Here is a 72089-nt window from a genome sequence, read left to right as displayed (position 1 = left end):
CACTTAACTGTTATTTAATATTCAATCGATCCATAATACGGTTTGACATTGGGCTGCAATTTTACTTTTTATTTTGCGACAAGGGTTCTGTCCCCACATGATAGATTGCGCCTAGGTGGTTGCTCTAGCGTCCGTCCGGTGTAAGGAACAAGTAAATTTTCTTCTCTAACTAAGAAACAAGCAAGAGATAAAAAATATACTCTTTGTTAGTTTTATATCATACATCATTCTGGTGACGTACGATCCAAGATTGGAATCATAATATAATAGCTATAGTAAAGACACTATTATGGAGTAATGATTGTAAAACGTTGTAATATAAATGCAAAATATCATAAAATTTTGCACAACCATTTCGTAAGTTATGATGTATTATGCTTTGTTATATCTCGTAGTAAGTTTGGAAAAAAAAACAGATTAAAATTTACAAAAAAAATCGAAATGTGGAGTTTAATTTAACCCATTAATGCTTTGCAGCTTTTGAGTTACGGTATATGAATATATTTTCAATTTGATTACTCCCAATTATTGATAAATTCAGTTATTCATCTTAGTATTTAGTAAAATTTTAATTTTGAATTAGTGGTGTATAGCATCGTACGCTAAGGCAAATTGCGGGAACTTCACGTACCGTAACCAAAGGAATATTAATAGGAGGAGGAATATTAAATGTTTTCAAATGGATTATTATAAATACTATAATATTCTCAAATATTTATAAGAATTGTATAAACTGAACCACATAATGGAAATTATTTATTTAAAGTATATAAGTGAGCTTTAAAACTCTAGCCAGGATTAAAATTTAAATCTGAATTATTTTTGATAAAAAAAAATGAAATAATAAAAAACAATTGTTTCGTCAACACAAGCAGAATTGTTTTGTAACATTTGTTAAATCGGATGCTTATTTCTCTCAAAAACCGCCATTTTTTGTACAATTAGCTCTGTATCTTCGAAATGACAGGACCTGCCTTTGCCAAAAACGAATAACCACTTCTCCCAATCATTACAAATTGAATGTTAATTGAACAATAATTCAAAATAAATTAATGATCGTTAGTTTCCACCATTTTGATATTATGTTTTGAACACGTTTGTTTGATTGAAACCGTTTCTTATTTTGTGTTTCCAATCAGAAGGTTTTAGGTTTAATACCCATCTTGGACAGACACGACAATTAGATGCCAAGTAGTAGTGACGTGGGTTTTTATTTAAAAATATAGATGTAAATATATTTCAAAGTCAAAGTAGTCCTTTTCCGGCTTTGCTGCATCAAATAAAAAATATTAAAAAATATATCGAGTAATTTCATTAGAAATTATATAGACATATTTTCACAGTTAATAGCACTCTTGTTTTCTAATTGCTGTGTGATATGAAAAAACATAAGTTGGTATAACCTCTTACATTCTCTGCTAATAGAAAAGAACAAATTTTCAAATTGTTCAATGTTAATGAGACCGAGAAATGATGTTAAGAATTATTACGGAATTTTCTATTATCCTCATATCATTTAATTCTGAGTAGACATATTCACAGGACGCACAAACATATTATTATTTTTACAACACAACAGATTGTGCAAATTGATCATTCTTTTAATTCCGATAAGAACTTGCTTATTGTAAACTTTTCTTTCGGAGAATAGGTCAATATTTATAGATCAATGTTATATCATCTGCATACAGAATTACACGGATTACAGATTTTTTTTAGTTCTGTTCATGTAAATATAATATTTTATATAAATAATTCTTGCATTTTTACAAAACAAGTTTAATGTGTTTATAAGTACTTAACTAGTGACATTCAGACATCATATCATATCATAAGAGATACTTTAGCTCAAGCGAACTGGCAATCAAAGGACTTTTTGTTCTGAATTTATTTATTATTACTATAACTTCAATAAATTAAAGTAGTTTAAGTATCCAATATTATATAAAATATTTTCTTATAAATTTAATTGACAATCTTAAGAATGTAGAATTAATTGCCAAATGTTATATAAAGTAGTTCAAGTTCAAATTCGTTAATGTCCCCAAAATGATAAACGTAATAACAGGATATAATTTCAATCACCTATAGACAATGAGAGACAGAAATAATATCAGACGATTGTGTATGTATTTTCAGCCTAAGGCACGTGTTCTAAGATTTTATAGAATTATTCTCTTCCATATATTCTGCTGAGTACACACGACCCAGTGCGGATAAAATAGTGTACTTTATCACTTCGCTCTTGACAAACGCACCCGCAGCATAATTTCGGGAGTCCTGACGCGAATAGGTCACGTATTTTTCAAAATGTCGCCGTATATTCCACATAGAATATGCAGTAGTTTCGACAGAGATCGATCCCTGATAAACGATTATGATATTCAAATATTTACCGCGGGTCGCACACGATTTTGTGATGTTCGAATAGATTATGTTGATCTTTCCCGCTGGTTTCAATGGTATTTATGTGTACTCTTGCATGGTGACGTCAGCGTGGTTTGCTCTGTCGAAAATGTATCACGACAGTGACATATTCAAACAGGAAGGTGACGGTGGTGACGAGCCATATAAAAATTCGAATAGGATGTAATGACTTGAGAATAATAAATATATTTCGAAAACTTTACTAATGATGTTTGTATATTGTAGGGCAAACTGTTCGCCTAGCTTCACACATACATAAAAATGTAAATGTAACAAGCAAATCACTATTAGTCTGACATAATTTATTATCGAAAGCTAACTTAGATTGAAACGTTGACAACTGATTAATTAGTATTTCATTTTTCATGTCAACTTGCACAAATATAATGTGTATAAATATAAAGCTACCAGTGGAAATAATGATAGTTTTAATTCCATTTTGAAATAGTATATATTATAAAATTTAATATTATAAAATTATATATATATTATATATAATTTTATATTACATATTAATATAATATATATAATTTTATATTATAAATATATATATATATATATATATATTAATAATTAATATTATATATATATATATATATATTATTTTTTTTATTTTTTTTATTGTTTCCACAGCAAGCAGAACTCTTATTTTTATTAATGTTCTGTAAGCTGTTTTTGTGTATGATTTATGACCTAAGGTATTGATATGAGAAGCAACCCATCGGTTCATCATTCTCCTATGTGTGGGGTTTTTTATATATTAGATCTTATGTCTAATAGTGTGCATTTTTTTTTAATTTCAATAATTATTACAACTGCTAAATTATTAACATCAAGTAATATTGATAATTAATAACATAAATTTAAATAAATAAAAGTGCAAAGGATAAAATTTACATGAAAATAATATCCGTAATATGATTTGATATAAAATATAAGCAAATAATAACAAAAAATAAAATTAATAAATAATATAAATAAAATTTCTCAATAATAAAATAATACTAGAAAAATAATAAAATATAACAAAATAACAATAATAGAAATAGTAAGATAATAATAATAATAATAATAATAATAATAATAATAATAATAATAGTAATAGTAATAATAATAATAATAATAATAATAAATTACAAATTTATGAGATCATTTGGAATTTTTCGTTTTAGCTTTGTTGGGCGCGGTTCTGAGTATACTTTGTGTGCCAAGTAATTTGGGTGTTCGTCTATTCCGTTCGTCTATTATTACATAAATCATCATGAGGCTGAACCATTCCAGAAGGACTTTCTTCAAGCAACATCAATTTCAGTTAATATACCATCGCATAACCAGCTAGTACTATCAGCCATTTACTGTCCGCCTAAACATAGGATAACCGAAGGTCAGTTTATATTTTTTTTTAATACGCTGGGCAGTTCATTTATCGCGGGAGGATATTATAATGCTAAGCACACATTCTGGGGTTCTAGACTGATAACCCCTAGGGGTCGAGAACTTTACAAATCGATTGAAAAAAACAATCTTAAGCCAATATCCACCGGCGAGCCTACTTATTGGCCAACAGATCTCAACAAAATGCCTGATCTAATAGATTTTTTCATAACTGAAGGCGTTAACGATAATTGTTTAGATATCAAATCAAATTTAGATTTAAATTCTGATCATTCGCCAATTATTCTGCAATATTCTACAACTACAGAAGTAACTCAAAACTCATATTTTCTCACAAATAAATTTACTGATTGGCCATTATTCCAAGAGATAATTGATGAAAAAATTACTTGCAACATACCTCTTAAAAATAGTGTGCATATGATTGTATGATGCAACTATGTCCACAAAGGACGATTTCCACTTGGAATTATATTGTAATCTATAACCCCAAGTGGCTTGGCGGTAGCGGGAATGGAACCAGCGAACCTGGGTCTAGTTGGTGCTAGCCCACGCTCTAACCGATATCGCCACCGCTGGCCCATATATTAATATAAGGTTGTCAAATATCTCCCTTCCGCCTTTTTGTATTATAAACCAATAGCAAAAAAGCGGAAGGGAGATATTTGACAACCTAATATAATATATATAATTTTATATTATAAAATCACTAACATGATTTCGATCAGAACTAGGAAATGCAATACCAGAATACCTGTTTTTACCTGTATTTACCTTGAAATTACTGGTATTTTCGGTATTTTTACATAAGCGCTGGTTGATACAATTACACACGTATATGTAAAATTTTCGGAACAAATTCGTCTTTCAATTCCACAATCGCATAAAAAGATATATCTTCAACGGTAATTTAAAGTGACATCTGCGCCAAAATATTTTATATTATAAATACTCACATTCAACTAATTAAATATTACCACTGCGTGGTAATTTTTTCTTTATAACTTTATAATATTAATTATAATAATTACTGATTTTTTATTTATTATTACTATTATAAAATATTATTTTACGTGAAACGTAAGACAATTTGAAAATAATACATGACAATTATATTTTTTTAAAAATTAAAGTACTCAACAATTGTACTTGTTACATACAATGTAAATTATTATTTATCTTGATAAAGTATCAGATCTTAAATTAGTATAAAAATATTGCTGTTTAAAGTCTTTAAAATATCGGAAATTATGATATTTTAACACATTGGATACAGTAAATACAAAAGATATTAAGTTAAGTACATTTGAGTTCAATATTTAGATTTACATTGTAATTTTTAAGTTTTATTGTTTTGCTATTTTATAAGTTAGTAACGTAGATAGTAAGTTTTTCGTAGTTTGAGTTAATATTTTTCGTCTTTTGAATACACACATTATATGCTTCAACTTTTACTTTAAATTCCACGCGAACCTTGTTTATGTATGACGCGAAGGAATTTGGGTTTATACTTAGTTATTAAAATATAATTTCAATATGTTCTACGAGTACTTTCATTTACTAATTCCGAATTCATTCACATTGACAGTAACAATTATTACAAGTAATGCAATGAAAAGTATTTCTCTAATGACAAATTTATGTCATATATGTTGCATGTTTTCTAGAAAGATTGTCACATTTAGTAAAACCAGTGAAACCTGACATGGCTCTACCTGAAGACATCATTATGTATCGGTCATTACGAAACTTTTCTGTCCGCAGAATCCACAAATGAACAACTTGATTAAAAAACCAGAGAGCGGAAAAAAACTTTTTACCGAAAACTCAGACATCTGCTTCGACGACGTTAGAGTTAGAGTTTTGTTGAATCTAGGTCGAACAAATGAAATAAAAATGAGAGCACGTTTTGTAGAGAATCAGATTTTATAACAGAGTTATACTGAAGTATAAGACTAAGAAAGTTTCACTACTACTAATAATGATTAAGCTGAGAATTATTAATACTACCAATTTAAATTGTAAATTTTAAATGTAAAGAAATTAACAGTAAGCATTAGAAATCAACAACAATTGCAATTTTGTATCTTTTTGGTAATTTTTAGTATTATGATATAAATAAAAGATTCAAAATGTTATTTAACTCTTTGATAATTTGGTCCAAATATTAATCAACAACAATTGCAATTTTATAACTTTTTTTTGCTTTTTTAATATGGTAATATAAGAGATCAATATTTTATTTAACTACATCGTTACTTTTTTGTTGAAAAAATGTGTTTTAAAAATGTAGATATATATTGACCTGGGTCATGCTTATCGAGCAGTATTCACACAGATTTCTGTCGTCAGATTTGATCCATGACAATTATATTCGTCAATCTCAAAGTAAGTTACCGTATCAAATAAAAAAGATGCGATTGTTTTATAAAAATGGTAACATTATCATTAAAGTTGACTTCTTTTGTCATAAGAACAGCAAGTGTATGAAACAAAAAACGTATAATTTATCCCATGTTATGTACCCATGTTCAACTTTTTTAATATCCTAACCTATACTTTTTAATATTCTATTTAACGTCCCTCCGTTTATGGTCTTAGCAGTTCTTTGATCAATATTAAAAAATCAGAAAGAATAAATATAGTATCTGCGGTAGAAGAAAGAAGTGTTATTTATTAAACCAAATTATATAATTTTATCTGCCAAACATATATTGTATTTTATATAGTTTTAATTTGTAGCACATGTCAGCTGGTTTACGACAATAATATTGTAGATATTATATTTTTCTTATTCATAATTATGAATACGGACATTATATACTAATATTGTCTAGACTCGCTTAAAATAAATTCAAATTTCAAGTGAATCGATATTTTTGGTAGATGACAGCTCCCATGTATCAAAATGTTTTTAATGTCAAACCATTATATGTTGTTTTTTGTAATTTTTTCATTTATCCACTCGAAATTATTTGGGTCCGCTTTGAAGCTTTTTGTATTTTATTTCTTATATCCGCTGTAAGTCTAGCTAGTAATGACCTGGGAAATCAATTACAGTTCGAGATCTCATTAATTACAGCAGGTTTAATGGGGCACACTTGTGACCATTACTTTCTTTATGACATTTAATAAAATGTCGACAAATCCTCTAGCAGAAAATACACGTCCTAAAAAATTAATGAATATTTCGAAGTACACGTATCAATATATATCTTATGTATAATAATGTAATTGCAAAAATAATGAAGCAACTTACTATAATGACTGTACTAAACATATCTAAAGGAATAAATTAATATTTATACGCTTTTTAAAACTTAATGTTTTTATGTTAATAACATTATATTTATATACTTCATATGTCACAAATTCATCATTTTTAAATGAAAGAAAAATAAGTAAGAATGCAATGAAAGCCCAGTATTACATTGAACTTTTCATTTATGAACAAAAACTATTTTATACAATAATAAATAACTGCTAATCATCTATCGCCTTCAATCATCTGTAGAATTTACAGGCTTACGAGCGTTATTTTCTCTATGACTGATGTGTTTAGTTTGACAGACATTGCGAAACTTTTCATTATCGTAAATTTAAATGTGTTTTTGCAGAGAAAATAGTACATTATAGTATATTGAACTTTATTATTATATTATTATACCTTTATTATGTTTGATAATAAATTATTTGATTTTGTTAGGTAAATTTAGTGTAAATGTATATAAAATTAAATTTCTTGCGATATACTACATAAAGTACAATCTTTCTTCATAAATCATGACCCAGCTTACATGTATGAAGAAACAATCCATTTAAATTTTTCATGAGTAGGGGAGTCTGGGTACGGTTGTGACAGTCGTTATAGCAATTAAACTATATTGATTTTGACATAGGGTCCAACGAGCAAAAGATATAGTATGTTTGTTTGAGCAAGTTTCCATTATTAATCTTAGTCGGCGCCCTATATTAACATGATCTATAGGCCGCAACGCCTATTATAGACGAAGACATGTCGAAGAGTCAAAAGTAAGTCGACTTTTTAAATAATATTGTTATTTGTATACAGACAGATCGCTTTGTTTGTTATTTTGATGAAAGTTGAACATTGGTAGTTAACTATCACTAATTAATTTTTGCGTAGATAATTCAGCTCAATCATAACGATGATTTGTTTTCAAAAATGTGTGTTGGATACGGTTGAGCAAATTTTGTGGGTTGTGACATGTATTTCTTGTCCTTTTCCGGTGAAGATTAAGTAGGCAAAAACAAATAACTTAAGACAAAATTCGAAAAAAAATGAAAAAAATTCAAGATAAAAAAAAGTTTTTGAAAGATTTTTTTCACAAAGAAACCTAAATCGACAATTTTAATGCCAAAAGTTATTGACAGCATTTTTTTAATGTTTTGTTTGAGTAGAACTTCCGAAATTTTAGTTGAGTAATTAATAACAATTATAATTAATTAAAATTAATTATGAGTAAATGAAATTGTGCTCGAACATATTGGTGAAATTAATAAAAACCAATTCAAAAAAATATATTTAAATTCATTAGAAAATCTGATTTTTTAATTATAAAACTGGAAAAAGTGTTACTGGTTAAAGAATAGGGTGAGCTTATTTTTTACCATTTGGTAGCATTTCAAACAGTTGCAAATTTTATCTAAATGGCTAAAATCTTCTTATACATCTTATACATCAAGCCGATTATTTACATGTATTATAAGCTCATGCAACTTGCCAAGGCAAAGTGTCAATTACACTTAGTTATTATTACTTCCAAGTATATAGAACAATGCTTGTAAAATTGCTTAACTGCAGATTGATTAATTTTCATAATGGAAAAATAAATATCGACTATTTTATCAAGTTTTTATTACAAAATGAAGCGATGCGCCGTGTCCAGGTAAAAAATCACTATGAAATTCCAATTACTATGGAATAAGTTTACTTCAGACACTATTTTAAATAAGATCTTCAAGACCGAAAAATATTAAGTGTTATTATTGAATGCGATTTGCTTATGAATATATAAATAGATATATCAAGAAATCTTATATGTACATTTTATAATATAATATTTTAAATAATATATAATACATCTTCATATCTTCTATTATTTCAAGAACACCCTGATTGTGGTATAAATTTGCTTGTGCTCATTGATGCGGTTATCAAATAAATCTGATTTCTGGGGATATCAAAGTTGACAAAATGACATGTTATGGAGTAATAGACTGAGAGCCAGTGAACCTTTTGAATAACGGTGTTCCTGTAAGGCTAAAAATTTTTGTACAGGTGATTTTTAACGTGCTAAGTACGGAAACGACGGTCTGGCAGGTTTTAGCCCTGCACATCATGGTCGTCCAGGCGTTTGAAAGTGTAAAAAACACCCGAAAATTAAACTTGTTCCTGTAAGGTTCAAATTTTTATACGATTTAATTTACTCATTGAGAAGTTCGAAAATCAATCTGCCAGACCATTTCGACCTGCACAAGTGCCTGCCAGACGAGCCGGAAAGTGAGCAAAAAATGCCCCAAAATAAACTTTGTCCTGTAAAGCTGAAATTTACATATGTGTTTATCTAAGCAATTCTAGAAAGGTCTGTGCAATTGCCAGACCATTCTGGCTAGCATAAGCCCTTGCCAGACGAGGGCAAAAATGCTATGGCGGGAGGGCGAGTAATAGGCGTTGCGTGAAAACTTATAGCATATATTCAAACTATATTATGAGAAATTACAAATTATGGTCAAAATAAATTTAATTAGTCACAATAAAATATATATTATCATGAATTAATCATCATTATCAGATATATCGCTAATTAATACTTCAATTCAGGCTTCTATTGAGTATCAATTGAATTTTCTGAAAATAGGTGAAAGTTGGAAAGAAACATTTATTTCTGAATGTTCAACGGAGGGTAACAGGTTTGAAGAAAAAATTTCACAGGTAAAAATTATGAATTTCTTTTTCAGAAAAAAAAGAAACCTATTAAAGCTAATAATAAAATTCACGAAATTCGCGTCCAACGTGATTTGGTTGGTCGCCTGTTGGCGCGAAACCTTATCATATCTCATTACAATTGTTAGCTTCCCAAAGAAGTTTGTTTTCATCAAAAAATCCCATTGGTTAATTTTATGTTTTCTCGACGTTTCAAGCCATTCTGAATCGAATGAGACCAAATTTGGAAAAAGTGAACAGATTTTTTTTCGTAAGTAAATCGACGTTTTCTAAAAAACGACTGGACCGATTTAAAAATTCATCAAAATTTGCAAAAATTAATATCGCTTTTTTGGCATTTGTCAAAATTAGACCTTTTATCGACGTTTGCTCAAAAACGCCGGAACCGATTTCAAAAATTCAAGAGCCATTTGATGTACATCGATGAGAACTATCGTTTGTCAGTTTTGTGCTACGATCTGCCGTTTCTTTGTAATTTGGAAAAATGTGTTAAACTTTTCATCCACATTTAAGCTCATACTACCGAATCGATTTTAAAAAATCAAAAACTGTTCGAAAGATATTAGTTGGGAATGATATTGATTAGTTTTAGGTGAAAATCTACCGAGCCGTTTTCTTGTAATTAACTGTTGAAAACAAAATTTAAGCCGATTTTTATGGAACTTTTTTTGGGGATATATATATCATGGTCTTATAGAACTTAGTGAAATATTACCGCATTACGACAAGTAGTTTAATTTTAAAAATTCATCAAATATTGAAAAAATGAGTATGAGTACTTTGTGAATTTTTATTTTCACATTTGTTAAAATTAAAATTAGACGATTTACTTGGTATAACGATAGAGTACATGGTCTTAATGAACATACTGAACCATTAAAGTCCTACGAATACTGGTTCAATTATAAAAATTATTGATTTGTGAAAATTTGCTTTTAGAAAATACTCCAAGTTAACGTGTTCGTTCGTTTTCAATAATGTGTAATAAATCCACTCGTAATACTATTAATCACTCATAAATTAATTTATTTTTTATTGATTAAGTCGGGAAGTTCATGTAACTTGCCTCAAGGCAAAATACGAATACCAACTACTTTTAATGTCACTTTGCCACGCAGATGGAACTATCTATAAAACCGCGTAAACAGCAATGATTGAAGTCTTACAAGCAAATATAACTGATAACGAAACAATTTGGTATAATGCTGTTGTTTTCGATGGACTTTATTTACTGCATTCAATGAAAAATATACCAAAAACATTCGGTAATATTTCGAAAAAATAATGTCTATTTTAGCGGCAGCACATGCTGCACGAGTAGATATAGCTTTCAAATAGTCATTTAAAAGTACCAACAATTCTTAAATCTCAAAATACTGGCTGGATATTGATTGAAAAAATATTTGATTTCAATTAGTTTGTGAGAGATACCGTTCCTTCTTCAAATTTTGAAATAATATCACAACATCCTTCTCGTATTGCTGAGGAGGATGCAAACAGAGCTGATCAACGCATAGGCGGTAATGTTAAAATTTTTAAACTTGTAATATTTTATATTTATTATATTATTAATGTATTTAAATTTGTTTTTTTTTATAAACGATAAGTCAGCAATGCCGAATCTTATGACGATGAAGTATTAATTAGCGATATATCTGATAATGATGATTAATTCATGATAATATATATTTTATTGTGACTAATTAAATTTATTTTGACCATAATTTGTAATTTCTCATAATATAGTTTGAATATATGCTATAAGTTTTCACGCAACGCCTATTACTCGCCCTCCCGCCATAGCATTTTTGCCCTCGTCTGGCAAGGGCTTATGCTAGCCAGAATGGTCTGGCAATTGCACAGACCTTTCTAGAATTGCTTAGATAAACACATATGTAAATTTCAGCTTTACAGGACAAAGTTTATTTTGGGGCATTTTTTGCTCACTTTCCGGCTCGTCTGGCAGGCACTTGTGCAGGTCGAAATGGTCTGGCAGATTGATTTTCGAACTTCTCAATGAGTAAATTAAATCGTATAAAAATTTGAACCTTACAGGAACAAGTTTAATTTTCGGGTGTTTTTTACACTTTCAAACGCCTGGACGACCATGATGTGCAGGGCTAAAACCTGCCAGACCGTCGTTTCCGTACTTAGCACGTTAAAAATCACCTGTACAAAAATTTTTAGCCTTACAGGAACACCGTTATTCAAAAGGTTCACTGGCTCTTAGTCTATAAAATTTAATTTGATTCTCTGTTTTCACATGTTTTGGGAAAATATATCTAAGACCGAGCATAAAATCTATGGAATATTGCACACAGATATAAAATATGTTGGTGTAGGTACGCCTATATACATATTGTTTGGAAAGTATATTTTATCACAAACTTTTAAAAATATTATCTATGGTATTATCATGTCAAATAGCCAGTATATTAAACTTTTAGAATAACAATATTGCATTGTTATCTGCATTATTAAAGCCAGAGACACTTTGCGTGAAATTCTGCTGAATAAAATACGACCTCAATTCTTCATTTTAATATTACGTCGCAAAGGTTTCAGGACGTTCAGGGCACGATATAAAAATATGTAAAGTTCACAGAAAAGTTAGTAATATGAACACTTTGTGCGAACTGCTGCCTACCACCGCGCTCGATTTAATGTAGGTGAAACAGATACAATAAAACTCTTCCTACATGCCAGATCTCTGTTTTAAAACTTTATTTGAATAAACTTTAAATAGAGTTGGTTTCAGAAAATATAAAATTTATTAGTTTTATTTGATGAATCGTATATGAAATCTTCTTCTGATAGCCAGTATTTCATGTAATTAATATTGACGCAACGTTAGCAGAATATTTCTGATTAGGTATTTTAGTAAGACGTGCGTATAACATATGGAAGTAAGTTAAAATAATATATCAAATGAATCTAATATCAAAATAAGCTTGAAATAAATATTTGTATAAATAATTTACTGCACATTTGGTATGTATTTACTGATGTTTACTTAATTATATTGATAATTAACAAATTTATGTTTTAAAAACTTGCATGTAATTTTACTATTGTTAGTGACTTATAAAATTATCCCGTTGATATTATTGTGGGTATAGTAAAAGGTATAAGAAATAATCTAAAACCATGAGACTTTGTACGAGTATATTACACTTTCTTTACATATACCTCTCATGAACTTTCCGATATGTGTAAATAATTGATGTAATCAATAAATATTGAATTTCAGATGATCTATCTGTCTAACAGTTTCTTTGTTTACCTATTATAATAACTGTGTGACTAAGTTGACCACTTGTCTCCTTCAGTTGTATGTCGGTCCACCTGTTTACCTGCCTACCTGTCTACATTTCTACCTGTCTAAGTATCTACCCGTCTACATTTCTACCTGTTTAAGTATCTGTCTGCATGCCTATATGTATAAATATTTTTACATGCAGATGAATAAATAACTAGTATTGCACGGAGTCGTGCCTTAAGCAACCAAAACATGCCGTAATGTCAATTAAAGTTTATAAAATTTTTTTTAAAAAATTGAAAACTTGACAAAAATGAAATTTTTGAAAATTTTGATTTTGAAATAATTCAATTTTTTAATTTTTTTTAAATTATTTTCGAAATTGTTGAATTTTTGTTCACATTAATCGAGCTGCATAGCTATTTTAGAGATGAAATATCAAAGCGGGTGAGCGCCGCGTCGCGGTCTAACAATTTAACATTACTAATCTTGGTATGGAACCCATAGAAATATAAACGAAATCTGAATTTATTATTAAAATTCCTACAAAATATCAGGTAAGTTGAAGTGCATTTGTCTAATGATCATTTTTGACCGCCAAATAGCTTTTTTACTTTTTAGTGAATCTCGAAAAACCTTACTTTCTTCTCAAAAATTTAATCAGTTCCTTTATTTCGGCACTCGGTTGGGATGCTACTTTCTCTAGAAAACAGCAATTTTCTGCACCCTATGCTTACGAAGATATTTATGCTGAATATCACGCAAAATTTTAACTTAATGCAGAAACACTGGTAATAACTATTTTGATTTGATATTTTCAAGTAAAAATGGATTTCACCCATACCATCGTTAAATAATATAATTATGGCCACTTTAATTAAGGTAGACAATTTAACATGTAATGCCAATGAAACAATAATTAAATATTTTATACAATGTCTGTATCAATATTCTATAATTCATTGAGCGAAAGAATGAAACATTTGTATATATGTATATATATAGTGTGTATGTGTGTTAGGTATATCCCCGGACCGGTTTTAGGGTATTTTGATTGAAACCAAGTGTTAGGGGTTGGCCGCCCCGACGACTTTTTTAATTTTTTTCAGTCATTCTTTACTTTTTTCCATATTGCTTACATAAAAATTAAATATAGCCCAAAATTTTTCCATTTTACCACGAGTCCATATTTCGTAATAAATTTCATAGTAATCACATCATTTTTTATAAACCATACATCCGCTTATGAAATTTTTATTTGGCATTAAGTAAATAATGTAGCATTTAGTATGGAAAACCCTTCACAATTAAAAACGAGACATTGAATGTGTTTGTCCTATAATATAGGACAAACACATTCAATGTCTCGTTTTTAATTATTACCCCATATTATGGGGTTAACAAGAACATATGAATTTTTTCTTAACACATTTTGATGGTTGGTTGTTTGATATGTGTTATGCGCTGTGATGTATGTTGTTTGGTTTCTACACCATGTTTAAGCACATATTATATATTGCGGTGCTAAATTGAATACTTCACTCAAAAATGCATCTAATACAGTTCAATAATCAATCACGAAAGATACAAGCGATATTTTCCATCTTGATAACTAGATGTAACAAAATAGCATTGTATAACACAGCACAGTACCCACGTGATCGGGTACCGCTAGTATATACAATAAAATTCTGTAATTATTATCCCTGACTTTAAACTTATTCATTTGTTTGCGTATTCAAAATGTATTCATTTTAGCCGTAAAAATATTTTTTTTTGTTGTACTTGTAGTTTTGTTCGAATATTTTTATTCACATAGTCGCAAAGTGTTCTGGCAGAAGTTGCAGATTATGTACGCAACAAATAACGTTCCGAAGCGTCGTCGCGTGCAACGCGGCATGCTGTTGCAATTTTCCTCTCGCTATCGTGGATCGGTTGACAGGAGCCGTCGATATAGACGGCACAGTACAGGACGATGAATCTGCGCATAATCTCAGATTCCACGTAAGATGTGAAAACGCCATTTTAGGTTTCAAAGAATATATAAATATACATGATTCATGTATATATCAAATGAAGAACTGACGAATCTTTTTGATACGACTCTGCTCATGATGGAAACATATTCCGTCATATACTGCTATCACGTAGCGAATGAACGAATGAATAATGAATTTGATGATCATAAACTCAAAGTTATTTAGTAATAGTTTTCTTCGATAAAATTTATGGTAACTTTTGAAAAAATATACAATTTCCTATTGAACAAAATGATTTATTTGATTATTAACTTCACATAAGCTTATTTATTGATATAAATACATTTTTAAAATTTTCTAATCATTTTGAATTTCATCAATAAATTTGAATTTTAATGAATTTCCTTTAAACTTGCAGTTAAATGGCAAACTAATTTATATAGTTGAAAAAGCATTTGGTTCGTCCAACTTATGCGCTGAGACATAAAACCATTTCCCAAGTATGTACTCCATTTCTATCTCACGATTACCCTCAGTTTATAGTAATTTGTAGAATTTTGATTATCTCTGTACAGGGTGTCCCAGAATTTAACCTCAAACTGAAATGGGGTGACGGTATTGACCTTAAGTGGTCTAAAAAAATTGAAAATTATGAGCTTTTTAAGAGCTTTTTTGAGCAACTAAAGCTTTGGAGAAATAATTTTTTGGTTATGGTGCTTAAGTTTTATCAATTTTGTATCCGAAACAACGATTCAAATTTCTAGTAATATAGTATGTTTAAGATTTCAAAAATTAAAGCTTTTTGTTGAGTTTAAAAGCTTAAAATATTTCACCTTGTTAGGATATTATCTTTATAATATTTTTCAAGACAGTTAAGGTCAATGCTTTCATCTTCTTTCGGATTGACGTTAAGTCTGGAACACCCAGTATAATGAATTTTTTCAATTAATTTTGAATAGTTTTTAGATTAATTTTTCAATTTTGTTATTTTCTGATAGATCATAAATATTGTATAATTGATAAAAAAACGTGCCTAGTTTCAAAACGTCAAAAACAAATACAATGTTTTTAAATAATATTTTTAATTTTAGTCGGATTTCTTGTGTTGAGTACAACAAACGCAGAAATCTGTCGGCCTGCGTAAGAAACTGATGAAAATGCTGTATCTATAATAAAGCTCAAGATGGATGGATGGAGAGACATGGACGTTAAATATGAAGCAAAATATCTCGACGGATTCAAAATATGGTTATCGCAAAGGTTAGAAAAAATGAAATAGACTCTGATGAGTGAGAAAATGAAAGAATATTCTAATGCCCCAAATTATGTTCCGAATTGGTTAATACATAAAGTCGTCTACATGAACTTAATAAACGATTAAATATGACCACATTCAGGCAATTGCAAAAGCCGCCTCAAGACCACCTAAACACACTCACTTTTCGAAATCTCCGACTAAGGTTAGAAAAATTTATGTTTTTAAATTTTCACAAACAGTTTCACTTGTTTTCCATTTCAGGATAGGTTTAAACATTAATATATAATAAAAGAAGGAAGCATATAAAGAAGTACTACAATGAATGAAAAATAGAAAAGTTCTACTTTGTGCTTATATAAAGAATATGAGACTGGATCTTACTAATTTTCTTTTTCCGATATGGCTGATTTACAAGAAAAAGAAGACGCAAAAACATGGACGCATAAATATGAACTGTAAATTAAATAAAAAAATGGGTAAATGAAATCTGATTTCCCAACAATAGTCTGTAATCGGACATAGCACAAAAAATGCATACAGTATACTAATATATAACGGATAAATCAACAGCAAGAATATTAAAAAATTGTTTTTCCTATAATATCTGAGCAACATGCAAAAAGTATATAATTTGAGTCGTGTTTCCGATTCTGAATAAATTACATTTCCGCTCGAGAACAGTGTATATGGAAAATCATGTGCATTCAATTTCCTTCGTAACTTGGTTTTATATTCAAAGTTTAAAAACTTTTAGAACTGCATGAGGCTGAAACGTCTCTAATAAAACTTCTCTAGTTACAGATTCGTTAGTATGACAGTATAATAAAAATCAAGGCTTTAACACCAAGACGAGAATATAAATTATATCCGGTGGTCCTTTATTCGTTTCTATGAGACATAACTATTATAAAAATATCAAGAAACATAAATATAAAATTCTTGTCATGTCCCAAAACTTTGCCTTAATAACTTTGCTTCTTTTCCGAGTCTGCATAGTGTGTATTAATTTTATATATAAGCATTTAGAGGAAAGATGAGTAACTTCGGAGTTCGAATTTACCAACTACTAAAAACTGAATACAATATTAAGAAACAAATTTTCGGTCTCCATTCAAATTATTTTTTCTATCTCAATGCATTTATATAATTTTTTAAATAGAAATTAACAGCTGATTCCAGACAATTTCAATAACAGATAAATATTTTTTACTGATTGGCATTGCAGTTAACATTCGTATTTTATATTCAGTAGTCATAAGATAGATATCTTCCAGTTATCCTTTTACATGAACATTATAATGGAAAACGAAACAATATTGGTTTAAAATATCATATCGCCTCTGCTGCATATTATTTTGAATTACCGACATGCACTTTACCCTTTAATAAGTAAATTATATCCGAATGGCTCGGCGTTCCACTATGAATGTACACGTAAACCCAGATTAAGTGCGAATATTATGAGGTATCATTTCCATGCCGCACTCGTGCTTAAGGGAAATAACTTACTGTAGCATTAAAGTTGGCGTAGTTTCTATTACTTGGTCTTTTACTACTAAATGCTATTTAGTTTTGCGTACGAACCTAATATATTCTTATCACGCAGTAGATGAATCGCGGTTGGGAATACGCAGTTGTAGAACTAGCTGAAGAAATTGGAACTTTGCCGCAAGTGAATGTCACAATACTGTTGCGAGTGGTTCAAGGAAATCAATTGAAAAATATTGTGTTCATAAATAACTACTACGCTGATGGAAGAAAAACTTATTGAAACAAACAATAAGTTAATATTTTTAAACCGTTTAATACAACTGTGTAGCAAAGAGTTATAATATGGCATAAAATTAATAAAGAAAGATATTTGCATTAAAAATGTCATGAAATATAAAAAACTACGGTAAGGGCAAGGCAAAGTATGCATCAGCGGTAGTTTGCACTAAGCCTTAAGGCAGCTTCAACGAGTTTCTCGATATGTATGAATACACTTACCTTAATCAATATGAACTCAGACTTAGCAATTCAGATAAAATTTTTATATATTTAGGTTTCACTTTCAATAAAAGCTGACCAATGCAATAGCTAAACTAGTGGGGTGTATGCCAACTATTACAATAACTTACCTTACGGGAAGTTATTAATAACTATCTATAAAATATTATTTGTAATTGTATTAATTGTAATAGATTACAAATAAACTTTTGTATGTACTATGAGAACGGTCCATTTTTCCACATTTAAATGAATTTTCTTATTCAATCACACTTTGTGAGACAATAACAGTTTACGATGTTGGATGGAACATAAACCTTAAAGTCAAGTTAAGTTACGTAAAAATGCAAAGAAAAATCTCTAGCATTTAATTCAAGGTAACACTGCCTAAGTCTTACCCCAAATCTATTTTGCCTAATAATTCAAAATATATCGTCTGATATCGTTCAATTAAACTATTTAGTTGAGTAAGCAAGCGTTTACAATTGTAACTCTTGTGGAATAGATGTAACAATAATAATTAAAATGTAAACTATTTGTGAAGTTTCTACTAATATTGTTGACTTAGTTGCAAGCTTTTTATGACGATAATATAATTCTATTTTTTTTGCACTATTGTTTACTTATAATACCTATTTGACAATTGTGTTGAAATAAAATTATATTTTAATTTCAAACATCAAAAGCTTTGCAACTTAGCGGTTCCTGTGCAAATTTCTTACTATGTACCTGTTTAATTGTGGACGTTTTATAGATAAATTATAAAAATAATGGATAAATATAATATTAAAAGCTTTTTGCTGTTTTTGCTATTGTAAACTCTTATTAAATGTACAGTTTCATCTCCATTTTTAGCACCCACAGACTTAAAAAATTTATAAATACATTCGTTTCTTTTTGAGATTGTTATGTTATTTTCGGTAATATTTTAATAATTATGTCGGATTTGGTAACTGATTAATAAAGAATAGTTTTTTTCTGATTTCTCACAGAAGTTTATAGAACATACAACTGTGGCTATAGATGGCGAAAATATCAGTAATTATTAATTAGAAACCAACTAAATAAAGATTCAACTAGCTGTAAGTGGAATTCTGTCTCAAGGCAATTAAGGCATCGTGCCTTAAGGCAAATTGCTGGAACTTCCCGTACCAAAATTATTATTTTTTCAAAAGCGATTAACATTTTTGAAAAAAATTTACTTCGAAAAAATTAGATTTTTGAGAAACAAAAAAAAATTGTTTGAAACAGAAAGTTTTTTTTATTTTGGCATAGTTTGGAAATTCTGAACTTTTTTTCAAAGCAATTGTACTGCTTTAACTGCATAGAGACGAAATGTCAAAGCGCGTAAGCGCCGCTTAAAATCTCTATAAAATATCTGATAATTTGATGTGCATATGTCTAATGATCATTTTTGACCGCCAAATGGCTTTTTGTTTTACTGTTTTCATTAGATCTCCAAAACCGCTAGACCTGCCTTCATGAATATCAATTCTTCATCTTGTCAATACAAGTAAAATGTTTTTTGAATTTTCAAAATCGGACGCACCGTTCTCTTAAAAACCGTGTTACCGTTTTTGAAACTTTTTGCCCCGTATCTTCGGAACGGCTAAACCTGCCTCCATTAAAAACTAATCAGCACGTCTCCTTATCAGTACAAATCGAATGTTTTTTAAATTATTTAAATCGGTTGATCGGTGTTCTCGAAATCGTCGACGAAAATTTGTATCCGAACACACACACACACACACACACACACACACATACATCCATTTTTTCTAAGGAATGCCGAAATATTCAGAAACCTTTGAAACGTCGAGAAATGCAAACATTTTCATTTTCGATTTTTTTGCGATTACTTTACCTTACCCTACGGGAAGTTAATAAAAACCAAAGATTTACTTTTACTTTTATTGCACTAAATATTATGGTATTATTTTCTTAGGGGGAACAAATTAAGCAACCTTATTCTATTTCAAACAGTGTTCGGATTTTTTAAAAACTGTTTAAGTTTTGGTCGTTTTGGATCGCATGTCGATGGAAGGTTGAATTTTGGCTTATATATTCACACAAAAACAAATTTATTTGTTCCAACTTTGGTCTCAAATTTGTAATTTGAACCGCCTTAAAAAAAAGCATAATATTCTCGTGGGAAAGTTAAAAATAAGATATTTTAAAAGGATCATTAAAATAAACAATAACAAAAAACAATAAAAATAATATTAAATGTTTATATCTTTTTCATTACATTCAGAAAAATATTTCTCATAGTTGTTTTCAATTTCAGAGTTTCCGCATTTATAAATATCATCAGCTCTATGATATCAATTTAAGTTATATAAATGTTATATGGAGAATGAAGTGAGTTTATATCAAACTTTGCAATGCAATGCGCAAAATTGCAATACGCTCTATTTGGTGTCGAGAGGCGACGCGGCGCTAAATTCAGTGTAGTTTAGTTCGTGTGAGCGGCGCCGAGCTTCGGTTAATTTGGCATTGCCATTTCAGAAGTTATACGCCCGTACGGACACTGGATGCAATTACATGAGAGCTGCTAAAGTAATCGTCACGAGCGTGACGGAGTTGCCACTGACGGAGTTTCGGGAGATATTGGAATAAGGTTCTGTTCTACTAACTCATAAAACATAATCGACTACAATTTATATTAGCAACGTTGAAATGAAAAGCTCTATTTTGACCTATTTAAACAAAACCGCATTTCAAACAACTGAAAAGTTCTCCTGACATACCCATCGCTGGCAGAAATATATACATGTACTCTGATCACGTTTCTGTTGGATTAATTGTCTAACAGTCTGCTAAAAAGTTAAACAAATATTATAAAATAGGGTAGGCGTGTTCAATTTGACTTTGAGTAATTATATTGTGAAAGCCAAACCAATTATATCACAACAAATAACACAAACAACTATCTGACTAAGTTCAATAAAACTAAAGCTAGATCTTCACTAGATCATTGTGAAAATGTGTTTTTTCTGCGGTTTTCACGGCAAACAAGTACAAGGTCTTATTTTTAATTTTGAAAGGATTTTACTAAATAGTTTTATCATTGAACCAATGTAAAATATAAATTAGTACCCATGAAATACTAATTAATTTGCCAGATATACCAGATTAATTAACCAGATATCTTTTGAATAGTTTTTGTATTTTCATAATCATTTGTACTCCAATGACTCGGCCGATTGCCTCGAATAATTTTAAATTTTTTTAAATTGATGCAGTCGGATGTCGACAAAAGTTTAAATATCGTTTCACACACATGCATACATTAACTTAATAAAGTCGGATTTTTATGTAAACATAAACTTCTACTTTGACAAGTTAATAATAATATTAGTAAAGTGGCCATTGCATATGAAAACGCCGTCATGAACTATTAAATTTAAAAAATCATTAACTTCTCGTAGGGTAAGTTATTGTAATCGTCCAATAATATTTACGTATTGTAGGTTTTTGAACATTTTGGCATACCCTCGAAAAAATAAATGTGTGTGCGTGGATACTATTTCTGGTCCACGTTTCTCGGAGCACGGATCAACCGATTTCAATATTTCAAAAAATATTCGATTCCTACTAATGGGGAAACGTGCTGATTAGTATTTGGCACATACACAACTCACGTATATACTTTCAAGCCAGTTTATATATTTCTTTGATTTTTATTGTATACGCATGGCTCAACATTTCGTCATTCATTTCATTTTAATTGAATGTACAATTGAAGGTGAAGTGTACAATTTATGTACTACTAAACTTTTTAAGTAACGCTGTTTCTGTAGGACTAAAATTTGTTGTACTAATGATTCTTAACGTGCTATGTACGAAAACCAACGTCTAGCAGGTTTCAGCCCTGCACATCTTGGTGGTCTATTTAATTTATTCATTAATAAGTTCAAAAATCAAACTGCCAGGAGATTTCAACCTGCACGTAAGTACCTGCCAGGCGAGCAAAATGTTCACTTTTATGCGCAAGATGTCTATGCATTACAATATACTTTGTCCTATAAGGTTTATGTTTGTATAAGCAATTTTAAAAAAGTATATGCATGTCCAAGCGATTCTGTCCAGCCAGGCGAGAGACAGATTTTACGGTATACATGTCAATTATATTATGTAAAAAATAAAAAATAATATTTTTGGCAAAATTGATTTTTGAATTACAATACAATATACACATCATACTTAGCTCGCTAAAAATCACCATTACAAAAATGCTTTTCAGGAACACCGATATTCAAAATGTTCAGTAGATTTTGATCGAATTTAAAGCGTCTGCATTCAAAGTGAGAAGTAAATTCATTTAGTTTCAAAATATAATATAATTAATATTTCTATACAAAATTGACATATTTTTTTATTGTTATTTTTGAAAAAGCCCTTAGTTTAGATAATATTATATATCTTATATTTTATATTTGTTTGCATATTATATATATATATATATATATATATATACATACGTATGTGTATCAAGGTAAATATGTGCATGCAAATAATGAAATATCTGCCACAACATAGGCTTTAAGAAATAATTAGTTTTAGCTCTGTTACGCACAGCACATTAAGCGTAAATTGTTATCAAACATGTACGAGAATTAATAATTTCCTTTGTGAATGTTAAAATTAATAACCGGTAATTTCAATGCGATTATTATGCTATGTTTATAAATACCTAGCAACACTCAATTAATTTTGTACGTGTATTCGACATAATATGGAGAAGTGTGATCATGAAATTCTGTGTAGAATAGATACAAATATGTACCTACTGGTTAAAACATTCATTGGTTGATACGTAATATATTAGGCACACTATCCTTTTTGGTTGAAGTTTCGTCCTTCTTTTTTAATTTAAATCTTGTTTTATCAAATGCAAAACTATTCTTCCTTCTTTAAAATAGTTTTTTAGCTGTAGAATTATGACGTTCTGTAATAATATCATATAGAGTAAATGTATTACTTTATAGGTATTACCCTAGAACAGGTCCATGAGCTGAGTTAAACTCCAACTCAGTTCAGGGAAGAATAATATGAGACTGCACGAAACAGACTATTTTTAATTAAAAATATATTTTTGATCTATATTTTATTGTGATAACTGATATCACTTCTGCACGATATTATGTCCACACGAGGCATTGAGTTAACCGTTTCATCATGGAACACCCAGTTCCACTATAGAGTAAACATAGTTATTATATTCTAGACTTACTAGTTGCATCTCAATAAAAAATATTAGTAACATTTCAACTTTTGTGCCTATTATTTCAATTTGTAACAATATATATTATTACCATATGCTAAAATTTGAAATAATTGACCAAAAACGTCAAGGATCTCGAAAAAATTCAAATCATTCGGTATTTCATTCCAGAATTTGACTTTGAATTATTCCAATAAAGTTTTAACTATCACATTCGTTACTTCGATTTGTAAGTTGTTTGAAATAAAATAACAAAACTCTTATCTTCAAAGCACTGTATGAGAATGTGTTATAAATTGGAATCTTCATGTTTGGAAGTTGACCAGAACTTTCTATGATATTTTGAGTAGCAGATATAAAAAACACATAAATTTTGCATGATATTCAATAATTATTTTGACAGCCTGCGTTTAAATGAATGTATTATATTACTATACTATATACGTAGTTTGTTATAGTTAATTCATATATTATTTGAATATATAACCAGTGGGGTGCGTAGCATCGTGCCTTAAGGCAAATTGCTGAAACTTCCCGTACCGTAATTAAAAATCTTGGTACGGAATCCAAAAAAAATTACACAAAATGTATACACATTATTAAAATCTCAATAAAATATTTGATAATTTGATGTAAGTATGTTCATTAAACATATTTGACCGTAAAATGATATTTTTTTAACTAATTTTTATTGAGAGTCCATAATCGCGGGATCTGCCTTCCCAAAAAATTAATCAGTTCTTCATCTTGTCAATACAAGTAAAATGTTTTTTAAATGATTGAAATCGAACGCTCCGTTCTCTTAAAAACTGAGCGCCACCGTTTTTGGCACTTTTTGCGCCGAATCGTCGGTACGGCTAGACCTGTCTCGCCAAAAACTAATCAGCGCGTCTCCTTATCAATACGAATCAAATGTTTTTTGAATTATTCGAATCGGTTGATCCGTGTTCCCGAAATCGTCGACGAAAATTTGTATCCGCACACACACATACACACACACATACATCCATTTTTTCTAAGGTACGCCAAAATATTCAGAAATCTTCGAAACGTAAAGATATATATAAATTTTCATTTTCGATTTTTTTGCGATTACGATAATTTATCCCACGGGAAGTTAATAATCATCATCGTAGTACAAGTTATTATTTAATTTTGGAATAATAATTGAATTTTGGAATTGCGAATGATTGTTATATCATTAATGTTCTCGGATATGTAATATTATGAAGACTATCTGTATATATCTTATACAGATATATATTTTTACAGACGTTTATATGATTCAGTTTTCCAAACCCGTGCTAAAAATTTTAAACCAGTTGACGACGTTCAGGTAAATTTCTAATAATATTCCATAAAATATATCTATAGACAAGTTAACATCTATGGCTGTAGCAGAAACATAATTTTGGCCTGACATGAAGACCTAACTCACTTATCTAATGCCATGCATGAACAATTATAAATCAAGCGTGATGAAACGACCTATATAAGAAAATCCAATAAAGAAGTAACAAAATCAATATAAAGTTTTCTATGACATGCTATCAAATGTCATCAATGTATAGTTTTTTTAGTATAAATCGTAACTCTTTGGATTAATTTTATGATCAACTTTTAGATTTTTGCAAATAAAAGCATATATAGTTTAAGTTAAACTTAAGATGAAACATAAGTAGTTTGGTATTTCTTTTATATATTTAAATCACATACATGAATAACATTGTGTAATATTTATAAGAATGATATAAACTAAATTATAGAGTTCAAATTACTTATTTAAATTATATAAGTGAGATTTAGAACTTCAGCCAGAATTAAAAAAAACTTGTGGAGTGGGTGGCATCGTGCCTTAAGGCAAATTGCTGGAACTTCCCGTACCGTAAAGAAATGTTCGAGGAATACTGAATGTTTTCAAATAGTGAATTTCAATTATTATAAATATTGTAACATTGTATAATATTGAAAGTTGGAATTATTTGTTTAAAGTATATTAGAACTATAGTCAGAATTAAAAATAAAATCTGAATTATTTTCGATTTACAAAAAATTAAAAAAAAAAAAAAAAATTGGTACAAAAAATTTTTTATCTTCGGCTGGACCTGCCTCTGCCAAAAACTAATCAGCTCTTTTCCCTATCGATAGGAATCGAATGCTTTTTGAACCATTCAAATCGGTTGATCTGTTCGCCCGGAAACGTGACTGGAAATTTGTATCCATACATACATACATACACACACACACACATCCATTTTTTCTGAGGTATGCCAAAATGTTCAGAAACCTTCAAAACGTCGAGAAATGTAAAAATTTTCAATTCCGATTTTTGGCCCATTACAATAACTTACCCTACGGGAAGTTAAAATTTGTATTATTTTCTATGTACAAAAAAAATTTGAAAAAAAATTGAAACATTTTTTTCCAAAACCAATTATTTTGTCAAAACAAGCAGAAACTTTTTTGAATCATTCAAATCGGATACTGTGTTCTTTCAAAAACTTGATTTCTATTTTCTGCACTCTTTTCTCCGTATCTTCTCCGTAACGGCTAGACCTGCCTTTGCCAAAAACTAATCAGGACATCTCCCTATCAACAGGAATCGAATGTTTTCTGAACCATCAGTTGATCGGTTGATCCGTACGCCCAAAAACGTGGACGATATAATGCGGACATACAAAACACACACACATCCATTTTTTCTGAGGTATGTCAAAATATTCAGAAACCTTCAAAACGAGTAGATATGCAGAAACTTTCATTAGCGATTTTCGGCCCATTACGATAACTACCCTACGGAACGTTAAAAATAGTCAAAATCATAATGTTCCCTACTTCCCAAAGGGTAAGTTATAGTAATCGTTCAAAAATCGAAATTAATTTTTTTTGCATATCTTCACGTTTAAAGGTTTCTGATCATTTTGGCATACCACAACAAAAATGGAAGTGTGTATGTATGTGTGAACACAATTTTTCGCCGACGTATTTATCCGATTTAAATGATTCAGAAAGAAATCGATTCCTACTAATGGGGATTAGTGATGATTAGTTTTTAGAAAAGTTGGGTTCAGCCGTTTCCGAAATACGAAGCAAAGAGTGCAGAAAATCGAAACTCGTTTTTTGCTACAACCGGGCATCCGCTTGGAATGATTTAAATAACATTCAAATCGTAATGATGGGGGGAAGTGGTGATTAGTTTGTGGCAAATACAGGTTCAGCCGTTTCGGAGATACGCAGCTAGATGTGTAAAAAATGGCAGCTTTTGAAGGAATAAAGCATCCTATTTGAATGATGCAAAAACCTTTTTGCTTGTGTTGACGAAACGATTGTTTTTGGAAAAAGCAAAAAAAATATATATAATTCAAATATATATTTATTATATAATTCAAAATTTCAGAAAATTAGGTTCAAATAAAATTTCAATTGAAACATAACATAATAATTAAAATATTTAAAAAAAGTAAACATGTCTCATAATTTTGGAAAATGGATGTGACGTTACATATTTGTTGACTGCATGCGAAAAAATAGTTACACTGCCAATCATTAGCAACAACATTATCTCGCTGATACAGGGTCAAAAGCGATCACAATAAAGAACATTTAACAAAACTTGAGGTTTGGTATCTATCTGACGATGTTTCAAATCACATTACATAAGGGTTTCTATTGCCACCATAAATTATAATTGACTATCGACAACTGTATCTCTGGAATAATAAATACGGACCCATACGTCAACCGAATCTCCTCTCGGCGCCTTTTCTAGGCCGTGCCAGCGGATCATAGAGAATTTACATGCGTAGTAACATGTTAGTCCGAGCGCTGACAGGGATACGATTTATGTATTGTCAGACCGGCACGTACAAGACGTTATAATATATAACAGATTACAGATAGTGCCCCGACACGAATGCTATACGACCACTTAAATAATCTAAAGGGTTAAATGACAGAACAGATTTCTGTCTCTTGAATAGCAATTGCTATGTTATTTGCATTAGAAGCAATGACGGTACATAATCTGTTTAGGATACTATAAATAATAATACATGATATGAGCGACTTGCATAAAACTTATATTAATGCCACAATATTAATAAAAATTAGTTTCTGCATATTGCTTCTGGATTCTACAAAAAGAAACTCAATGAATATGAAAAAGTGTTGCAGAAATTGCATAGGTCATGTAAGGTGGAAAGAACCAAGAAATTATAAAAATTATAAGATTATAAGTCTTATGCAGAAGAATTACTAGATCGGAAATTTTGCCTTAGATTTAGATTTCTTTGAACATTTTTGCTGGGCTTTCTTACACCATCAACACAAGCAACAAATTCTTTGAATCATGCTAGCTAATCAGATGCTCCATTCTCTCAAAAACTGCTACTTTTTCCACTTTTTGCTCCGTATCATCAGAATGGCTGGACTTACCTTTTCCAAGATCTAATCACCACGTCCACCGTCAATATGTTTTCGAATTTGAAACATTATGAATAAATAATCATAGTTTTTGCCATTTTATTTCGTCTATTATAAATATAGAATAGAATTATTTAAAAACAGAATAGTTGTAATATTCGAGAAAAGTAATTTTTCCTCAGAATTTTTATTACTGAATTTGATGTCATGTTGCGATAAATTTTAGGTAATTTTTAAATTGTCATAAAAGAAACAATGCATGTTTTTACTATCTATTTTTTACCGCTTGTTTATTAATATTATTAAATTACAATACAAAAATTAAAAAGAAGTTGAAAATTGAAGAAACTGGCAGCTGATGAAGTGTGGGGTCTCAAAAAATTGGCACCTCAGTCTTGACATGATTTCAGCCCTCCTAGCAATCCGAAATAAAAGAAATAAAAATATTATTAATCTACAATGATGTCGCAATCGCCCGAACTAATGATGAGTAAATTTTTTTTCACAAATTGGCGACTGTTTTAAAAAAAAAGTGTCTTTTTTACTGTTTTTTGAATTTCTCGATTTTTTTAAATAAAGTAAAAATTGGAATTTGGAGATGATTCTAGTTCGGGCTACAGATAGGTCTATAAACAAGACTCTTTGAACATTTTAAGTGAATCGGTCGAGTAGAACTCCAGAAATCGTGTCAACAGTACTAAAAAAGTCTGTTCTGGGACCGAGTCAGTAAAATGCCTCTCCAAAAATTATTCAAATTTTCAAAAACCTTATATATATATATATATATATATATATATATATTAATTGTTTAATATGAACAAAACAGCACTCAGATTTGTTTAACACAACTTTATTTTATGATTACAGACGTTTCGAGACCATGGTGTGTCTCATCTTCAGTGTAATTTCAAAAACAGTTACTTATATACTACACATTCTTTAATAATTTATTTAAATTTCATTTAATTTTTTGATATACAAAAAATGTGTCAAGCATTGCAAGGAATAGTTGGTGTTTTTTGTATATCAAAAAATTAAATGAAATTTAAATAAATTATTAAAGAATGTGTAGTATATAAGTAACTGTTTTAGAAATTACACTGAAGATGAGACACACCATGGTCTCGAAACGTCTGTAATCATAAAATAAAGTTGTGTTAAACAAATCTGAGTGCTGTTTTGTTCATATTAAACAATTAATATTCGTTCCACTCATATCATAAAATTCTATAATATATATATATATATATATATATATATATATATCAATATTCTTTCATATAATGTTACTATTGTGCTCTGCACAGAACCCACAAATAAGAACCTACAGCTAACAATACCAATTACGTTCCGCATACAAAAGCAATACGAAGTCTAACGAGGCGCGAGACAAATAATTCTCAATAATATTATATGTATCATAGGAGTACGATCTGAGAATAATAAAATTACGTTTTATGTATTCGACAATGGGCGATTCGTCGATCGTGCCAGTATATTTTCAACGTATCATGTTATCTAACAATATCGATTTTCTTCGCTCGAAGCCGCAGAAGCATCTACGCGACCATTCCAATAAAAAGAAGTAACGAATACTCCTGAGATGATATATTGCACCCCTTAAAGCGTAATAATTATTGCTCTTTGATAAATCTATTGTATTATGGTAGGATACACAGTATGTTTGTACTTCAAGTACGACTCAGATTAAAATTAGTCAAAATTTCATAGGTAATACTTAATAATTTTCAGGGTCTTATTTTTATTTGTTTTTAAACATCAAATTAAACCTAAAAGTTGCATAAACTTTTTTGAAAATTATTTTAACTATTGGTTCCTTAATCTATTTTTGATATATTTCTGATTACATTATATATTTTATATTAATTAACATCAAAAGGTGAATCTGGTTTTGTATACAAACAGCAAAATTACAGTCAACAAAACAGTGAATTAAATCAGCAATGCATTGCATATAAGAGATCATTTATTATATCATTAAAAAAGAGTGCGCGTAAGGATCACATGCGATTGAAATAAAAAGTAGCAAATTTAAGATAAGTAAAAATAAATACATCATACAACAATTTTGAATAATCTTTATTAGTAATATGGTAACACTCGTGTGCACACATTTATTGGTGTCAACCATTATACACATTTATTTAAGATAAATTATAAATTACATATTTATAATAGCATTAAAAATATGTATAATATTTAAAAACAATGATGTAATTAAAGTCATACTTCAATTATGACCTGATCGGTTTGTCATTGTAATTAGCATTTAGAAATGAACCTTTATTAGAAGAATGAAGTAATTGCTGATTAATAAATTCTATAATATAATATTCGTTCACATAGTGAATTATGTTAAACAACTCCTAAATAAATATTGTTTTCGCAACTTCACTCATCATGTAATTGTGTTGGAAGAACTTCATGTAATTAAAATTAACATATATTCATTGGCTGCTTGTTTTTTGTTTTTACTTTTTTGTTTGGCGATATCATATGCTGCTATGGGTCGACCAGGTTATAGTTTGGCATGGCGTGTTTGTCATGCCAAACTATGTCTTTAGTGATTACGGTGTGTTATGTGATGCTATAATGTACTCGCTATTTTTTCAAACTTAAATCGTTAACGTGATTTTTCAAAGAAATTCAAGTTTATCACATTTGAAACCGATCAAGTATTACGTAAGCACTATAGGGGGCGGGGGGGGGGGGGGTTTATTGATTTGCTTATTTTGGGTGACATGAGGGGCAGGGGTGTCTAAATGATGATTACGTCATAGGTAGTGTTCTAAAAACAATACATTAATTGCAAAATATTTACGTAAGCATTGGGGTGGAGGGTAAGAGCTTTGCTTACTTTTGCTGGAAAGGGAGATGGGGGGGTAAATAATTGTAATAAATCTGCTTACGTAATACTTGAACGACCTCTTTTGGACTAATGAATTTGAAATTGAAATGAACGAAAATATTGAGATAGTAAATTATACTGAAATAGCTGTTGAATCTGACTTTAATTTAACAATACATTTTATATAACAATTATATAATGTAAACTTGAAAATTATATTAATTAATGGTCAGCGCCCTCGTAAACTTATGGTCAGCGCTCAAAACAATCAAAGAAAATACTTTTGTTAAAGATTTTCAGTTATGGCTTCTATCTCCTAACTACATACATTTTTCTCTCTATTTTCAAATTAATCATAATCATAAGTTAAAAAATCCGAACTTATTATTAGCCTCACTCTACCATATAGTTTAGAATGACATATTCCAAATTATACACACATATAAATTAATTTATTAATTAGCCTGCTACTGTCAGAATTGCGCTCGCATTAAAAACGCGCCAAAAGTGTTTTCGGTTAATTATCACATTGAGTCCGTTTGGCATTATTTATTTTGCATGGTCCATTTAAACACTTGAATACAAACAGTGAAAAATGATTTTTGACTCATAACAATTATTCCATATATTCTTCTAAAATATAGGCTCATACTGTGAGTTCCATACATTATCCAGAAACGCGCTAAATGTGTATTATCTCGCCGATCGCGCTTTCCGGGTCAACTATTGAATAGCCATAGTGCCTCAAATTCCATATATCATGTTACACAAGTCGAGATAAATAACGCGAAAACTATGAGTAATGACACCGCGTTGTGTGGTCGGACCAAAGTGCTGGCATTAGGTCCAGGGAGTGTCTTCCGGTCGCCAAAAATGTAAGAATTATGCTCCGGATGTCCGTGGATTTGTCGGACGTCAACTGGAGATTTAAGACGCAAACTTCATGGTTAGTAAAATATCTTTGAAAAGTTAAGTAGTTTTATCACCTACTTGCTTAGACACATAATTTTTAGTTTTAATAAAACATACGAACACACACGGGAGAATGAAGGTTCTATTGGACTTCGAGCAATTATATTGTGAAAACCGAACCAATGATATCACAACAAGTAACACACATGAAAGAAACAACTATCTGACTATGTTCAGTAGAACCCCCCGCAATTCATCATTGTAGCAATGTGCTTTTTTGCTGTTTTTCAAAAATTTGTAACCTGTTTTTTACCCTATAGGCATAGTAAAATAGGATGGCCAGGAAGCAAGCAGGTCCAATGTTTTATTTCAATTTTATATATATTTTTCAGATTTATTTTTAAAGGGGCAAAATATTTATAGAGACAACACTCTGTAATTAACCTTGAGCTGGCAATGTACCAGAAATATTCATCAGTAGAGTTCGAATAACTATTTATTTAATTTTTCACTTGCAAAATTGCTTATTCTAACTTTAACTTCCCGTAGGGTAAGTTATTGTAATCGTCCAAAAATCGAAATTGACAATTTTTACATTTCTTCACGTTTTAAAGGTTTCTGAACTTTTTGTCATACCCCATAAAAAATTGTTGTGTGCGTGTGTATGAATGTATGGATACAATTTTTCGTCCACGTTTTCGGGCGCACAGATCAACCGATTTGAATGGTTCAAAAAACATTCGATTCCTATTGATAGGGAGATCAGCTGATTAGTTTATGGCAAAGACAAGCAAAGAGTGCAGAAAATAGAAATCGAATCTTTGAGAGAACGGAACATCCGATTTGAATGGTCTAATAAACAATCAGTTCGTAATGACGGGGAGAAGTGGTGATTAAATTTTGGCAAAGGCAGATCCAGCTGTTTCCGAGATACCAAGCTAAATGTACAAAAAGGTAGTTTTTGATATAACTAAACATTCGATTTGAATTATTCAAATATAGTTCTGCTTGTTTTGATAAAATAATTGGTTTTGGAAAAAACTTATTTCAAATTTTAATAATGGAATCCATCCTTGTCCCTTCATCTTCGAAATTGTGTGTTAAAAATCTGAGTATTGTATTGTTCATATTTAACATTTAATATATATATATATATATATATATATATATATATTCGTGTGTGTGTTGTTAATATATATTTATACCGTAATTTATTGACATTCTACTATTTCCAAACTACATCCAAAACACGATTCAGCTAAATATCTGATATAATTATAACGAGGCAAACTGCAATTACAGAATCGATTGATAGTGCATAGTCAACAATTACATTTTTCAATTGATCGATTTACTAATATCATTAATTTGTTGAGTTATATTATATGAATGAATAATTTAATGTGATTGAATTATTCAATAATATATTTATTTGCAACTGCAAAGAATGAATGGAATATTAGTATGCAGCATAAAAATAGAGGAAAGATTGATAAATGTCATTATCTGTTCGGTTATATATAATTTAGAGTACAATTAGCATATTTATAGCATATATTAGTGGAAATGTTTAATATAGATGCATGGTATACTTTAATATATTTGCATTCAAGAACATTTACATATGTATGTACCCACAGATGGATTTGATCGTAGTTCAACTATAATATATTTATATTCACCACATCTTCAAATAATGTGGTAAATTGTAGTATTTGTCCCTAATACGAATATATAGCTTTTAACGTTAAAAGAATTCAACTCATATAAGGCTACTTAAACATTGAAATATATAAAACTAAAAATATATAGAATGGAGTGACATTCTATTTAATAACGCGATATTAATAATTCCATAATTGAAAAAAATAATAGTTTCTAATCTACTGCGATGCCAATATAGAAAGTTGTATTTCTTGTAACTATTCAAATAACTAAAGTTGTATTTGCAGTTCAATATATAAACGTATTATATTATAATCATGTTTGTAATTATTTAAAAGGTAAATGTAATGATGAAATCAATTACAATTCTCAGTTTAGTCTAATTTGATCTATAAAGCAATAATGAGTATTCGTTGCGCCTGAATACGTGTGTCAATATACATTTCCTAGAATAATATTGCATGTGCATAATATTTTCCTATCTGTAGAATGTTATGATTGTATTATTGCCTCCGTATAGACATATGGAAATATATTTACCTTTGAATCTAATTCCAGAAATAACTGTACAGAGTGGCGGGATTAGCTCAAGAGTAGCGTTCCCGATTCACATGCTGGAGGTTCCGAGTTCGAATCTCCGGCCAGAATTTGAAAAATAATATTAACTAGTTGGAATAATAATAGAATTATGAATTGTACTAATAAAATATGTATGTAAAATCAAAATGTATAAAAATTAGATAAGTAGAATTTAAAAATGAATTGAAGTAAGAAGTAATGAGAAGTATAGAAGAAAGAAGAAATAGTGGTTAGAAGATGAAGTGAGATGATAGTAAAAGAAGAATGAAGATAAGTTAGTTAAGAAGTATAGAAGAAGAATAGGATTATATGAAGAAGAAGATAGTATAAAATTGAAGATTGTATATGATTGTATAGAATAATGTAGGTTGCTAAATGCTCGAGTAAGCGAGGCCAATAAAAATAAAAAAAAAATAAAATAAAAAAAAAAATAATAATAATAACTGTACAGAATAATCGAACACACAGCTAAAATTATTTTTCGAGAATATTACATTTACGTAACAATTATATATTAAACTAGAATTTATTTTGTTAAACATATAAAAATTTTAAAAACAGAATTCATGTTTTTTATATGAAGGTCTTTGAAAAAAAATTGTAATCACTAAAAAATGTAAGTCCAGCAAACTCAAAAATATATAATTCTACTTCACTCACTAGCTGTGATTTCGCAAGTTTTTCGAAACGGCTTTATGTTTGAACGTAATCCTTTGAAATAAATTAGTAGTTGGAAGTAGAGAAAATTGAGTTTAGCTGAGTGTGTTCTGTTAGTCCACCATGACTGTGTTTTAAAATTGTCTCTGGATTTAAATGAAACATACACGTTCCTGAAAACTGAACGGTATGTGTAGGACAAATAACCACATATATGAATTTACAACAAAATATTCTATATTGTCAGGAACTATGTAATACAATTTTTCTTAATGTATTTTACTCTTAGACAATGGCATCACAAATAGCTCAATCTAAATATTTGCAATATTTATTCCTCAATTTATTTGAAAAATAATGTTTCATTTTTCGCATTGCGACAATAGAAAATAAATTGTGATATTATTATCATCAGTGTAGAATATACCAACACACTATATATATATATATATATATATATATATATATATATATATACAAAACATATAATTAACTATATATATATATATATTAACAACTTTCTGTTAAATGTGGGATTTTATGTGACCACAGTTTTATGTTATTAGGAACTATATATTACATTTCTTCATTATACATTTTGATATTAGATAATTATTATCCAAATAGGATGTTAAAAATATTTGTGCTTTAATTTAACTGAAGAACTATATTTAAACAAATATAAAATAATACAATATATTAATACAAAAATGTTTAGTCACGCAGCCCAAATGCAGGGCTAGAGCTATTATTCGCTTGGAAACTTATTACTGTGATAGTAATACTATTTTTAACTTCCCGTAGGGTAAGTTATTGTAATCGTCCAAAAATCGAAATCGAAAATTTGTACATTTCTTGACGTTTTGAAGGTTTCTGAACATTTTAGCATACTTCAGAAAAAATGGATGATACAGAGATTCGGAGATACAGAGCTAAATGTGCAAAAAATAGTAGTTTTTGAGGGAACTAAGCGTCCGATTTGAATGATTCAAAGAACTTTCTGCTTGTTTTAACAAAATAATTGATTTTGGAAAAAAAAATTGTTTCCAAATTTTTTTTTCAAAAAAATTTTTTTTGAAACTTTTTTTTTTAATTTTTTTTTTGTATATCGAAAATAATTCAGATTTCTATTTTAACACTTTCGACTCGGGAGTCGGACTGCCAGTCGGTACGCTGCGCTCGGAATATTATAGTGCTATACTTATCTCTCAACTCGGAATTTTTTTTTGTATCGGATTTTTTTCAAAATGTGGTTATATTGCTTTTAAATATAGTTATTATGATAATAAAATAGAACATTTTGAAAATTAAAAAAAATTGCACTCTATATTGTTTAAAAAATCATTTCTTCACAGATCTTTATTAGAATTATGGGGATCATGAGCTAATAAATTAATTTTGTTATATATTTATTTATAAAATCAATAAATCAATCAATAAATGAATGTAATAGTAAATTAATTTTTAAAATATAAAAAAAAATTAAATGTAAGTTTAGTTTGCGACGAGTCGTCGCCGACACGATTTGCCGCCGGAGCGGCGGCATCCGAACTTAACGGTAAAACATATCAAGCCGCCGAAGCGGCATCCGAGTAGAAAGGGTCAATTCTGTTCTAATATACCTTAAACAAATAATTTCAACTTTCGAATTCAGTTTATGTAATTTTTATAAATATTAGACAATGTTACAATATTTATAATAATCTATTTTAAAACATTTAATATTCCTCGATCATCTTGTTACGGTACGGGAAGTTCCAGCAATTTGCCTCAAGGCACGATGCCTTAATTGCCTTAAGAGCTAGTTTTATTTGCTTTTAAAAATTTTACTTAACAAAAAAAAAGTTACTTAACAAAAGATAATCTTCCAAACCTTTTTTTTAAAAAACATATTTTCTTTAATACTTTCTTTTGTATATACTTAAACTATTTGAAATCGACAAACAAGAATTCGAGAAGATAGTTATATGTTTATTACCAATTTTATTGATTTGTGAGAAACTAATTGAAAATTCTTAACCACTTCAATTATTTTTGATATGTGAATATTCTTTGAGGCGATAATATATTACTTGCTGAACAATGTATTTAATAATGAATGAGGACAACTGGATTTAAAAATTTTGTCATATATAGCTCATATGATCATTTTAAATATTTGATCAGAGTTGTTAAAATTTAACTGATATAAACATTTTTTTAACAAATTAATCAAGTGATTTATAAATGTTTATAAATAAGCTAATAACTATTGGAATAATATCTTGCTAGTTCTTTGTAAATACTTTATACATGCCTTTCAAACGTAAAGATATGCAAAAATTTTCATTTTCGATGTCCTCGCGATTACTACTACTTCACTTACGGGAAGTTAATAATATTATCCTGTAAGTTTTCATACAAATATCATAATATCAAATGAAGATTTTTGAAACCAGAAGCTTCGTTCTCTCAAAAACTGCATTTTAGCACTTTTTTAACTTCCCGTAGGGCAAGTTATAGTAATCGCAAAAAAATCAAAAATGAATTTTTTTGCATTTCTCGACGTTTCAAAGGTTTCTGAATATTTTGGCATACCTTAGAAAAAATGTATGTATGTGTGTGTGTGTGTGTGCGTGTGTGTATGTATGTGCGGATACAAATTTTCGTCGACGATTTCGGGAACACCGATCAACCGATTTGAATAATTCAAAAAGCATTCGATTTGCATTGATAAGGAGACGTGCTGATTAGTTTTTGGCGAAGTCAGGTCTAGCCGTTCCGAAGATACGGGGCAAAAAGTGCCGAAAACGGTAACTCAGTTTTTAAGAGAACGGAGCGTCCGATTTTAATAATTCAAAAATCATATTACTTGTATTGACAAGGTGAAGAATCGATCAAATTTTTTTAAAGGCAGGTCTAGCGGTTTCGGAGATCTAATGAAAAAAGTGAAAAAAATGTCATTTGGCGGTCAAAAATGATCATTAGACATACGCACATCAAATTATCAGATATTTTATAGAGATTTTAACAATAAGTATAATTTTGGTTTACATTCCTATGGGTTCCGTACCAATGTTTACGCGTTAGACGTCGTCGCGGCGCTTACGCGGTTTGATATTTCGTGTTTATGCAGTTAGGCAGTACGATTGCTTTGAAAAAAAGTTCAGAATTTCCAAAATAAGTCAAAATGAAGAAAACATTTTTCTTTTCAAAAATTTTTTTTTTTCAAAAAAGTAATTTTTTGTCAAATTTATAGTTTCTCAAAAATCTAATTTTTTCGAAGTAAAATTTTTTAAAAAATGTTAATCTTTTTTAAAAAAATAATAATTGCCTTACACGATGCCTTAATTGCCTTAAGACAGAATTCCACTTACAACTCCGGAAAGTTTATCGCGCAAATTTTGTATTAATATCTCATAATATCAAATAAAGATTTTTGAAACCGGAAGCTTCGTTCTCTCAAAAACTGAATTTTTTGCACTTTTTTTTCGTATTTTCGAAACGGCTATACCTGGCTTTGCCATCAACTGAGTTTTTTGAGTTGGAATCAAATATTTTTTGAATCATTCATATTGATTGATCCATGCGCCCGAAATCGTAAACAAAATATTGTATCCAAATATTCATTTTCATATCTCATAATAACTCATAATAAAAAACAACTGACTATTAATATAATTTTTTATTAGAGATCTGATATTTCTCGAGACTCACAAGATTTACCTAGAGATCGTCCATCTGCCCTGCATGCAATTACAACGATCAACAAAAACAAGAGATCGAGCACCATTTGGATGTTTCTCATTCCATGTTGCTCGGCGTAATTAGTTTCAGCGTGGCCGACGTCGTCCAGAGTCGGCAACCGTTGGCCGTAAACTTTCGTAGAAACGGATTTCGTACGCCGGACTCCGCAGCGGTAGTTTTACGCCACACTTGCGCCGTATGTTCGCATCGGCCACAGAGCAGCAGGTCCCCGAACAAGCGATGGATGGTGCAAACTTTTCACTTATTGTTATTCCATGTCGCATTATTATGCCGTAGGTGACACTTACATAGAATTCCCGTGTTCATTATGCAATGTCGTTCATCTGACGCTCATATAATATAGTCGTAGAGATAGTTTTTAAGTTTTAACTAGTGGGGCGCATGGCATCGTGCCTTAAGGCAAAGTGCTGGAACTTTCCGTACCAATTTTTTTTTTTTTAAAGATTAACATTTTTGAAAAAAATTTACTCTGAAAAACTACATTTTTGAAAAACTATAAATTTTTGACAAAAATATTTTTTTTTGAAAAAAAAGACTTTTTGAAGAAAAGTGTATTTTAAAATATTTGGGAAATTGTGAACTTTTTTTCAAAGCAATCCTACTGCTTTAACTGCATAGAGACAAAATATCGAAGCGGGTAAGCGCCCCGCCGCCGTCTAACGGCTAAGCATTGGTACGGAACCCATAGGAATGTAAACAAAATTTATACTATTTATAATTTTTGACCGCCAGATGGCATTTTTTTACTTTTTTTACTAGATCTCCAAAAACTAATCAGCACGTTTCCTTATCAATACGAATCGAATGTTTTTTGAATTATTAAAATCGCTTCATCCGTGTTCCCGAAATCATCGACAAAAATTTGTATCCGATCAAACATACACACACACACACAAACATCTATTTTTTCTAAGGTATGCCAAAATATTCAAAAACCTCTGAAACAAAAAGATATATAAAAATTTTCATTTTCGATTTTTTTGCGTCTACTATAACTTACCCTACGGGAAGTTAAAAATGTAGTTTATTCATATGCTTGACCGCACGATTTCTGAACTTTTATAATTCAACCGCTTCTCCTAAGCCTATAATATTTCAATGTGTTATTTCAGACTACAAACTCTATCGTTATACAAAATTTTATTAAAATTGTTTAATCTTTTTTAACTTCCCATAGAGTAAGTTATAGCAATCGCAAAAAAATCGAAAATATTTTTTTATATATATCTTCACTTACTTTAGAAAGCAAATGGATGTATGTATATTGTGTGTATATGTATAAGCAGATTGATTCAAAAAAAATTCCATTCTTGTCGATAAGGAGACATGCTGATTAGTTTTTAGCAAAGCCAGGTTCAGCCACTCCTAAGATACGGGGAAAAAAGTGCGAAATGGTGATTCAATTTTTGAGAGATCGGAGCGGGTTCGATTTTAATGATTCAAAAAAAAATATTTGTATTGTCGAAGTGAAGAACTGATGAAATTTTTGGAAGGATGGTCTACCGGTTTCGAAGATTTAAAACAAAAGCTATTTGGTGGACAAAAATGATCATTAGACATATGTACATCATATAATCATTAGTTTTATAGATATTTCAATGAAAAGAGCAAATTTTGTTTTTATTTCTGTGGGTTTTGGGCCAATGTTCATCCGTTATACTGAAACGCGGCGCCCACGCGCTTCGCGATTGCTTTGGAAAAAATATCAACATTTTCAAAATATTTCAGAGAAATTAAATTTTGGTAAGGAAAGTTCCAGCAATTGGCATTTAAGCACAATGCCATGCACCGCTAGTATTTTCAAATCTTAATCACGAAGAAACGGCGGCACCTCCGATCTTCACAAAGAACTAATCAACGCAATTCCCTACCAATATCTTTCGGTTAATTTTTTGATTTGAGATCGATTCAAGTGTGTGGATTGAAACGTAGACAAGCAGTTACGCACTTTTCTGTCAATTACAAAGAAATGACTTGGCCGATCGTCGCGCAGAACCAACGCTGATGTTATAGAGTAACATCAAATGACCTTTAAATTTTTGAAATTGGTCCAGAAGTTTTTGAGAAAACGACGTCGAAAGGACAAAACTGGAATATCACACACGTATTTTTTTCAAATTAGGTTTCATTTGATTCAGAATGACTTGAAATGTCAATAAAACATAAAATTAGTAAATCGGATTTTTCGGCAAGTTAATAATAGTTAAACATCATCAGATATTGATTTCAGTCGTGTTTAAATCTATACAACACTTAAATTTTGTGTTTTCAGAATATCCGTGGAACATTTATTGAATTATTTAAGTTTCTGTTGTGGTCATCATGAAGTTCCTGGTGTTTCAGTAATTTCATCAGCTAAGAACGCAGCACTATGCTTTGAGCATTTCCATATTTAAAAAAAAATGATCGAAATTGTACGCCTTAAAAAGTTATATAAAGCATATCTAAACATAATATTTCGTAACTTAACAATATTGCTCACAACCTAAAAACTAGCTGCAAACAAAAATTCATTTGCTAATAGATTTTCACATATGATCTATATTTTCTACAGCTTTACAAAATTTATAACTTTGCTTGTTTTCGAGATATTGGTGGTGTACTTATTTACCCGCGGACATTCCCACTCTTATATATAAATAACATTGATTTTCGGATGTTAAATTAATTTAATTTTTTAATTGGATTATTTGCTTGAATAAAAACGATAATAAACAAGCGAACGCAAAGAACTAATCCGACTAATACTATTATTTTTTAAGCAATACAGTAGTATTGCGCTTGTATTAAATTGTTAAGTTTATAATATAAATTTTGCAAGCACACCTTAAGAGAAAATTAGGTCTTAAGATTTTGATTGTAAGTTCTAAATGCTCATTACATATACCACAACTAATATGCAACAACTTATTATCTTTTAATGCGTGTTAATAACTTTATTGATAACTGAGTATTGAATATGAAATTGTAAATTATTGTAACCTAAAAGGGAGGCTGGGTACGGTTGTGGTAATTTTTTTGATCAGCAATAATTTTATTAATTTGCCAGTTAGCTAGGATAAATGTAAATGAAAATTTGAATATTTGTCTACAGAGAAAATCGATGGATTACGAAATCATACAATAAAAGGTCACAAGTCACAACATATACATGTCTTATAAAACAAAACTAATTACTAGTAATAATTACTAATATTCAACTTACACCAAAATAACAAACAAAGTAATCTATATGTATACAAGTAACAGTTATTATTATAGAAATCGAATGAAAAAATTACTTTTGTTTTAATAAAAGCTATTCAGATTACAGATCATATTAATGTAGGGCGCTGGATAAATGCAATAATGGAAACTTGTTCGAATAAATGCATTGCATCTTTCTCCCGTTGAAATCTATCTCAAAATCAGTATAGTTTAGCTGTTATGACGACAGTCACTGTAACCTGGCACAACCGTACCTAGTCTCCCCTACAAGTTGTAATATTTATTATTTTTATTATATTGAAGCAATAAATAAAAAATAAATATTACGCCATATATTATAAAGATTATTATAGTCCCGATAGAAACTTTGCTATAGATTTTTATCTTTTTAATGTTGTTACCATTTAAATTTATAATCCAGGAACTAATTTAATTATTAACATGTTAAGGATGTAACAAAACATCCAAGAGATGTTACTCAGAGAATCTGTCCAATTATGAATTTAAAACTTTTTTTTAATTATATAAAAATACAGAGATTAACAAAGGCATGAAACAGTCTTTATTATGATACACATAGCAAAAACATGCACAATTTGTTCCTTTGTTTAGGACTTCCACACTCATTATGAGTTAATACTTCGCTCTGCTTGATATCTACTGGTTAGTGAAAAACAGACAAACAAACGGACTGCAAATTAAATCACTGCTATTTGTGATGAGGATTTCTTTGAGCTCTTTGAATTCGGAATGCTATAAACGCAAGCTTAAAATAAAATCATTATTCTGTATAAAAATCTCTCTACACTGACTCCAACAGGGATTTCATTACAATGTAAAGTAAATTATTCATTCAGTTACTTATCGTATCAAAATATATAATAACTAGTGGGGTGTATGCTATCGTGCCTTAAGGCAAATTGCTGGAACTTCCCGTACCGCAACGCAATGATCGAGGAATATTAAATATTTTAAAATAGAATATAAACTAAATTGGAAAGTTGAAATTATTTGTTTAAATTTTAAAACAGAATTAAAATAAAAATCTGATTTATTTTCGATATACCAAAAAAAATTTTTTTGGAAAAAAAATTGAAGCAAATTTTTTTTTTTACAAAATCAATTATTTTGTAAAAACAAGCAGAAAGTGTTTGAAATCAGTTAAATCGGACGCTAAGTTCTTTCAAAAACTGCCATTTGTTGCACATTTAGCTCAGTATCTCCGAAACCGCTGGACCTGCCTTTGCCAAAAACTAATCACCCCTTCTCCCTATTATTACGAATTAAATGTTTTTGAGATCATTCAAACCGGATGCTCCGATCTCTCAAAAACTCGATTTCTATTTTTAGCACTCTTTGCTCTGTATCTCCTAATCGTCTGGAGCTGCCTTTACCAAAAACTAATCAGCACATCTCCCTATCAATAGGAATCGAATGTTTTTTGAACCATTCAAATCGGTTGATCCGTGCGCCCGAAATACATGCATACACACTTTCTTACACATCCTTTTTTTCTGAGGTATGCCAAAACGTCGAGAAATGTAAAAATTTTCAATTTCTATTTTCGGCCCATTACTATAACTTACCGTACGGGAAGTTAATAAGGTTGTTATTGAAACAATTAAAGTTTAATTTTTTTTATATATTTTTAGAAAATGAATATTAAACAATCAACTACATTATTTTGTCCAAAGAATTTTTGCATTTTAATTCAGTGCATATTCTGTTGTTTAACAGAATATAATTCTATCCAATATATCGCTTCTGTAGTGCCCGGAGGAGCAAATGCTTTTTAATAAACAGTTTTAATAAAACAGTACGAATAAACAAAGTGCTTTTTCAACTGCATATAAATGTTTGAAGTACAATATTTACTTTGTAAAGGATTCATTACAAAAGTTTCTTAAACAAATACATAGATAATAAATAACAGGGTGTAAGTGAAGTTATCATACTACTTCATAAGTATTTTCTACATTTAGCATTCATGAATTATTTACGACATAATAAAGATACACAAATTGACTGCTGAGACGTTTAATAGTACAGTAAGCGATATCATTGCAAGCCATTTCTCAGGAATTAATTAACTTGTGAAGTTAATTAAAACTTTTACTGAAACTCAACTATAATATTAATGTATCTATTTCTGCGAGATAAGGATATTAGAACTTGCTCAGGAAAATGATTTAGTATCGTTCGATAGACAGTATTTTTTACAGAAAAAGTTTTACAAAGAACAGTTTTTTATAGGAGAGTTTTAATTATATATTCTATAGAAACATAACGTGCATAAAATGATCATAAAAATATATGCCTACATATATGTAAAAAAATGTATAATAAAAAATTTAACTAATGGTGTATGGCATCGCGCCTTAAGGCGAATTATAAAATTGTTTGATAACGTTGAAAAAAAAGATTTTTGAGGATTTTGTAATTTTTGAATAAATTGAACTTTTTTTTAAGTTTGATTTTTTCTTCTATTTTTAATTTTTTTGAAGATGTTGAATTTTTTTTTAAAGGAATAACTCTACGTAGTTGTTTTAAAAAACCGTGTTGAAGTCTAACGTTTAAACTTTATGAATCTTGGTATGTATTTGTACTTATTATTAAAATCTTTATAAAATATCTGATAATTTGAAGCGCATATGAACAATGAATATTTTTTACCGCCAAATGGCTTTTATTGGATCTCCAAAGCACTGGATATATCTGCCCAAAAATTTAAACAGTTTATCATTTCGTCAATACATCTAAAATGATTTTTGAATCTCTCAAACCAGACGCTTTGTTTTCTCAAAACCTAAATTATCATTTATAGCAGATTTTACTATTATAGGAAACAAATGTTTTTAGAATCATTCAAATCGGTTAATTCATGCTTTCAAAATTGTAAGACATGCCAGAATGGCCAGAAACTTCCTAAACGTAAAGATATGCAGAAGTTTTTATTTTTTATAGAAATTTACTATACGGAAAGTTAAACATTAAAATTAAATGTATAGAAATTTGAACATTATAGATTTTATATATAAATCTTACAAGTTTCATTATTATTCATTGATATTCTAATTTCAAATCACATATTCTGCTGCTATATTACTCGAATGAGAGTAATGAGTACCGTTTTTTTGGCGGAAATTATGGAATTCGAAAACCGGTTTTTTAGTAGAAAAAGTCGGTTTTCGCTTTATACATGGAAAATGACAAATATAGCCAAATAGTAATGATAGTTGCAAGCGTTTTGATTCTTGGAATCATATCGGTTCAATAGCATTTGGAATTTTATCAGTCTGATATGGTTCCCAGAAAAGTTTTGTGTTATCTTTTGTCTAATGTATATATTAATTTAGATTTTTATACTAGTGAATTTTTATACTTCTTCTAGAAGGTGTTACTCCCTCTACTCAATCTTTAAAAATGAGAAGCCTCAGAAGCCATAAATAAAAGAACAAATTGATAGACATTGTCAGTTTTTTTAAATCATATTTTATTAAACAAAAAAATAATAAGATGTTTTAAATTAATTAATTAAATTTGCTTGATAGAGGAAATACTCAGGGTTTAGCTTAATTGTTTTCACAACTAAAATTGATAGTATGTATCAACATGTACCTAATGTTTTTCTTATTTTTTTTTTATTTTTTTAATTAAATAAATGTTTTTGATTGAAAAATGTATCTTTTTTATTTATTCGAAAACTGTTCTTTTACTGCGATATGAATATTTTATCATTCTTATATGTGAAAATGATGCATGAATAACGAATTATTATTTTTTTGTTCTACTATTAAAATTAAAATAATTTCATTTACTATCCATAAAATTGAACAATAAATAAATTCAGTCAAATACTGCTTTGAATCGCACAAAATTTGCGGATAAATTTTTGTTATTACAGAATGTTCGAGAAAAAATAAATTTTTAACTTCCCGTAGGGTAAGTTATAGTAATCGCAAAAAAATCGAAAATGAAAATTTTTATATATCTTTACGTTTCAGAGGTTTCTGAACATTTTGGCATACCTTAGAAAAAATGGATGTATGTGTGTGTGTGTGTGTGTGTATGTATGTATGTATGTATGTATGTATGTATGTATGTATGTATGTGTGTGTATGTATGTGCGGATACAAATTTTCGTCGACGATTTCGGGAACACGGATCAACCGATTTGAACAATTCAAAAAACATTCGATTCGTATTGATAAGGAGACGTGCTGATTAGTTTTTGGCGAAGGCAGGTCTAGCCGTTCCAAGGATACGGGGCAAATAGTGCCGAAAACGGTAACTCAGTTTTTAAGAGAACGGAGCGCCCGATTTGAATAATTCAAAAAACATTTCACTTGTATTAACAAGATAAATAACTCATCACATTTTCATGAAGGCAGGTCTAGCGGTTTTGGAGATATGGAGGAAAAAGTAAAAAAATGAGCCATTTGGCGGTCAAAAATGATCATTAGACATATGCACATCAAATTATCAGATATTTTATAGAGATTTTAACAATAAGTAAACATTTTGTTAACATTCCTATGGGTTCCGTACCAATGCTTATGCGTTAGACAGCGACGCGACGCTTACGCGTTATATTTTGTCCCTATGCAGTTAAAGCAGTACGATTGCTTTAAAAAAAAAGTTCAGATCTTCCACAATATGTCAAAATAAAGAAAAAAAAAATTTATTAATATATTAATTTTTTTTTCAAAAAAAAGTAATTTTTTGTCGAATTTATAGTTTCTCAAAAATCTTATTTTTTCAAAGTAATTTTTTTTCAAAAATGTTAATCGTTTTTAAAAAAATAATAATTTTTGGTACGGGAAGTTCCAGCAATTTGCCTTAAGGCACGATGCCTTAATTGCCTTAAGACAGAATTCCACTTACAGCTAGTCTATATAAAATTCTAAAACCGGTTTTCTGAGATGTCGGTTTTTGTATAAATCTTAATATTTACATATGTTCATATTTCAATTATGGAACATTTAATTTTACAACTTTATTATACTTAGCACTTACTATAGTAATCACATAATCATCTTCATTTCGCAATCATTTGTTTCCCTTTTCCTTAAATTGTACTTAAGTTTTACCATTTATAGAAGAATTCAATTAATTTTGTAATTTATTTAAGGTATATTTAGAAGATATACTTCACCGTAAAGAGGATTTCAAAACAATATTTAAATTTAATGTCATATTCTTGTAATAACAATTATAATTATAGAAGCTTATATATTTGAATATATTTTCTGAAAGTTAATTTTCAATAATATAACATTATATTAATAAAGGCTTTAAGAACGATTTAATTTTTTTATATATAGTAGTTTAAACTTGTCCTGAAATGGACAACAAGTAAAACTGTCTCAAAAAAATGACCTTAAAATATCAAAATTTTATTCCTTTGTCAGAGTTTTGAAAGCTTAATCTTGCTCTGGAAGTATTGTGACGTAGTTCTCTGCCAAGTGGATAATCCTTGAGGTGGCATTTAAATTGTCCGAATTATTCGTATAAAGGTAAAAAATGGAATAAGTAAACAAAAATTGATATCACCGCTAATAACATATTTTTAATAATAGTAGACAACTGTATATGTAATTAATTTCTGCACTATGCTGATGAGAATGCGCTAATTAATTTATAATTCTATCATGTATGTCGTCGCAAAAATTGAAAATAATTGATGCTCATTATTGTGCATCATGTGTTATTAGAAATCATTTGACTTGTTATTGAACTCCGGTTCCTTTAACAAGCTATATTATCGCACAAGATCCTAAGCTGACGGTCACGCAGTTGCTTCTCGTTATTTTTAACGAAGCGTTATATTTATAGGCTTTTTCATACCCTCTGTATGAATAACATATGACAAATAAACACAGTTGTTACCATAGAGAAAATGCTTTAAATGAATCATGTGTCCTATACATACAATAGTTTGAAACATTGTGCATGGCCGACTATTATTGTATTGAAAACCCATGCTACACATGGTTGCATTTGAGTAGTATCCACTGTCGAACAATTTTTAGTTATAAAAAGTAGCATGTTTTCAAATTTGGATCAATCTAACTTTCTGGAATTTTTATAAATTTTCTAATTAAAAAACTTTCATTGTTCTGTACATATTAAGTTATTATCGGTCGCGTGTTCTTGAATGCTTTGAATTCAATGTTTTATAAAAATCTAAAAATGCAATATATTAGATATTTTAATTTTTATTAATTCTAATTAATGAAATAATCTATATAAGGTTATATAAGGTTAGAAAAATCCGAGCCATTTTCGATATTTCAAAAAAAAAACAAGTTCTAGTTTCTTCAAAAACTAGTAATTTCTTCACAATCTCTACATAAGCAAAATGTTTTTTGATTTATTCTAATGAGATGCCCCTATTTCTTAAACTGCTCTTTTTTGCACTTTGTGTTTCATACTTATCTCCGAAATAGCTGGAATTGCCTTTGCCACAAACTAATAGGCACGTCACTTCTTTCCATATTTTCTGAATCATTTAATTCGGTTGATCTGTACTATTAGAATATACACCCACATATATTTACACACATCCATACATCCATTTTGTCTAATTAAAGCATGCAACATAAAGATGAACAAAAATTTCATTTTGGAATTTTCGTACGATTATTATAAATTATAGTTATTATATTGTTTCATTCGGGCAACTTAATATTTAACTATCTGATGATTTTCAATTCTGTATGCATTATTAGCCTTAAAGAGAAAACAGAACAGAAAAAAACAACTAGATCTGTTTTTCAATAACACTTGAGACTAACTTTTGGTAATCATAAAAATCAAATGTAGAGATAAGTTAATTTGAACTATCCGCTTCCGTTAGTTTTGACAAATTTAATTCAAAATGTCATTTACATCTCGATATAACTGATGTTTTAAAATAATAAATCATGTCAAATGCTTGAATATTAATGTTTGCGATATTTATTACGCGTTTATATAGTAAGGAGATAAAATAATTTCATAATGCTTCGATCTGACATACTTCCTAATTTATTTAATTAATTAACTAAAACATCAAAGTATCTTTTATAAGCATTATAGTTTCTATGTTTTTTTAATTTTAAATTTATTCTGCAATCTGTATATATTATTACATTAAGCAGAGAATGCTGACAATTTGTTTTTAATTGGTTATTTACAAATTAGTAAATACCTCCAGTGGCGTGTCTACTAGAGCTAATATAACAAAAAAAATAATAAAATGTAGTAAAATGAAAGTATTATAGTTAATTAAAATATATTAGGTCTCCAGATATTTTTATTTTAAGCCTGGTCGGCTGGTCTTCCTAGTATAAACGGCATGCTAGTTGGTTAGGATGGACGTCTATATGTGTTCTTAAATTGTAAGTATGCCTGTGCCTTTGTGGAGGATCCATGTTGGCGTGTAGCGAGGAGCGTTTCATATTTTAATATTTTAATATCAATTTCTATGTATCATACCTTTTTTTCATGAATACTTACTAATTTTTCTGTTTTTCTCATTTGTCAAAAAACGAATTATATTTATGGTTGATTATGAGTTTATAAAAGAAGTTGTTTTTTTATTTTTCTACATTGCGTTACGACATTATTATTTTATACAAATAAAATGTTGGCTTTGAAACTAAAAGTTGTAATATTATTATTTTATTAAACATTGTAATATTATTATTTTATTAAATATAATTCTTTAGAACATACAATTTAGAAACCAATTTATAATAAACTTTTCACTTTACGATTTAGAACGATAAATGTATATGGAATGCATTTGGAATGAAAGTTATAGAATAATCTTTGTTAGAATATCACTTTATCTGGAAAGTAACTTGTTTCAAGAATCCAGACATATTTTTCTTGACGAATTGCGCGACATGTAAAAAAACGCCTTGTATCATAAAGGCAACCATTAAACTTAATAAAAACGCAGCCTGGAACTTGGCATAAAGAAGAGAAATTTCTTATCCGTCTAGTGAAATTGTTTGAAATACTGGCGACTGTCAGACTGCTCGTTTAAAAAGTCAACACTAACGACTATTTACTTTTCTGTGCGCTAGAGAAAAACTAATATTTCAGTATTTAACGCCATGCTGAAAGTGCACAAGTAATAGTTATTAATTTGAGCTGCTGAACTACTTCAAAGGCGACCAGAAACTTACGAAAAATATGAGCCAAGTAATTGGTTATGCAGCGGAAAAGGGAAAAGATACATAAATGTATCATCAATATGAAATATTAAGTAGCAGATATATATCGCATGATATAATATTATATTAATGTAGATCTATACGCATGAAATATTTGTGAGTGCTAGCTTGTTTATATAATATTACATTTAGCAATGAAATACATACACATTTTTAAAATAGAATCGGACAAAATCTCATCCATAAAACATGCATAATACGATAAAACCAGTTTAAAATAAAATGTCTGTTTCAGTAAATCATTATTTAGGAATGAAATAATTTCAAAAAAAGATGTTATTCAATATTAGAAATAACAATATTATTTCTAAAAATTAGATGTATAAGATAGTATGTGATAAATGAATGTCCACGAAATCATATTTAATTGGTTTTTTATATTTAAAGAGAAATTTTTAAGCAAACCTATTTGTTGAATATTAGTGGTTGCGTTTATTAAAAACAGAAAAAATCTGTTGTAATACTTAATTTGGAAAATTTTAAACAAAATTATTTGAAAAATATTATGAAGGCAATAGAAAATGGTTTACATGAAATCCACGAACCTTTACTTAGTGCTGGTGCATCTTCTTCTGATTCAGCAACCAGTCTCAATATTCAAAAGGGTGCAGATTTGATTAAAGAACTACACATACAGAAAAGTATGAAGAAAAAACCATTTGCAAAAATTACTGTAGTATCTGTGGATTCTCCAGCTCAACAAGCTGTAAGTGGTTTCGTATGAATATACACAAAATACTCTTCTCATTTTAATCCAGTGATTTCTTAAATTTTTCTTCTATCTTTTCATTCCAGGGCCTCATTGTTGGTGATGTTATTACAGAATTTGGTTCTCTTCATTTTGATAATTTCACATCACTTCATCAGATTGGACAGATTGTTAGTAATAGTGTTGGCAAAAATGTTGTAGTGGTTGTACTCCGACACGGGGCACCTATGAAACTAAATTTAGTACCTCAAAAATGGCACCTTATTCGAACACAATAAATAGCATTTTTTATAATTTGAGTACTATAAAAAAATTATTTGTCATGGTGTGCTTTGAATAGGAGTTTGCAAAGCCTAATTCGAACTAGCACAACCACAACTTCAAACTTTATATTAAAGTAAAATATAAATATAAATAGAACTTTCAAAGCTTAGATTTTGTAATGTTAATGAGAAAATGAGTTTAACATGAATTAGAAATAGACTGGATTGGAATCGATGGAATAGTAGCAAGAAAATATATATTTGACAAATTATTTAAGCAGTTAGAGCTGATTATAACTTTTAATTTGATATAAATTATTGTATATTTTAAGCCAGCAGTAATGTTAATAGTTTCAATCACATGTTTTCCCTGTGTCAATATTCAAGTAAGTGGGAAATAGTATTTTAAAAGCTCTAAATAGAGATATTCATATATTATATCTGCAAATTGATATTTTTAATAACAAACTACATTTTTTTCAACTCATATTTGTTAAAGGAAAGATTTATCACAATAACTTCTAAGTTATGATTTCTGATCAAAGTCCCTTTTTAGGAAGAAGCCCAACGGTTGGCATATCAAAATTTGTTTTAGTTAAAAAAAATTATAATATTGATGATATATTGTTTTAATTAGACGCAGCATTGCCGATGAAAAAATATTTTTACTTGAAAGCATATTCAGATTAATAATATCATGCAAAAAAGGATATAAAAACGAAATTCGACAGAGCTATTGGGGCTTATTATTAAGTATACGAATACGTCCATACCATTAACAAAGCATAAACCTAGTATTTGGTATAATCCAAGCTTGTTAATGTTATAATTTAAAATCATAATTGAATGTTAAATATATTGAAAATTATATTTATAGTTTATTTATAAATATTCCCAAATATTTTAATTATTCTGAATATACCAATTTTATACGAAAACTAGTGGTGTGTGGCATCGCGCCTTATGGCAAATTGCTAAAACTTCCCGCATTGTGATGAAAAAATATTCGAGAAATATTAAATGTTTTCAAATAGGTTATTATAGATAACTTATATATCTTAGCAGAAAAGTAAATAAATAAAATTTAAACAATCGAATTTAAAATTAAGAGCATTATCTAATATTTAAAAGAATTATATAAACTGAATATCAAAGTTAAAATTAATTATTTAAAGTATATGGTAATTATTTAAAGTGAGTTTTAGAACTTTAGCTAAAATTAAAATCAAAATTCGAATTATTTTCGATATAAAAAAGGAGATTAAAAAAAACCCAAGAGCAATTGTTTCGTCGAGAGAAGCAGAAAGTTTTTTCGAAACATTCAAATCGGATGCTCCGTTCTCTCAAAAACTCGTATTCTATTTTCTGCACTCTTTGCTGCGAATCTCTGAAACGTGTAGACCGGCATTTTCGAATGAAATCGAATGTTTTTTTAACTATTCAAATCGGTTGATCCGTGCGCCCAAAAACGTGGACGAAAAATTGTATCCATACATACATACACAAATACATCCATTTTTTATTCCATTAGATATTCCAAAATGTTCAGAAACATTCAAAAAGTAAAAAAATGTAAAAATTTTCACTTTCGATTTTTGGACGATTACAATAACTTACCCTACGGAAAGTTAATACTATTAACTTTTATGCGAAACTTGCAATGCTCTGTAGTTTCGAAAAGAAGTTATTTTTATTGTTAATGTGAGTGTGATAAATTTCTAAATCTGTTTGATTTATATCGAGCTAATAAAATAAAATCTTTAATCATATCTCCACTTTCTTGTTTGCAATTATTTTGTTCTGCATCTCATATAACAAAAATTGTCACTAATACACGCTCTTGTGCTGCGACCGGTTTCAGATAACGGATGGTGTGTAATTAAATCTGAAATTTAATTACATCGTTATTTTCAAAACCTTTCTAAATTAAAAATTCTCCGGCTTCAGACATATCACGTGTCAAATTAAGAAAGAACGTCTTTTGAATTTTGTGTTTTTATCACTCAAATGATCAAAAGATTATGCCCGTCATAGTATATAATAATGTAAGAAGAATACTCGCGCGACCTTGAGTAAATATTTCCAACAAAGGTAAAACTTATTCCTTTTGAATGAAATTCCACAGGCCGAAATTTTTATAAAAAGTTGTTATTATGCTGACTAATACCACTATTTGAATAAACTTAGATATTTGTGTGAAAGTAGTTGATATAATTATAACTTTTTGTGTTTATATTAATTTTCGAAAATAATAAAAAATATCAGTAACAACTTCTTTTGACTACCGAATAATGTCTAAATTTCGAAAGTCATTTTGATGAACATTTTGGATTTCGGGTTTCGAATTCATGAATTACGGATGACAGAAATTTAGTGAAATTATAAACCATTTGGGCAGAAATTGTAGGATAACGTGGGTCTTAATAAAATTAATATTATTTGACTACCAATAACATATTTGCAAGCGTGTACTAAGCGAAACAGGAATATTAAAACTGTCTTAAATTTATTTTGCACTTGTGCAAAGCGCCAAAATAAGAGCTGAAATAGTTTAAACGAAAATTTTGGTAAGCTGACACAACTATATTTGCCAATAATTCATATTTGGCCATTATTGCGTCAAATGCGAAAAAAATGAAACTAGTAGGGCGCAAGGCATCTAGCCTTAAGGCAAATTGCTGGAACTTTCCGTACCAAAGATTTTTATTTTTTTAAAAACGATTAACATTTTTGCATAAATTTTACTTCGAAAAAATTAGATTTTTGAGAAAAAAAATGTTTTTTTCTGCTTTAACTGCATAGAGACAAAATGTCAAAGCGCGTAAGCGCCGCGTAGCCATCTAATGAATATTATTGGTACGGAACCCATAGAAATGCAAACAAGATTTATACTTATTGTTAAAATCTCTATAAAAAATCTGATAATTTGATGTGCATATGTCTAATGATCATTTTTGACCGCCAAATGGCATTTTTTTTTACTTTTTTCATTAGATCTCCGAAACCGCTAGACCTGTCTTTATAAAAATTTGATCAGTTCTTCAACTTATTAATACAAGTAAAATGTTTTTTGATTTATTAAAATCGAACGCGCCGTTCTCTTAAAAACTGAGTTACCGTTTTTGGCACTTTTTGCCCCTGCCTTCGCCAAAAACTAAACAGCACGTCTCTTTATCAATATGAATCGAATGTTTTTTGAATCATTTAAATCGGTTTATCGGTGTTCCCGAAATCGTCGACAAAAATTTGTATCCGCACACACACATACACGCACACACACATACACACACACATACATCAATTTTTTCTAAGGTATGCCAAAATGTTCAGAAACCTTCGAAACGTAAAGATATATAAAAATTTTCATTTTCGATTTTTTTGCGATTACTATAACTTGCCCTACGGGAAGTTAATAAAATTCACGACAGGATTTTTAATAAACTGTCATAAAATAAATAGCACTGTTAGAAAGATCCAAACAACACCCCATTTAATTCATATGTGACTGAGAAAGATAATTCAATGAAGTTAGAGCGTTTAATAAAAGAAAATTTCTTTTAAGTACATCGTTGGCTAAAAAATAGCAAAGGATCAAACTTTATTATATCCTGAAGGTAAAACTGTGGAAAATTGTTTGAAAAACAGGTTTGTGTAATAATTTTAATGTGTGATATATGTTGTAGTAAAAATCATAAAAAAATAATATTAAATAATCGGGGGACTGCTGGGGAGGCTGGAAAACCGTTGTACCATTCGTACATTTTGTTAGTACACATTTGCTTTGCGATAATTACAGATTACATAATATTTCTTTCGTATCTCGCTATTTGTAATATAAATAACAAATCAAAGAAAACAAATACATATTTACGATTTTTTAACCACCTCTTATTTGCGATCTAACACATTTATACCAGCGTAAAAGACGGCTGGTACGTATGTCCACAACTAATCTAATTTAGTAATAAATACAAAATGTTTGAAACATAGTTATACTTGCCTACTATATATCTTTTTCTTGTTCATTGTAATCACTCACAATCACTGTAAATCGCAAGAAGTTTTTATATTTTATTGAAAATAGTCTGATTTTTGCAACGGATAAAAAACAAAACGCGATTGGTTCTGAACTAAATGCTGTTGAAATTAGAGCGGATGTCTAGGATATACTTGGAATTTCTGCACTTTTTGCTCTATATCTTTGAAACGGCTGGACCTGTCTATACCAAAAACTAATCAGTACATCTCCTTATCAATACGAATCGATAGCTTTTTTTAATTATTCAAATTGTTGATCGGTGTTCCCGAAATCATCGACGAAAATTTGTATCCGCACAAACACATACACACTTCCATTTTTTCTAAGGTGTGGCAAAATATTCAGAAACCTTTGAAACGTGAAGATATATAAAAAAATTCATTTTCGATTATTACGACTTACCCTACGGGAAGTTAACAATCTTTTTTATATAAAAGCAGTAATGTAAATCTATAAAAAACTTTTTCAATTTCGTGTAAATTAGACAATTATTTTTTTGAAATTGAATTTGAAATGGAATGACGATTGTTAATGTTCTGGAGATAAATTGATTTATGATTTACATTTGATTTGCTCAGATATAACAAGATAGCAAAAATAATGAAAGTTACAGTATTTGTAATAAAATATTTGAAAACGTTTAAAATTTCTCGAATATTTCATTACGGTACGGGAAGTTCCAGCAATTTGCCTTGAGGCACGATGCCATACACCACTAGTTGCATTTTGGAGTTAGTTGTTGTGTGGACTGAACGGCTCATATATCAATTCATTCAATATTTGAAAAGATTATTACATAACTTGTAATTACACAGGATTAGCACATATATATGCAAGCATGCAGGCATATATATATATATATATATATATATATATATATATATACATATAGATATATATATATATATATATATATATATATATATATATTAGTTACGTATATATTAGGCATTCCGGTCTCTATTACTCTATCTTCCCGCCTCATGGCAAATTCATGTTAATCAGTAGTCCAGAGGTTCAAAGCAATCTGATTCAAGCTAACTGTTCACAAATTTAGTGTGTTACAGTGACCCGGGTGCCCGTGGTCAACACAATGGCTGAAACTAGCGAATTCAGGGAACTTAGTATAGATAACAACTATTCATGCTTAACTTATAGCGGACAACTACTTCTGAAGCCTATTGTAGCAGAGGAACCATAGTTGTAAATATACATACACCCACATTATATATATATATATATATATATATATATATATATATATATATACAAGGCCGGTCCTACCGTGACGCCAACACGAGATCTTTCAATATCTTTCAAAATATATATGTTTTCTTTGCGTCTTTTACTAATCTTTGAACAATACTTTTAAAATTCATTTAAAAACTTTACTTTAAAACAAAAATTTGCTACGCTCTCTTGCCACAATTTGCTCAATAGAATAAATTGCATAAAATTCTCAGAATAAATAAGTAAAATGTTTCAAATCTACAATATTAATATTGCACATGCATTATATACAAATAAAATTTAAAAAAAAATCTTATATTTTAACAATATTTAATAATATGCTGACCTTACTGAAATTTTTGAACAAGTTTGAATAGGAAAGAATTTAAAAATAATTTGGTAGTACGAAAATAAACGAAGACACGACAATTTGATTATGAGCACCCGCGAATCGCCTATCCGAATTTTTAAATAAATTTAAAAACAATGTCTTTTACACCCTCTCAGATTATATCAAAATAAACGTAACTTTTCAAATAATTTTAATAATAAATTGGTAAAACAGTTAAAATAATTGGAGGATAAGCTATAAAAAATTGCATGCGGCGCTAAAGACCCCAGGTTTGGCCCTATATATATATATATATATATATATATATATATATAATCAAGCTACAGTTTGCTAGATGTGAGATTCGCATCAGCGTAGCCCAAAGTATGCTGTGTGTTTAGTCATCACATTGGCGTCATTCAACTGATATATGTCATGAAACATAATTCATTCCGCCATATATATATATATATATATATATATATATATATATACATAAATATATATATATATATATATATATATATATATATATGATTTAGTAGGTAATTTTGATGTTGAAATATATGAGTGAGTTCTTGAGGGCGATACATCAAACAAAAAAAAGCCAAAGATTTATAAAATAATCTTTATTTCCAAACGTTTCGACATTCAATTTAATGTCATCATCAGTGGATCTAAAAACAGTATGAAAATTAGTATATCTAGGTAATTATAATATATGTGGATTGGAAGTAACTATACAATAAGAGAAAAATTAACAAACAGCAACACTTAACAACAAACCAAATATAAAAGATAGGAAAGGTAGTAGAGACTAGAATTAAATAAATAATTAAAAAGTATAGGCAAAAATATTTAAGTACACTCATATAAACCTACGCATATATACATATATATACATACACATATACACACATATACATATATATATACAAATAAATATATATATATATATATATATATATATATACATGCATATATCCATATACACACATGCAAACATATAATACACATATACATATACAGATACAACAATATATACCTATATATATGTACATATATACATGTACGACTATACATATATAGGGTTTTAAGTCTGTTGGAGGTGACGGAGTTGACGAGGTGCGGTGGTAATTAACAACTCATATCCACCGCACCTCATCAACTCCGTCACCTCCAACAGACTTAAAACCCTCAACAGTATGCATTCTTCTTTTTCCCCAGAAAAAAATTCTAAAGACAATGACTATATAGGCAACGTTTGTTTACCTTACGTAAAAGAACTTTTTCCAGTGTGGAAAAAACTTTTTCATAAGGTAGACATCATACTAACCTGCAACATAGATCTAACTCTTAAATCCCTCTACACAAACCTGAAATCTCCCACTAGTATAGAACGTACTTCCAACATTGTCTACAAAATAAATTGCAATGATTGCCCTTCTACTTACATAGGTGAAACCGGACAAAATTTAATAAAAAGACTCAAACAACACGACAATAATTCGAAAAACCCCAACCAAAACCAAACTATGATAACAGAACACATAAAAAATTTCAAACAATCCTTTAACTTTTATAATGCCAGTATTCTCTACCATGAACGGAACACCATTCAGGGACGTTTTGCAGAATCTTGTTTCATATCAATATGTGATCACGTGGTGAACAAAAGATCGGATTCCTCCTTACTCTGCGATAACTACCAAGTAATACTGAATAATGCTTCCAAATTTATCTCCTCTGAACAAAACTAATTGACCTTACTAACCTTGCCAACACTTCCTAGTTTAACTTCGGGCTTGATACCCGAGCTTTACCTACCCATACATAGCAAATTTTGAATAAACCTTAAAAATTTTTTATTTTAGATTTTTGAGTTACTAATAACTCCTACTATTACTACTTAGTAATACTAAATAACATTTCCAATTTTTTTTCTCCTAATTCTAACCATACAAACCTAGCCTAACATTACTAGTTTCAACTTCCGACTATTTTCTACCTACCCGCCCATAACAATCCTGGAATGACCCTTAAAAATCTCTCAAAACATGTGGTGGCTTTTATACATGCCTCGGTACTAGCAAAGTACAGAAGTCGTGGCAGAAATTACATAATTCTACCTACATTTTTGTTCAATAAAACTATCATTTTTCTGTTTACATCATACAAAAAAATTATATAAAAAAATGCATAGTGCTGACAAGTTAGTTGTATAAATGTTAGTGCCAATCTCTAGTGCTGTGTACACTTCTCTATATGTAACCAACCAACGTAATGTAAGTCCACTTGTATTTTATATGTATTATCCATCTTCATAAATAATTTGTTTGCTTTACATATATACGAGTTTACATATATTGTATGTTTATATATGTATATATATATATATATATATGTATTTGTATGTATTTGTATGTATGTATGTATATATATGTATATTACTTATTTACTTGTATGTTTGTATGTATGTACATATGTATATGTGTATAAATGTATTTGTATATACGTATATATGTATGTGTGTATATGTATATATATATATATATATATGTATATTTATGTGTATATATATATATATGTATTTGTGAGCATTTATGTACATATGTATATATATGTATTGTGTGTATATATATATATATGTATATATATATATATGTGTGTGTATATATGTATATATACATGTTTATGCGTATATGTATGTGTATACGTGTATAGCTATAGTTACATAGATAGGTATGAGTATATGTATGGTTCATACATGTACATGTACGTCGTTGTGAATATGCATGCACGTTGCATATATGTATATACGTATATTTATATATGTATAGTCGTACATGTATATATGTACATAATATAGGTATATATTGTTGTATCTGTATATGTATATGTGTATTATATGTTTGCATGTGTGTGTATATGGATATATGCATGTATATATCTTATATATAAAAATGGATCGCAAAATGTGTTGGTAAGCGCATAACTCAACAACGCCTGGACCAATTTGGCCAATTCTTTTTTTTTAAAATATTCGTTGAAGTCCAAGGATGGTTGTTACGGCGAGAAAAAAACGAATAATTGCCGGGAAAACCCTAAAAACAGCCCTTTTCTTCTTTAATCGAGTAGGCAATGCAATTTGTAAACAATGATCTATGTCATGACATTTTGTGTAGTTTTTGATAATCTAATTTTGAATATATTTATATAAACATAGAAATATCTTTCAATTAATCAAGCTTTATTGACAGCCAAAAACATTGATGTAAATTAATTAAATTTCAAAATTCGAGAACAAATTACAGGCGAATCAGTTGATTCGGCAACTAACCAAAACGATCCACCGGAGTTTTTAAACTTGCTGGATTTGCTAGGATTGTCACCTCACAATCTTCAATTAAAGGTTGGATCGGCAATTTTAATGTTGCGAAATATCGACCAACTATATTCAAAGGATAGTATAAAGCAGAAGATGTTCTCGCACCATGCATCCCAGTGCGTTTCCAGTGCGTTTATAGTACAATTAACTGTTTGTGGTATTAATTTAGAAAACCCATGTTTCTCACATGGAAAATTGTATGTTGTTTGTTCCCGTATTGGAAAACCATCAGATTTGTTTGTCCATGCGCCAGGAAATCAAACAAAAAACATCGTTTATCACAAAGCACTACAATGAAAATTGAACTGATTTTTGAATTGTGATTTACATTATTAAAATTACTTACTTTTAAATGCTTATAGTGTTTTATTTAATTATTTTTAATTCACACCAAATTATTATCAGGGTGACGGTTCTGTTCAGGATAATTTTTTGCAAAGAATAGAAAAAAGGTAGGCACAAAACACCGCCACATTACAATTTTTTTTGACAGGGCGAAGTCTGTCGGGCCGGCTAGTATATATATATATATATATATATATATATATTTATATGTATATATATATGTATATGTGTGTATATGTGTATATATATATGTATATATGCGTAGGTTTATATGAGTGTACTTAAATATTTTTGCCTATACTTTTCAATTATTTATTTAATTCTAGTCTCTACTACCTTTCCTATCTTTTATATTTGGTTTGTTGTTAAGTGTTGCTGTTTGTTAATTTTTCTCTTATTGTATAGTTACTTTACCAATCCACATATATTATAATTACCTAGATATACTAATTTTCATACTGTTTTTAGATCCACTGATGATGACATTAAATTGAATGTCGAAACGTTTGGAAATAAAGATTATTTTATAAATCTTTGGCTTTTTTTTGTTTGATGTATCGCCCTCAAGAACTCACTCATATATATATATATATATATATATATATATACATATAAATATTCTAGCATACCCAGCCTCGCGTTGCGACGGCCCTTATTAAAATCCACCTGATTGAAATTTTAATCCGTTCGACAATCAACATTTCAAACCTTTTTGTTATAAAAAATTCATATCAGTCCAAAAATATCGCCAAATGTTATTTTTTTATTTTTTTTTTATTGAATGTCCATAACCGCTGGACCTGCCTTTTCATAAATTTGAACAGTTCTTCGTTTAGTCAATATAAAGAAAATGTTTTTTGAATTATTCATGTTGGACGCTTCGTTCTCTCAAAAACTAAATTACCATTTTCGGTTCCGTTGCCGGTCTTCAAAACGGCTAGACCTGCGTATGTCAAAAATTAATCAGCACGTCACCTTATCAATACAAATCGAATGTTTTTTGAATTATTCAAATCGGTTGATCCGTGTTCCCGAAATCGTCGTCAAAAATATTCGTACGTAAGTATTCGTACACACACGCATAGCACACACATAAATCCGTTTACTCTAAGGTGTGCCAAAATATTCAGAAACCTTCGAAACGTAAAGATATATAAAAATTATCTACTTAAAAATAGTGATAAAAAAAAATGATTGCAAAATTTGTTTCTTCACTTAAATAACTATCTGATTTTGAATGTAACAGTATATGGTATACACAAAAGATTGTTCATGATAGTTACTACAAGAACTAGCTTAATCTGAAACTGATTTCAATTAAATTGAATTGACACATTTGGAGAGGTAAGATTTTGAAATATCATTACCGCGCTTCATATTGTTGGTAATTCATAAGTTTTTAAATGTTTAAATGATTAAATGTTCAATTTCAAAAGCAATGTGGATGAACTTATTGAACACTTGATGACAATTAATTGTTCTTTGAAGTATAATTTAAGCTTTTCCATAAGTTCAAAAAAATTTGATTTAAAATTGAGTAAAATGTATTTACTGATTAAAATTGCGGTAAAAAGTGATGGCATTACTAAAATGTCCATTATGAAATAGGGATATGTTGTAGGAAGGTGAAGAGAAAGAAAAGGGAAAGAGAATATTGGTTCCAAAATTTAAAAAATGTGTTAGGGGTATTTAAGCCTTGTAATTGATTACTAAAATAAATATTACGTAATGAGTTTTAAGATAGAAGAATAAGTATTTAAAAATAAACACTATAAAAAATTAAAAAAATGATTCAAAAAACAGTCCTTAAATTTGTGAAAATTTATCGAAAAATTTGTCGAAATTCTGTGAAAAATATAAATTAACTGGAAGCGCAATGAACAATTAGTGTCATGATTCAGCAATAGCAAAATGCTTCAGAATATACAAATGATAAAAACATAAAATCAATCAAATCTTCCTCATTTTTGGTTTTTCCGTATTCAACGCGACTGCATGCTTAATCCCTGCAAAGCTAAAAACGTAGCTTTTCAACACAATCACATTCAATTCATCATTGATATATTTTCTTACTGACTCACAATCGATTGACATATTTAGTAGCCGGACAGAAGGTTGTTCGCTGAAAACACCACTGTTGACACTATCGTCTAAACTATTTTGAATATTAAAGTTTTAAGTACACTGAAGTGAATAATATAATATAATATTATATCAAGGTGTTCAATGGGTCATTACAGAATCGGAACAATTAATTCAAAACAAACTAGTTGAAAGTGCCTTTCAACTAGTTTGATTTGAAAGATTTTACCTTAAGGCAAGTTGAATATACTTCCCAATAGGTGTAATAATTAATTTAACAATCACAGTTGAGACTCATATATTCAGATAAAATTTTCAGGATTACGTAATTCATGTACGTAGTTCTAGTTATTATTTAATGATTTAAATAGATGGTAATAACTTTTTCAAACTAGAGAAGTTTAGAAGACTGTTTATTTATTTGTTTACTAATTCCAAAACCATTTCTAATTGACTTGGTTGACTTATCACATCCCAAAATCTTATCATATTTTTTCAAATTTTGATGAATTTTTAAAAGTAAACTATTTGTCATGGGCCGTTATTGTTAAGTGTAGTCGCACAAATCAGATATACTATAACTCATCGGCAACATGGAATGGTTTATAAATTTTTGAAATCGGTTCAGGCATTTTTGAGCAAAGCTCTAATTTTGACAAACCTCAAAAAACGTCACCAATTTTTGCCAACTTTGACAAAATTTTAACGTAAACGACTTGTCGTAGAGCAGTAATATTTTAGTATGATCAAGACGACTATGATGTCAATCGTCAAAAAATCATAAAAACGTTAAAAAAATTTCAAGAAATAAAAACAAGAACACCGATCTTCACCAAAAACTAATCAGCATGATTCACAACCAATATCTTTCGAACGGTTTTTGAGTTTTAAAAATCGATTCAGATTTGCAGGCTAAAACGTGAACATTTTTTTTTCACTCGCGCAAAACTGACAAAGGATAGTTCCTCATCAAGATACCTCGAATGGCTTTTAAATTTTTGAAATCGATCCAGCCGTTTTTGAGAAAACGCCGATATAAGGTAAAATTTCTGTTCGTGCCCACACATACACACACACACATTTTTCCCAATTTGGTGTCATTGGTCCCAGAATGACTTGAAACGTCGAGAAAACAAAATTGGCGAATCGGATTTTTTATGGAAAATTCAGGAAGCTAAAAATGTACTATAAGTATGCGCTTTAAACTTTTCATGATTTTAAAGCTGGTAGTCAAAACTAACCTCTTAAAATATTTCAGTGCTTTGATAATAGGTTTGAACAAAAAAGTTATATGCTGAAGGGATTGGAACATGCAAAAATAAGTGTAGAAGATTGTAGTCGCCTTAATTACAAGACGAATCAAATCTATCATAGAAAATGCTGTAGAATATACGTAGATAAAAAAAAATATATTTAAAATCTTTGATTTTCATAATTGAGCTACCATTCATATGCCTATGAATATGTGTAAAAGTTCATATTGACTATCAAAGTTACATCCTTAATCATAAGAGTAAACTTAATATTTCTGTAATTTGATATTTAATTATATAGATAAATCATACTAAAAATTTCGCTGGCTTGAAATACACTCCCCTGCTATGGGGTCTTCCGCGAAGTTCTTCACAATATCTCATAAAACCAAAAATTACCACATATCATAAAAAGTGTGGCATTCATTTTTTATATCTTCTATACTAGTTTGTACACTAATTAATTCAATAATGATTGAGAAAATGTTATGACTTACCATATGCAATCTTAAGTAGTCGAAACACCTCGGCTCAGAAAGTCAAAACCTGAAAAATTAATTAAATATTTTTTAATTGGCCAAAACTAAATGAATTTAAAAAAGGTTGTTCTACGCGCTTTAAAATAATTTAAGTCAAACAATCAAATACTCTGAGCATCTCACTACATATTATATATTTATTAAAATGTTATAAAAATTTAAAATGTTATAAAAATAAAAGTCTGAAAATTTTCATTATGTCGATTGTTACTCTTGCAATATATTTCAATTCACATAAATAAACGGCTTTAAAGAGCTTTGATGCAAATTATAACTTCAAAGAGAAAATGCCTATTATGAAATGTTCAATGGTTAAATGCTGAAAAACAGCATTCGGTTACAATGTGGGCATGTATAGTCCTGAAAATATAGCTTCCGTAGCGATTCAGACGCCTTAAATGCTCATTAGAATTACGCGGAGCGCCCGGCTTTTGCCGTATTTACGATGCGAAGTCGAATTTAAAAAACGTTTCGAAACTCATTAACATAAATCAGATATTCCTCCTGCTGCTTTAGAATAGCGCAATCGTTGAGTATTGGATTTTCCACAGTTGTTAGGAAGAACTTTTGCCGGTGCTTCCAAGTAGGTTTTACGGGTTTAAATGTTATTTATGTCACAACAATTGCTGCAGTTTAAAAGAACCGCAGAGATTTATATAAGACGCGATAGTAATAGATCCTTACTGTAGATTTTGACAAGATACTTTTAATGGATTCCAGAAAATTTTGAGTTTATTAACTTGATTGAAGAAAAACTTCATCAATTATTATTCAATTTGTAGACAAATCACTGGACACATTTCAGAAGTTAAAACTCCAAAAACAACATTGACTTGTTCAACATTTTATAATTAATGAAAATCTTATATAATAACTATTATATTTCTATTATGCAACTACAAATTTTATTTAAAAATTAGACAAAATTATTAAATTATTTAATTATTAGACAAAAAATTTTCTTCGTTATATATAAGTAAAACATTTGCGAGTTCTACAACTTCAATAGAGGTATATTGGATAATTATCCATCAAATGGTAATTGTTATAAAATCTAGGCATAAGTAGTAATTCATCTTAAACAATGTTCACTTAATCAGTAAAAACTGAGATTTAGTTGCTTACATAAAACAATTAATTGTTTCAAAAATAAAGTTTTTCAATTCATGTATTTAAATAAAACTTATAATAAATGTAATTGAACCACATGCATTTTTAAGACATGAGGGTAAGGCTCGTTAATCCAAACATTAATAATTTAATGAAATTCTACAATTCAACCTAATTTTAGTAGAAGTATAACATTTCACAATATTCGATCTAATTATGAACTCTATAGCATATTTGGTTTTATCAGAAACTCGTATATTTTTTTGAATTCAGTTATGCAAAAGCGTCTTAGTGCACCATGCCCTATTATCAGACCGTTCTCTAACTTATGTCTTCTAATTCTCAATATTCAAAATCACTTCAAAATTTTTGCAAAAACCTGATTGAAATATTTTGCACTTTTCTGCTAAATCTTGCTGAAACAGCTGATCATCTTGCAAAATTAGTATCATTCGAGTCCTTCGAATCAAGTCTCATCGGGTTTCAAATTTAAAAATTATAATCGATGTAGATTTTCTGAGAAAGTTCTACAAATGGTCAAATTGATAAGCTCACACACAATTTTGACCTCAAATGATTCAGAGTAGGTTAAAATGCTAAGAAAATAAAATCGGCTAGTGAGACTTTCTTGCAAAAACAAAGTTTTCCTTCAGGAAATAATTGGTCACTATACGCGTAGATGACCATTAAAGAACTTTAAATAAATCTGGAGATAAGTATTTTTGTACTGCATATTAGAAATAATTCATATGGTTTTTCCATTTCTGAACACGTTTGAACATAGTTAAATCTCAATTTGACAATATAATATTGCTGCAAATAAAATATCAATTTAGATTGATGTTGGCATTCTATTTAAACGACAATATTTGCATAAAGTAGGCAAAGATTATTATATAATTTCTGACTTTAAATTCTGTTTATTAGCGACTAAACTGAAAGTTTTGCAAAAATATTGCTATTATTGTGAATAACTTTCACAATATTTCTCTATACATTAAGCCGCGCATATATGGCTCCAATGAACATGCCAAAGTTATGGTGAAAACAACTCGCTAAATGATATTTACTCATGACATTACGTTATTTCAATTTAACTGTCGCAAACCCATTTAGAACATGTCGACCATAGATAATTGTGCCATGACTTATTACTAACAGCATTATGCATATAGTCAACATCAGTATGTATAGGATAGGGCGAGGCACAAAGGTCCAATTTCGCATTGAGCTATTATATCAAATCACAACAAATAACACATATCAAACAAACAACTATATGACTATCTTCAGTAAAACTTCTAGCTATTTCATTATTGTAGAAATGTGTTTTACAAAGAATTGTAACTTGGTCCTTTTTACCCCATATGTGCGGTAAAATGGGACGGCCAGAGGGCAAAAGGTCCAATGTTTTATTTTAAATTTTGAAGAGATGTTATAAAATAGTAACTTCATTTCTTATTTATTTCTTGTAAAGTTACTTCTTTTAACTTAGTTTACACGATTTTTTATTATTTACGCCTTTGCCAGGGTCAAAGGTTTATTTGGTCCTTTTTACTCCACCCACGTGTAAATTTATATAGGTCAAAATTAATTATATTTTTCATAAAATAATTAAATAAAGTACAAATAAATTAAAACAACATTGCTCGCAATCCAAAAAAACTGACAACAAAAGAAAATTCATTGTCAACATTGTCCTTTATCTCCTGACAGCGACGTCGTGAGAATCAAAATGATGGTTATACATCTTTTTCCCTCTATTTTTGAATATTGTTAAAAAAATAACTTTTTTTGAGATATCGGTGGTGGATCTTTTTACCCGCGCTCTACACAATATTATACAAAAAATCGGATTTACGAATTTTTCTCGAATTTTTAATTCCGAATAAAAAGTTTGTTCTCATTCAACAATCTAATTCAATCTATAAGTATATTAAATGTGTGTTTGCATCAATATGTATGTGCATGTAAGCGCAAATTTTGTCTTTTCCCAACTTTGCTGCGAATGTTGCAATTTCGATAATGCCCTTTTGTAACACATAATAATGCTCTTACTTTGATTGGTTTTACGCAAAGATGTGACCTGTAGAACCATTTCATTGGCAGAAAAAATTATAAAAAAATTCAATATATGTTTGCTAAAAAGCTTTTTAATTTTGATGAAGAATGCTTGTGATTTTTCTAATGAAATAATGAATAATAACATGAATGTTCGCCGATTTTAGAATGCCTGAGAAATAACGTTTCTAATAAGTTTAGTGAATAATTATTCATATTTAAAAGTTTAATAATATTTCAATTATATGTTACGCCGTGTTTTACATTAGTACGATTTTTTTTAAATCATTAACAGTATCTTAAAAATAGTATGCCTTTCAAAATACGTGCTTAGTTCTATATTATAATATTTTAGCTATGGTTCAGATTTTTAAAATGATATAATTCAAACTTTTTGTAACGCCAAATATATTCGAAGTGTAATCAACAATATTTTTTTTTAAAAAATGCTGCTTAAATCTATCTTCAGCAATTCAAACTTCGTTCCGTGAATAAGAAAATAACGCAGTATGGTAAACACATAATTTCTTATTAGAAACATTGAAACCTCTCTTACAAATATTTTATTTGAATTGACACAGATTATGCAATAATCAATGTTTGTTCAATTTCGCAATGAATGTACATCTGTTTATTAATTAAAAATATAAACTTCATCCAGAACATTGTACGCAGATTTGTGCTATTCAATTAATTTTCCATTTGATTTCTCAATTTATTATGTTAATTAAATTATATTCGTCGAAATATTTTAATGATTATTTATACACTGCTAATTAATAGATTATTTTTGCATTGCTAATTAATTGATTACATCACACAAATACAAAATAACAATTGAAAGGGTAAAATCAAAAACGTATAACGATTTCCAAGTTTGTTTCGAACCAATTTATTTATTTTTTATTTTTGAATCGTTTCGTCAAGTTGCTATTTAATATTAAATATAAATTACTTAACTATTCTGTCATTACATTTTTTATTGCACTATCATAAATTATATAATATATCACGAATTCCAGTTTAATTCAAAAACTATTATGCACAGCATGGCAATATCTGTTTTGTGATTACCGATTTTATTTATTAAAATACGAATGAAAGCCTAACCTAAATAGTAATTGAATCAGCGAAATCGCCTCTTTTTTTAACATTCTGTAGTAAATCAAAATCGTAATTGAGAGTTTTTATATATCTTTATGTTTCAAAGGTTTCTTAACTTTTTGACATACCTTATAAAAAAGAGATTTATGTGTGATACAATTTTTCATCGACGATATCGAAAATACGGATCAATCGATTTAAATGATTTAAAAATCATTCTATTTCTATGAATAAGGAGACGTAATCTAACCTAGAGAAGTTCAAAATATTAAAAAAATTAAGAAAAAAAATTATATCAAAATTAAACTAATATCAAATTTAAAAAAAATATATTTCTCAAATCTATTTTTTTCAAAGTTTTGAAAAAAAATTAAGCTTTTTTAGAAAATTTAATTTTAGGTACAGGAAGTTTCAGCAATTTTCCTTATGGCACGATGTCATTCACCGCTACTTCTAATTTAAATAGGAGTGATCGATTATAAGTAATATCTGCGGAAAACATTTGAGTTACTAGGGTTGACTCAAGTTTTTAGATCTAAAATAAACGAAAGTTAAGATAGTTTTATATGGAGTAGGTACTAAAGATTTAATCATTGCACTATCACGCCAAATATTGAAAAAGAATACAATTTGTTAAAAGATTTTATTAAACTGTTTAAGTAAAAACAATGAGAGAATTCTTTAAGAAAAATTTGCCCCTCAACATCACAGTGACAGACAATCGAGATAATTGGGTTTTTGGTTAAAAATAATGCAAATAATTGATAAAGTATGCAACAAGAAGCACGAAAGTACAACTATTCATATAATAGTATTATAAACTCAAAAAAGTGCAAGGAGTAGATAAGTAGCAAATCATCGTTTGCTGAAATAAATTAAGTTTTATGAAGTGAATATTGACCGATTGCAATTTGTTCAAAATTTCTTTGTACTATTGGCGTTTATCTAAGCTAGTAGCTTAGTCACTAAATATCGAAGTTTCCTCTCCGCTTAATGGAATTAACACTGGACCTGGTGGTCAATGCAAGAACAAATACGGTTAGATGGTGAAGTTGAGAACAAACAAGAGTTTCTGCGTTTTGAACGCAGAGCAAACTTTGCATCCCGCATACTCCAATAACCGCAAAATTCGCCAAAGAATATTCTCCCGCATTTCGCCCACTATCCTAAGGGTAAATAGAGACGGTCGCGAATAGCTTTGTGTGTTCAGCAGTGTTCGCTAAAATTTGATTTGAATACAAACCACCGTTCGTGAGCACATGAAAGAATCCAGTCAGCAATTTATATTACGATTGCTTGTTCGGCAGGTATGAATACTTAATTTAATTATAGGTTTTGTTATCGCGGGAGCGTTGGGCCAGTCATCTCCAATAATACAGCTAGCTAAACAAATTCTGCTGTATGAATAGACAAATTTGAGATGAGAACATTCAAACATTATTAAATGATGTGTAAAGCAAATTTATTTAAATTTAGTCAAAGGTGTTTTTTAAAAAAATATATTTACTGTACCATAAATTAATTTAAAATTTTATAGATCGCTCGGCAAATAAATCTTTAGAGTCCAATAATTCATTAATTCATTTTTGGGTTTAGCTAATTTTTAAATTGTTTAACATCAAGAAACAACACAGATTTGAAAAATAAATTTGCAAATATTTGTGTACTATTTTTAATAGAAATATTGAAAAATTCTATTAATGATATCTATCGAACAAACTCATAGACACTTATTTATTGTATCAAGAAGCTTTTTGCGAATTATGTTTTTTTCAATAGAAATTAAACTAGCAATACTAATGAATTTTGATATGATTGACTTTCTAAATTTATTCTAAAGCATATATTTGACATTAAATTTTCTAAAATAAAATGGTTTGGTTTGACTGTTAATTTTACAGTAGAGGAAAGTCTCGTAACGACGGACAGCACCTAATACCGGACACTCTATTTAACAGATATTATTTAAGCGAGTATAAATCTTTTTATATCAAAATACAAGTGAAAGGGGCGCGGGGGGCACACAGGTGCAGGATCACCCGCAATCAATTTATTTTGATTATTTAATTTCGTTCTGTATGAGTGCTAACAGTCACTACATACCCCCATTTTTCGTATTTCCTATCAAAGAATGAAAATCTTATGATGAATGCCCCAGCTGAGAGCATCAGTGTGGCCAAGCCAAAAGGGTGGATAAATAGTGATTTTTTTGCAATATCTAAGAATATTTGTAAAACACACATGTGCAGACACTCCAGAGTATGGAGATGGTTATTTTTCAATGTGGTTAGGTCTTTGTAAAATCATATTTTTGTTACCAAAGTTTGATTGATAGTATTAATTATTTTTTAGCAAAGGTTGCGTTTTTGTTAATTTAGTTTGATTTCAAACTTTGTTATCTATAACATATGTCATAATTTAATAAACATTTTGTAAAATATTTTTTGATTTATTTATAAATAACCTTAAGTGTCCGTCACTCGGGGACTTCCCCCTATTTGCTAAACCGAAAAAGACAATTATTATAATAATTAAGACTCAAATAAAAACTGCAATCATTCAAGTATTTAAATTTGAACGTTAATTAATTAATTAATATTATTTGGTAGATATAGATTTGAGCCTTCTTTGGGTTGTTTTAGCCAAAAAGTGGCGCTTAATACTTAATACTTAATATTAACAGGCCGATTTATTTTTACCGATTTAATTTACTTTGCAGAGATAAGACTTTTGATTAATTTCCAACAAAAACCCCATAATAAGGTGTTGTATATCTTTTTTTTTTTTTTTTTTTTTTTTTGTTATTTTATTTATTGTTTTGTCAATCAAGACTTGAAAAGTCTTATAATACAAAATTGCTTATTTAGGTAATAAAGAGAACAATAATATAAAGTAAACAGTATACATAATAAGAAATAATAATTAAGAAACTAAAGGAAAATTATAAAGTGAAGTAAGAAATAAAAATATAAATTAAACAAAAATGGCGTGGTGAAAGGTGTTGCCGACTTAAATTCGCCGGAACACGCATTTGTTCATTGCAGCGGTAGGTCGACGGGCCATTTCCTTTTCAGGCGTCTAGTGGGTCTGGGCAACATTTTGATGGTTGGATTTGCGTGGACTTGTAGTTTGTTGTTGTAGGCTAAGCTTCTTGATATTATTTGTTCATGAACTGTTCTGATATTTAAATCCTTATGTAGGCAGAAGTTGGTGATATACCACGGTGCATTTGTCAGTAAACGTAAGATTTTGTTTTGACACCTCTGGATGATGTTGATGTTGGATTTACTGGCACATCCCCAAAGTTCTATGCCAAAAGTCCAGATGGGGATGATAGCCGTTTTGTAGATGAGGATTTTATTCTCAAGTGATAAATTACTTCTTCTGCCTACCAGCCAATACAGATCTTTTATTCTCAGTTGAATTTGTTTTTTCTTGTTGAGTATATGCTCCCTCCAGTTTAATTTAGTGTCGAGGTGCATACCTAAATATTTTACACTGCTGCAATTCGGAATTATTGAATTATTGAGGAGGACAGGAGGACTATTGTGCTTTCTCAAAGAAAAAATAATGTGTTGAGATTTGTCGGTGTTGATCGAGATCTTCCATTTGTGGAGCCAGGATTCTAGTGAAGTAAGGTAATTTTGGATTTTATCAGTGGCAATTGCAATGTCCATGTTGTTCGAGATTATTGCTACGTCATCGGCGTATGTGCAAATCATCAAATCTTCATCAGTAGGTAAATCTCTTGTGTAAAGAATGTAAAGTAGTGGACTCAGGACGCTGCCCTGTGGAACACCACATTCTATGTGGCGTGTGCTTGAATAGTCACCTTTAACTCTTACGCGAA

The 72089-nt window shown here is 29.2% G+C and overlaps 1 protein-coding gene across 1 annotated transcript; it reads left to right on the top strand.

Annotated features, from left to right (window-relative positions):
- Positions 1-50290: 50290 nt before the first annotated feature.
- On the top strand, positions 50291-50772 carry LOC113387911 (26S proteasome non-ATPase regulatory subunit 9-like). The gene is made up of 2 exons (XM_026625297.1): positions 50291-50491; positions 50581-50772. Exons 1-2 carry the CDS (start codon positions 50291-50293, stop codon positions 50770-50772), a joined length of 393 nt encoding a protein of 130 aa, XP_026481082.1.
- The last annotated feature ends 21317 nt before the right edge of the window (positions 50773-72089 follow it).

The sequence above is a fragment of the Ctenocephalides felis genome, unplaced genomic scaffold, assembly GCF_003426905.1.
Source record: "Ctenocephalides felis isolate EL2017-DRISC unplaced genomic scaffold, ASM342690v1 CF-g0.4_SCAFFOLD_03572, whole genome shotgun sequence".
In the NCBI taxonomy this organism is placed as follows: Eukaryota; Metazoa; Arthropoda; class Insecta; order Siphonaptera; family Pulicidae; genus Ctenocephalides; species Ctenocephalides felis.
The sequence above is the reverse complement of the archived record's forward strand: the minus strand, read 5'-3'. Positions and strand labels throughout refer to the sequence as shown.

Coding starts and splice junctions, on each gene's coding strand:
- LOC113387911 (XM_026625297.1), top strand. CDS start 50,291: ATGAAGGCAATAGAAAATGGTTTACATGAAATCCACGAACCTTTACTT. Junction 50,492..50,580: donor ATTCTCCAGCTCAACAAGCT/GTAAGTGGTTTC, acceptor TTTTCATTCCAG/GGCCTCATTGTTGGTGATGT.